This window comes from Triticum aestivum, chromosome 3B (genome assembly GCF_018294505.1).
Source record: "Triticum aestivum cultivar Chinese Spring chromosome 3B, IWGSC CS RefSeq v2.1, whole genome shotgun sequence".
Lineage (NCBI taxonomy): Eukaryota > Viridiplantae > Streptophyta > Magnoliopsida > Poales > Poaceae > Triticum > Triticum aestivum.
Window position 1 is genome coordinate 709,209,991 of NC_057801.1, and position 72,089 is coordinate 709,282,079.

General features: G+C 45.1%; 4 protein-coding genes across 4 annotated transcripts; 2 read left to right on the forward strand and 2 right to left on the reverse strand.

Moving 5' to 3' along the window:
• Positions 1 to 16,862: 16,862 nt before the first annotated feature.
• LOC123067739 (aspartic proteinase nepenthesin-1-like) lies at positions 16,863 to 18,176 on the reverse strand. Its single transcript, XM_044490405.1, has one exon. It carries the CDS (start codon positions 18,174 to 18,176, stop codon positions 16,896 to 16,898), a length of 1,281 nt encoding a protein of 426 aa, XP_044346340.1. The 3' UTR covers positions 16,863 to 16,895.
• A 3,707-nt stretch (positions 18,177 to 21,883) lies between these two features.
• Positions 21,884 to 25,196, forward strand: LOC123071914 (uncharacterized). The gene is made up of 5 exons (XM_044495495.1): positions 21,884 to 22,130; positions 22,246 to 22,451; positions 24,210 to 24,290; positions 24,508 to 24,858; positions 24,962 to 25,196. Exons 1-5 carry the CDS (start codon positions 21,980 to 21,982, stop codon positions 25,061 to 25,063), a joined length of 891 nt encoding a protein of 296 aa, XP_044351430.1. The 5' UTR covers positions 21,884 to 21,979; the 3' UTR covers positions 25,064 to 25,196.
• Positions 25,197 to 26,068: 872 nt separating this feature from the next.
• On the forward strand, positions 26,069 to 27,445 carry LOC123071915 (thioredoxin F, chloroplastic). Its single transcript, XM_044495496.1, has 3 exons — positions 26,069 to 26,700; positions 26,882 to 26,981; positions 27,078 to 27,445. Exons 1-3 carry the CDS (start codon positions 26,366 to 26,368, stop codon positions 27,210 to 27,212), a joined length of 570 nt encoding a protein of 189 aa, XP_044351431.1. The 5' UTR covers positions 26,069 to 26,365; the 3' UTR covers positions 27,213 to 27,445.
• A 371-nt stretch (positions 27,446 to 27,816) lies between these two features.
• Positions 27,817 to 29,838, reverse strand: LOC123071916 (putative pentatricopeptide repeat-containing protein At5g37570). Its single transcript, XM_044495497.1, has one exon. It carries the CDS (start codon positions 29,822 to 29,824, stop codon positions 28,265 to 28,267), a length of 1,560 nt encoding a protein of 519 aa, XP_044351432.1. The 5' UTR covers positions 29,825 to 29,838; the 3' UTR covers positions 27,817 to 28,264.
• Positions 29,839 to 72,089: the final 42,251 nt, after the last annotated feature.

Here is a 72,089-nt window from a genome sequence, read left to right on the forward strand (position 1 = left end):
TTCCTATATATAAATCTTTACCTCCGGACCATTCCGGAACTCCTCGTGACGTCCGGGATCTCATCCGGGACTCCGAACAACATTCGGTAACCACATACAAGCTTCCTTTATAACCCTAGCGTCATCGAACCTTAAGTGTGTAGACCCTACGGGTTCGGGAGACATGCAGACATGACCGAGATGTTCTCCGGTCAATAACCAACAGCGGGATCTGGATACCCATGTTGGCTCCCACATGTTCCACGATGATCTCATCGGATGAACCACGATGTCAAGGACTCAATCAATCCCGTATACAATTCCCTTTGTCTAGCGGTATGGTACTTGCCCGAGATTCGATCGTCGGTATACCGATACCTTGTTCAATCTCGTTACCGGCAAGTCTCTTTACTCGTTCCGTAACACATCATCCCGTGATCAACCCCTTGGTCACATTGTGCACATTATGATGATGTCCTACCGAGTGGGCCCAGAGATACCTCTCCGTTTACACGGAGTGACAAAATCCCAATCTCGATTCGTGCCAACCCAACAGACACTTTCAGAGATACCCGTAGTGTACCTTTATAGCCACCCAGTTACGTTGTGACGTTTGGCACACCCAAAGCACTCCTACGGTATCCGGGAGTTGCACAATCTCATGGTCTAAGGAAATGATACTTGACATTAGAAAAGCTTTAGCATACGAACTACATGATCTTGTGCTAGGCTTAGGATTGGGTCTTGTCCATCACATCATTCTCCTAATGATGTGATCCTGTTATCAACGACATCCAATGTCCATGGTCAGGAAACCGTAACCATCTATTGATTAACGAGCTAGTCAACTAGAGGCTTACTAGGGACATGGTGTTGTCTATGTATCCACACATGTATCTGAGTTTCCTATCAATACAATTCTAGCATGGATAATAAACAATTATCATGAACAAGGAAATATAATAATAATCAATTTATTATTGCCTCTAGGGCATATTTCCAACAGTCTCCCACTTGCACTAGAGTCAATAATCTAGTTCACATCGATATGTGATTAACACTCAAGGTCACATCCCCATGTGACTAACACCCAAAGAGTTTACTGGAGTCAATAATCTAGTTCACATTTACCATGTGATTAACACTCGATGAGTTCTGGGTTTGATCATGTTATGCTTGTGAGAGAGGTTATAGTCAACGGGTCTGAACCTTTCAGATCCGTGTGTGCTTTACAAATCTCTATGTCATCTCCTAGATGCAGCTACCACGCTCTATTTGGAGCTATTCCAAATAACTGTTCTACTTGGATCTATTCTAAATTGTTGCTCCATTATACGTATCCGGTATCTCTACTCAGAGCTATCCGGATAGGTGTTAAGCTTGCATCGACGTAACCCTTTACGACGAACTCTTTTACCACCTCCATAATTGAGAAAATTCCTTAGTCCACTAGTTACTAAGGATAACTTTGACCGCTGTCCTGTGATCCATTCTTGGATCACTCTTGTACCCCTTGACTGACTCATGGTAAAGCACACTTCAGGTGCGGTACACAGCATAGCATACTGTAGAGCCTATGTCTTAAGCATAGGGGACGACCTTCGTTCCTTTCTCTCTATTCTGCCATGGTCGAGCTTTAAGTCTTAACTTCATACCTTACAACTCAGGCAAGAACTCCTTCTTTGACTGATCCATCTTGAACACCTTCAAGATCACGTCAAGGCATGTGCTCATTTGAAAGTACTATTAAGCGTTTTGATCTATCCTTATAGATCTTGATGCTCAATGTTCAAGTAGCTTAATCCAGGTTTTCCATTGAAAACACTTTCCAAATAACCCTATATGCTTTCCAAAAATTCTACGTCATTTCTGATCATTAATATGTCAACAACATATACTCATCAGAAATTCTATAGTGCTCCCACTCACTTCTTTGGAAATACAAGTTTCTCATAAACTTTGTATACACCCAAAATCTTTGATCATCATCAAAGCATACATTCCAACTCCGAGATGCTCACTCCAGTCCTTAGAAGGATTGCTGGAGCTTTGCATACTTATTAGCATATTTCAGGATAGACAAAACCTTCCGGTTGTATCACATACAACCTTTCCTCAAGAATCGTCGAGGAAACAATGTTTTGACATCCTATCTGCAAGATTTCATAAATAATGCAGTAATTGCTAACATAATTCCAACAGACTCTTAGCATCGCTACGAGTGAGAAAGTCTCATCGTAGTCAACTCCTTGAACTTGTCGAAAAACATCTTAACGACAAGTCGAGCTTTCTCAATGGTGACACATACCATCATTGTCTGTCTTCCTTTCAAAATCCATCTGCACTCAACAGCCTTACGACCATCGAGTTGTTCTGCCAAAGTCTACACTTTGTTTTCATACATGGATCCTATCTCGGATTTTATGGCTTCTAACCATTTGCCGGAATTTGGGCCCACCATCGCTTCTCCATAGCTCGTAGGTTCATTGTTGTCTAGCAACATGACCTTCAAGACAGGATTATTGTACCACTCTGAAGTAGTACATATCCTTGTCACCCTACGAGGTTCGGTAGTGACTTGATCCGAAACTTCATGATCACTATCATAAGCTTCCACTTCAATTGGTGTAGGTGCCACAGGAACAACTTCCTGTGCCCTGCCACACACTTGTTGAAGTGACGGTTCAATAACCTCATCAAGTCTCCACCATCCTCCCACTCAACTTTTCGAGAGAAACCTTTCCTCGAAAAAGGACCCGATTCAAGAAACAATCCCTATTGCTTTCGGATCTGAATTAGGAGGTATACCCAACTGTTTTTGGGTGTCCTATGAAGATGCATTTTATCTGCTTTGGGTTCGAGCTTATCAACCTGAAACCTTTTCACATAAGCGTCGCAGCCCCAAACTTTCAAGAAACGGCAACTTAGGTTTCTCCAAACCACAGTTCATACGGTGTCGTCTCAACGAAATTATGTGGTGCCCTATTTAAAGTGAATGTGGTTGTCTCTAATGCCTAACCCATGAACGATAGTGGTAACTCGATAAGAGACATCATGGTATGCACCATATCCAATAGGGTGCAACTATGACGTTTGGACACACCATCACACTATGGTGTTCCAGGCTGTATCAGTTGTGAAACAATTTCCACAATGTCTTAATTCTGTGCCAAACTCGTGATTCAGATATTCATCTCTATGATCATATCATAGATCTTTTATCCTCTTGTCACGATGATCTTTCAACTTCACACTGAAACTACTTGAACCTTTCAATAATTCAGACTCGTGATTCATCAAGTAAATATACTCAACATCCACTCAAATTATCTGTGAAGTAAGAACATAACAATATCCACTACATGCCTCAGCACTCATTGGACTGTACACATCAAAATGTATTACTTCCAACAAGTTGCTATCTTGTTCCATCTTACTGAAAACGAGGCTTTTCAGTCATCTTGCCCGTGTGGTATGATTTGCATGTCCCAAGTGATTCAAAATCAAGTGAGTCAAAACGGTCCATTTGCATGGAGTTTCTTCATGCATATACACCAATAGACATGGTTCGCATGTCTCAAACTTTTCAAAAACGAGTGAGCCCAAAGATCCATCAATATGGAGCTTCTTCATGCGTTTTATACCGATATGACTTACGTGGCAGTGCCACAAGTAGGTGGTACTATCATTACTATCTTTTGGCATGAACATGTGTATCACTACGATCGAGATTTAATAAACCATTCATTTTAGGTGTAAGACCATTGAAGGTATTATTCAAATAAACAGAGTAACCATTATTCTCCTTAAATGAATAACCGTATTGCGATAGACGTAATCCAATCATGTCTATGCTCAATGCAAACACCAAATAACAATTATTTAGGTTTAACACCAATCTCTTTGGTAGAGGGAGCGTGCGATGCTTGATCATATCAAGCTTGGAAAAACTTCCAACACATATCGTCAGCTCACCTTTAGCTAGTCTCCATTTATTCCGTAGCCTTTTGTTTCGAGTTGCTAACACTTAGCAACCGAACCGGTATCTAATACCCTGGTGCTACTAGGAGTACTAGCAAAGTACACATTAACACAATGTATATGCAATATACTTCTATCCACCTTGCCAGCCTTCTTATCTACCAAGTATCTCCCCTTATTACAGAAGCACTTAGTCTCGGGTTTGGGTTTTACCTTGGGTTTCTTCACTAGAGCAGCAGCTGATTTGCCGTTTCATGAAGTATCCCTTCTTGCCCTTGCCCTTCTTGAAACTAGTGGTTTCACCAACCATCAACAATTAATGCTCCTTCTTGATTTCTACTTTCGCGGTGTCAAACATCGCGAGTATCTCAAGGATCATCATATATGTCCCTGATATATTATAGTTCATCACGAAGCTCTAGCAGCTTGGTGGTAATGACTTCGGAGAACCATCACTGTCTTATCTGGAAGATCAACTCCCACTCCATTCAAGCGATTGTTGTACTCAGACAATCTGAGCACAAGCACAACAATTGAGCTTTTCTCCTTAGTTTGCAGGTTAAGAAAGTCATCGGAGGTCTTATACCTCTTGACATGGGCACGAGCCTGAAATCCCAATTTCAGCCCTCAAAACATCTCATATGTTTCGCGATGTTTCAAAAACGTCTTTGGTGCCTCAACTCTAAACCGTTTAACTGAACTATCACGTAGTTATCAAAACGTGTATGTCAGATGTTCGCAACAACCACAGACAACGTTCGAGGTTCAGCACACTGAGCGGTGCATTAAGGACATAAGCCTTCTATGAAGCAATGAGGACAATCCTCAGTTTACGGACCTAGTCCGCATAATTGCTACTATCAACTTTCAACTAATTTTTCTCTAGGAACATATCTAAATAGTAGAACTATAGCGTGAGCTACGACATAATTTGCAAAAACCTTTTGACTATGTTCAGGATAATTAAGTTCATCTTATGAACTCCCACTCAGATAGACATCCCTCTAGTCATCTAAGTGATTACATGATCCGAGTCAAACTAGGCCGTGTCCGATCATCACGTGAGACGGACTAGTCATCATCGGTGAACATCTTCATGTTGATCGTATCTTCTATACGACTCATGTTCGACCTTTCGGTCTCCGTGTTCCGAGGCCATGTCTGTACATGCTAGGCTCGTCAAGTTAACCCTAAGTGTTTCGCGTGTGTAAATCTGTCTTACACCCGTTGTATGTGAACGTTAGAATCTAACACCCGATCATCACGTGGTGCTTCGAAACACGAACTGTCGCAACGGTGCACAGTTAGGGGAGAACACTTCTTGAAATTGTTGTAAGGGATCATCTTATTTACTACCGTCGTTCTAAGCAAATAAGATGTATAAACATGATAAACATCACATGCAATCAAATAGTGACATGATATGGCCATCATCACTTTGCTCCTTTTGATCTCCATCTTCGGGGCTCCATGATCATCATCGTCACCGGCATGACACCATGATCTCCATCATCATGATCTCCATCATCGTGTCTTCATGAAGTTGTCTCGCCAACTATTACTTCTACTACTATGGCTAACGGTTAGCAATAAAGTAAAGTAATTACATGACGTTTAAGTTGACACGCAGGTCACAAATAAATAAAGACAACTCCTATGGCTCCTGGCGGTTGTCATACTCATCGACATGCAAGTCGTGATTCCTATTACAAGAACATGATCAATCTCATACATCACATATATCATTCATCACATCCTTTTTTTGGCCATATCACATCACATAGCATACCCTGCAAAAACAAGTTAGACGTCCTCTAATTGTTGTTTGCATGTTTTACGTGGCTGCTATGGGTTTCTAGCAAGAACGTTTCTTACCTATGCATGAACCACAACGTGATATGCCAATTGCTATTTACCCTTCATAAGGACCCTTTTCATCGAATCCGATCCGACTAAAGTGGGAGAGACAGACACCCGCCAGCCACCTTATGCAACTAGTGCATGTTTGTCGGTGGAACCGGTCTCACGTAAGCGTACGTGTAAGGTTGGTCCGGGCCGCTTCATCCCATGATGCCGCCGAATCAAGATAAGACTAGTAACGGCAAGCATATTGAACAATATCGACGCCCACAACTACTTTGTGTTCTACTCGTGCAAAGAATCTACGCAATAGACCTAGCTCATGATGCCACTGTTGGGGAACGTAGCAGAAATTCAAAAATTTTCCTACGTAACACCAAGATCTATCTATGGAGAGACCAGCAACGAGTATAAAGGGGAGTGCATCTACATACCCTTGTAGATCGCTAAGCGGAAGCGTTCAAGTGAACGGGGTTGATGGAGTCGTACTCGTCGTGATTCAGATCACCGATGATCCTAGTGCCGAACGGACGGCACCTCCGCGTTCAACACACTTACAGCTCGACGATGTCTCCCACGCCTTGATCCAGAAAGGAGAGAGGGAGAGGTTGAGGAAGACTCCATCCAGCAGCAGCACAACGGCGTGGTGGTGATGGAGGAGCGTGGCAATCCTGCAGGGCTTCGCCAAGCACCTACGGGAGAGGAGGAGGTGTCACGGGAGGGAGGGAGGCGCCAAGGGCTTAGGTATGGATGCCCTCCCTCCCCTCCACTATATATAGGGGCAGGGGAGAGGGGGGAGGCGCAGCCTTGCCCCTTCCTCCAAGGAAAGGGTGCGGCTAAGAGGGGGGGAGGAGTCCATCCTCCCCAAGGCACCTCGGAGGTGCCTTCCCCTTTTAGGACTCTCCCATTTTTCCTATATCTTGGCGCATGTGCCTCTAGGGGCTGGTGCCCTTGGCCCATGTAGGCCAAGGCGCACCCCCTACAGCCCATGTGGCCCCCCGGGGCAGGTGGCCCCACCCGGTGGGCCCCTGGGACCCTCCGGTGGTCCCGGTACAATACCGATGACCCCGAAACTTGTCCCGATGGCCGAAACAGGACTTCCTATATATAAATCTTTACCTCCGGACCATTCCGGAACTCCTCGTGACGTCCGGGATCTCATCCGGGACTCCGAACAACATTCGGTAACCACATACAAGCTTCCTTTATAACCCTAGCGTCATCGAACCTTAAGTGTGTAGACCCTACGGGTTTGGGAGACATGCAGACATGACCGAGATGTTCTCCGGTCAATAACCAACAGCGGGATATGGATACCCATGTTGGCTCCCACATGTTCCACGATGATCTCATTGGATGAACCACGATGTCAAGGACTCAATCAATCCCGTATACAATTCCCTTTGTCTAGCGGTATGGTACTTGCCCGAGATTCGATCGTCGGTATACCGATACCTTGTTCAATCTCGTTACCGGCAAGTCTCTTTACTCGTTCCGTAACACATCATCCCGTGATCAACCCCTTGGTCACATTGTGCACATTATGATGATGTCCTACCGAGTGGGCCCAGAGATACCTCTCCGTTTACACGGAGTGACAAAATCCCAATCTCGATTCGTGCCAACCCAACAGACACTTTTAGAGATACCCGTAGTGTACCTTTATAGCCACCCAGTTACGTTGTGATGTTTGGCACACCCAAAGCACTCCTACGGTATCCGGGAGTTGCACAATCTCATGGTCTAAGGAAATGATACTTGACATTAGAAAAGCTTTAGCATACGAACTACATGATCTTGTGCTAGGCTTAGGATTGGGTCTTGTCCATCACATCATTCTCCTAATGATGTGATCCAGTTATCAACGACATCCAATGTCCATGGTCAGGAAACCGTAACCATCTATTGATTAACGAGCTAGTCAACTAGAGGCTTACTAGGGACATGGTGTTGTCTATGTATCCACACATGTATCTGAGTTTCCTATCAATACAATTCTAGCATGGATAATAAACGATTATCATGAACAAGGAAATATAATAATAATCAATTTATTATTGCCTCTAGGGCATATTTCCAACACTTCCACCACCACCACCCGCTGCACCTAACGCACCTCTCCAACAACAACAACAACGACTACCTCCACGTCGCGAAACAGACCTCCGCCGAGCGAGCCGTGTTCCTCTTGAGTTTGGCCAAACTGTTGGTGCTGCTGTTGATACTTCTGTGGCTCCTGCTGCTGATGCGGAGGAGGATGATTATGTGGGAAATTACGAGGATGAGGTTGCTCAAAATCAGAACTACGTGCAACCACCTGCACCACAACCACCAGGTCATCCACATGCAAATAATCACAATGGTAGGGCTTTCCCTCAGGTACGAGATCATGACCATCTTCCTAAACTGAAATTGAATATTCCACCTTTCGAGGGTAGATATGTTCCTGATATATATCTTACTTGGGAGTTAGAAACTGAACAACGATTTACATGTTTACAATATCCCGAGGAGAGACGGGTTGCCGCTGTTGTTTGTGCTTTCACTAGTTTTGCATGTGTATGGTGGTCTGAACATTGTAGATCATATCCTATTCCAACTACTTGGGCTGCTTTGAAAACTGCTATGCGTACTCGTTGGGTTCCACCATATTATCAACGTGAATTGCTTCAAAAATTACAGCGCTTAAGACAAGGAAAAAATTATGTAGAAGAATATTATCAGGAATTACAAACTGGCATGATTAGATGTGGTATTGTTGAGGAGAATGAAGCTATGCTTGCACGTTTTCTGGGTGGATTAAATAGAGAGATTCAGACCAGGAGTATACTAATATCACTCGTTTATTCCATCTTGCTTGTAAAGCTGAACGTGAAGTGCAGGATCGACAAGCATTGGCGCGAACTAACTTTTCTGCAGGCCGACCTTCATCATGGACACCGCGTGCATCTTCTACTTCAACTGCACCAGCACCTCAATCAGGTGCCTCCTCCAGTCGTGATACAAGAAAACAGGCACAACCACCATTATCTGCCAAGAGTGCACCTGCTGGGCCTACACAGAGTTCTTCTTCTTCCATGGCATCAACAGGGCACACAAGTGATATTATTTTTCGTCGTTGTAAGGGAGGAGTTCATTATGCGAGAGAATGCAAATCTCCGCGTGTGATGATTGCTACCGCGGATGGTGGATATGAGTCCGCTAGTGACTATGATGAGGAGACTTTGGCTCTTATTACACGTGAAGAACATGCTGGAGATGACTCTGATCATGAGATGCAATACATGGCTCCTGAAGACGCTGAAAGGTATGAATGTTTAGTTGCTCAACGTGTTTTGAGTGTGCAGGTCACACAAGCTGAGCAAAATCAGAGGCACAATTTGTTCCATACCAAGGGAGTTGTGAAAGAACGTTCTGTGCGCGTCATCATAGATGGAGGGAGCTGCAACAACTTGGCTAGCATGGAGATGGTGGAGAAGCTTTCTCTCACCACAAGACCACATCCACATCCTTACTACATCCAATGGTTCAACAACAGCAGCAAGGTTAAGGTAACACGTACTGTTCGTGTGCATTTTAGTATCTCTACATATGCTGATTATGTTGATTGTGATGAGGTACCTATGCAAGCATATTCCTTATTACTTGGTAGACCATGGCAATTTGATAAAAATTCTGTACACCATGGTAGAAACAATCAGTATACTCTTGTTCATAAGGATAAAAATATTACTTTGCTTCCTATGACTCCTGATTCTATTTTGAAAGATGATATTAATAGAGCTAATAAAGCAAAACAGGAGAAGAATAAGAGTGAAAATCAGATTGTGGCAAAAGAATTTGAGCAACAAATGAAGCCTAATCATAAACCATCTAGTGTTGCTTCTGAAATTAAATTGAAAAATGCATGTTTATTTGCCACCAAATCTGATATTGATGAGCTAGATTTCAGCAAATCTGTTTGCTATGCTTTTGTGTGCAAAGAGGCATTATTTTCATTCGAGGACGTGCCTTCCTCTTTTCCTCCTACTATCACTAACATTTTGCAGGAGTTCGCTGACGTCTTTCCACAAGACGTGCCACCGGGATTACCACCTATTCAAGGGATTGAGCATCAGATTGACTTAATTCCCGGTGCTTCACTGCCAAACTGTGCGCCATACCATACCAATCCAGAGGAGACGAAGGAGATTATGCGTCAAGTACAAGAGCTTCTCGACAAAGGTTATATACGCGAATCCCTTAGTCCTTGTGTTGTTCCTATTATTCTAGTGACGAAAAAGGATGGTACATCGCATATGTGTGTTGATTGTAGAGGCATTAATAATATTACTATTCGTTATCGTCATCCTATTCCTAGGCTAGATGATATGCTTGATGAATTGAGTGGCTCTACAATATTCTCCAAAGTTGATTTGCGTAGTGGATACCATCAAATTCGTATGAAATTGGGGGATGAATGGAAAATAACATTTAAAACTAAGTTTGGATTATATGAGTGGTTAGTCATGCCTTTTGGGTTAACTAATGCGCCTAGTACTTTCATGAGACTAATGAATGAAGTTTTACGTGCTTTCATTGGACGATTTGTGGTAGTCTATTTTGATGATATACTGATTTATAGCAGATCTTTGGAAGAACATTTGGAACATTTACGTGCTGTTTTTATTGCTCTACGTGATGCACGTTTGTTTGGTAACCTTGGGAAGTGCACCTTTTGCACCGACCGAGTATCTTTTCTTGGCTATGTTGTTACTCCACAGGGAATTGAAGGTTATAAAGCCAAGATTGAAGCTATTGAGAGTTGGCCGCAGCCCAAAACGGTCACACAAGTGAGGAGTTTTCTTGGCCTCGCTGGATTCTATAGGCGTTTTGTGAGAGATTTCAGCACCATTGCTGCACCTCTCAATGAGCTTACAAAGAAAGATGTGCCTTTTCTTTGGGGTACCGCACAGGAAGAAGCCTTCTCGGTATTGAAAGATAAGTTGACACATGCTACTTTACTCCAACTTCCTGATTTTAATAAGACTTTTGAGCTTGAATGTGATGCTAGTGGAATTGGATTAGGAGGTGTGTTATTACAAGATGGCAAACCTGTTGCATACTTTTCTGAAAAATTGAGTGGGCCTAGTCTGAATTATTCTACTTATGATAAAGAATTATATGCTCTTGTTCGGACTTTAGAAACATGGCAACATTATTTATGGCCCAAAGAATTTGTTATACATTCTGATCATGAATCTTTGAAACATATTAAAAGTCAAGCTAAACTGAATCGTAGACATGCTAAATGGGTTGAATTCATTGAGACTTTCCCTTATGTCATTAAACACAAGAAGGGAAAAGAAAATGTTATTGCTGATGCATTGTCTCGTCGCTATACTATGCTTTCACAACTTGACTTCAAAATATTCGGTTTGGAGACCATCAAAGATCAATATGTGCATGATGTTGATTTTAAAGATGTAATGCAGAATTGTAAAGAAGGAAGAATGTGGAACAAGTTTGTCGTTAATGATGGATTTGTGTTTCGTGCTAACAAGCTATGCATTCCAGCTAGCTCCGTTCGTCTTTTGTTGTTGTAGGAGGCGCATGGAGGAGGATTAATGGGACACTTTGGCGTGAAGAAGACGGATGACGTACTTGCTACACATTTCTTTTGGCCAAAGATGAGACGGGATGTTGAGCGTTTTATTGCTCGCTGCACTACATGTCAAAAAGCTAAGTCACGACTCAATCCTCATGGTTTATATATGCTTTTGCCTGTACCTAGTGTTCCTTGGGAGGATATATCTATGGACTTTGTTTTAGGTTTACCTCGAACAAAGAAGGGGAGGGATAGCATATTTGTTGTCGTGGATAGATTCTCGAAAATGGCACACTTTATACCATGTCATAAAAGCGATGATGCTGTTAATGTTGCTGATTTGTTCTTTCGTGAAATTATTCGCTTGCATGGAGTGCCAAATACTATTGTTTCAGATCGTGATACTAAATTTCTTAGCCACTTTTGGAGATGTTTATGGGCTAAGTTGGGGACTAAACTGCTTTTTAGTACTACTTGTCACCCCCAAACTGATGGCCAAACTGAAGTAGTCAATAGAACATTGTCTACTATGCTTAGGGCTGTTTTGAAGAGTAATAAGAAAATGTGGGAGGAATGCTTGCCTCATATTGAATTTGCTTATAATCGTTCATTGCATTCTACTACTAAGATGTGCCCTTTTGAAGTTGTGTATGGTTTCCTACCTCGTGCACCTATTGATTTGTTGCCTCTTCCATCTTCGGAGAAGGTTAATTTTGATGCTAAACAACGTGCTGAATTGATTTTAAAAATGCATGAGTTAACTAAGGAAAACATTGAGCGTATGAATGCCAAATATAAACTTGCTGGAGATAAGGGTAGAAAACATGTTGTGTTTGCACCTGGAGATCTTGTTTGGTTACATTTGCGTAAGGATAGATTTCCTGATTTGCGCAAATCAAAGCTCATGCCACGGGCTGATGGTCCCTTTAAGGTGTTAGAGAAAATAAATGATAATGCATATAAACTTGAGCTGCCTGCAGATTTTGGGGTTAGTCCCACTTTTAACATTACAGATTTGAAGCCTTATTTGGGTGAGGAAGATGAGCTTCCGTCGAGGACGACTTCATTTCAAGAAGGGGAGGATGATGAGGACATCAATACCATTATTACACCCACAGCCCCTGCTGCTATACATACTGGACCAATCACAAGAGCTCGCGCACGCCAACTAAATTACCAGGTACTTTCGTTTCTTGGTAATGATTCTAATGTTCATGAGAATATGATGCTGCCTAAATTGGATACATTTGTTTTGCTTACAAATGAAGGGCCTAGCTTGGAGAAGGATGAACATTGGAACAAGAACAAGCATGGAGATGATGGCATGCGCAAGGGGAACAAGAACAGAGTTACAAGTGATGATTTCAGGTCTTTGAAGCCACCATAACGAGTGCATGAAGCCTTGGACGAAATATACAAGATGTCCCTTCATAAATTTCGTCCAGAGGCTATTATAGGTGCTGCGTCACCTTTTTATTGGGCCAGGCCCATGTAATTTCGAAATACATAAGTATAGGCTATTTTTAGAGTCCGTATGTGTGGGGAAACAAGAGATAGGGTTGATTTCGGACCCCTCCACCAAGGGCCACGAAATTCCCCCTCTCTTCCTCCATATATATATAGCCCTTAGGGCACCGTTTAGACTTTGGGTTTTGTTTAGATTAAAGTTCGCCATAGCTGCAACTTCGCGTACTTCGTTTGTGTTCAACGACCAGACAAAGGCGTCACAGAACCCCACCTTGATCAATAAAGCTTTCATCTTATATTCGCAATATCCAGATTGCAATCTTAGTTTCTTGCTTGTTCTTCGTTTGCTCGCAGGAAACAGACCCTCATGGTCAGGTTGATCGTGCTCCGGCGTGGTCAATAACCTCTCGGAGTTGGTTTAGCGATTGCTAAGGCGCGACGTCCTCGCACGTTCGTAGTCGGATCGTCAAAGTCGACTTCCACCAAAGCGATATCCATCATCTCATCGAAAGACGGGACACCTTTGCCTCTATCAGCCATCGAGGATAAAAAGATGGGGTTTATATCATATTGCATGAGTTTATCCCTCTACATCATGTCATCTTGCTTAAGGCGTTACTATGTTCTTATGAACTTAATACTCTAGATGCAGGCATGAGTTGGTCGATGTGTGGAGTAATAGTAGTAGACGCAGGCAGGAGTCGGTCTACTTGTTGCGGACGTGATGCCTATATACATGATAATGCCTAGATAATCTCATAACTATGCACTTTTCTATCAATTGCTCGATAGTAATTTGTTCACTCACCGTAATGCTTATGCTATCTTGAGAGAAGCCACTAGTGAAACCTATGGCCCCCGGATTTATCTTTTATCACATAAGTTTTCCATCTACTTTTATTTGCATCTTTTACTTTCCAATATATATTATAAAAATACCAAAATATTTATCTTATCATATTATCTCTATCAGATCTCACTTTCGCAAGTTACTGTGAAGGGATTGACAACCCCTTTATCGCGTTGGTTGCGAGGTTCTTGTTTGTTTGTGTAGGTGCGTGGGACTTTTGAGTAGCCTCCTACTGGATTGATACCTCGGTTCTTAAAAACTGAGGAAAATACTTACGCTACTTTGCTGCATCACCCTTTCCTCTTTAAGGGAAAAACCAACGCATGCTCAAGAGGTAGCAAAGACTTATTACACTTGAAGCATGTGATCTTCCAGTCGGTTAGGTGTCGCATTCTGAGCATCCAAGAGCCATTGTGAATCGCCGGTGAATGAAGTATGTGAAGGTTTGGAAGTTTACCTTGAAGACTTAATTGAGTGATTGGGCGAGGTCTTGGTGATCTTAGCTCAAAGGGAATAAGGTGAAGACGTGGTCTTCCGAATTCAATCTCAACCTTCCTAACCAGACGTACAGTTGTCACAACAACTGGAACTGGTCTACCAAATCCTTGTCTTCATCGAGCAAATGATTCTATCACTTCACTCCTTTACTTACAGTTCAGCTTCGTGAAGTCCTTGCTTGCCTATTTGTTCAAAGACATTGTATGAAGACATTTACTCTGATTGCATATTTGTCTTCACACTATCTTCCAAATTTGATATGTTCTTCCTAGTTGTCCTGTCTTCGAAGACACTGCCTGTTTTGAAGACTTTCATAAAAATCGCCTATTCACCCCCTTCTAGTCGATAACTAGCACTTTCAATTGATACCAAAGCAAGGTGCTCCCTTACTCTTTGTGATTCAGTTTAACCACCAGGAGTTTTAGCTATGTAGACTACAGGGATAATCAAGGTCTCCGCTATGTGCGCCATCTTCGATGGCACTGATTACCCCTACTGGAAGAACAAGGTGCGCATGCATCTTGAAGCCATTGACAACGACCTCTGGTATGTCGTCAAGACTGGTGTTCCCAAAATCGGTGAAGGTATCACAGCGGCTGATGTGAAGAGGTTCGCACAATTGGACCCGACCACCAAGAACATCATATGTGGTCATCTGACCAAAGGGTAGTATGGCCGTGTGAGTGCTCGGGAGTCTGTGAAGCTAGTCTAGGACTGGCTGTCCAAGGACAACGAAAGCGTCTTAACTCAGAGGGACTCAAGAATCAATGTTCTTCGCAATCTCTTCAACCGCTTCAAGAGGCTTAACAACGAAAATGTCTAGCTCACCTTGGATCGTCTTACTGATATCACCAATAAGCTTCGTGCACTTGGCGCCACTAAAATCACCAAGCATGAAGTTGTGAAAGAAGTTATTGAGATCACTTGACAACTCATTTGACACCCTATCACTGATGACTTAGTGACCCTGAAGACTTTGGCAAAGAGCTTGCAATGCTTGTGAGAAAGTTCCAAAAGTTCTCCAAGAAAATCTGCTTCGGAAGTCTTCAAAATCCAGCTCGAAGAATGCTGAGACTTCCACTCGTGACTACAAAAAGAGAACCTGTCACAAATGCAAGAAGCCAGGCCATTACATATATGAATGTCCTCAATGGGAAAAGGAAGCGGAGAAAAAGAAGAAGAGCAAGAAGTATGACTCTGGAGAAAACAAGAGGAAGAAATCCTCAAAGTCTTCTTCAAAGTATTCATCTCACAAGAAGAGCTCCTCTGGCAAAGCTCGTGCATTTATCGGCAAGGAAATGGATTCAGAGGAGGAGTCAGCTTCAGAAGAGGCTGAGGTGGAGTCGGAGGAGGAGTCTGATTCAAGCGTTGCAAGTCTGGCTCTAGCTTCAACATTCGTCGCCAAGTCCATCTTCAGCACTGAGGACATTGGTCACGTTGCCGACGCTGAAGCCAATGATGACGACGACTCCGCTCCTACCTACTGCTTCATGGCAAGAGACGCAAAGGTAAATTCACGCGATGCCTACTTTCAGACCTCTAGTGAAGATGACTCTGAATGTGAATTCAAACCTAGGTATAAGACACTTGCTAAAATTGCAGCTGAACAACAAATTGCTATGGAAAAGATTCAAAAATTACTAGACAAAAGCGAGATGACCTGTTGGACGAGGAAATGAATCAAACTCAATCCCTAATTGAAGACATAAAAAAATATCTTTGAATTAAGTATGAGAAACTTGAAAGTCGTCATGAAATCTTCTCAGTTGATCATGAGAAACTTTCCTACGATTTTCTTCAAAGTAAGCAAGATTTAGAGAAATTGAGAGCGCCTCATGATGATCTTCAAACTGAAAACAGTGGGTACAAGTTATGGATGAAAAAACCGGAAATTGCTTTTGGATCCCATTCCTCCCGATTTTTGGAAGAAAACTAATGCAAAAACCATAATGTCTTTCTACTCATAACCTTGGAATATCAATATACACATAACCTAGGAATGTATACTACATCGCCGAAAAATTCTGTACATTGTGGTTCAAGTTACACAAAATAATAAAATCATGCCTTTCTAGCACATGCAACACTCAGTATAAAAGTCTATGATGTTTTTTATACTGTTTTTGGATCCCAAGCTCTCGGATTCTCGTTTTTTTTATTTACAAAAACCGTATTTGAAAGTTACAATTTTTCTAAAAACAAACACGCACCTCCAGAAATTTTCATGATGCTACATTGTGGTTCAAGTTACACAAATGAGCAAAAACATGTCTTTCTAGCACATGCAATATTCACTATAAAAGTCTACAGTTTTGTTTTTTTATACAGCTCGCACGAAAGCGTATTTGATCATGAAACTTAATTTGCAGAAATGTACTATAGTATACATCTCAATGTTCATGTTGATTTACTTCAAGATTCGTTGAAACTTTAAAATATAATTTTATAATTTTTTCTTCAAAAAATAGGACTCCATGGAGCTCGGGAGCAAGAAATCCTCTCCCATCCACCGCCAAAAAAAAAAATCCACTCCCAGGGAAAACATGTTCAACAGAACTGAATAGCCAAATTCATTCTTCCTCGCTGGCGGGATGAAATCATGCTACATGAACCATCAAGTGTAGACGGGAGTGAATATATACAAGGTGGCGAGAAAATGAGAAACTCAACATGTCATATAGTCTCGGAAGCCGCCGGCGACCCGCCCTTCTCGAAAGTCAGCGAGCCGCCGCGGAGGTCGTAGATCATGTGGGTGCCCGTCTGCAGCAGGCTTCCCAGGACGGAGCTGACCGGCGAGCCCGCCGGCGTGGGCAGCATGGTGAGGCACTGCAGCCCGGTGGAGTTTTCCCTGATGAAGTAGTGCGCCGTAGTGAGCTCCATGGGCGCCGGCCTGCCGTCAACGCCGTGAAACACCAGCGTGATCTTGGGGAACGTCAGGTTGGCGACCGACTGGATGTTGTAGCACAGCCGCAGATCGGCCACGTCGTCGGCTTTTGGGCGGACTGGCTGTGACTTGATCTTGCTCGCCAGCGCCCGCGTCAAGGCGTTGTAGGCGGCCGGCTGGAGGTAGGTGATGGGGGAGAGCGTGCTCATGACCACCCCACCGGAGCAGCCGTTGGCGGCCAGGTCGAACGTCCCCGCCGGGATGCCACTCAGGGACTTGTCGTCGACCTTGATGCCGGTGAGTTTGACATAGTACAGGTCGGGGTACGCTTCGTTCCGGAGCAGCGGCGTGGAGCGGCTGCTGTTGGTCTGGGGCACCGCGTCGTCGCCGAGGAGGAGGACGCTCTCGGAGTCAGGCTTGTCGGCGTCGTCGGGCAGCATGAAGTAGGAGAACCTTGAGATCTTGAGCTGCGACAGGAGGGAGTAGGGCCCCCTGCTGAACCCAAGAACGCCGGACTCGCCGTCGAGTGGCACCGTGCTGGCGAGGCTGCAGCCGAACAACGCCCGGCCGGTGATGTGCGTCCCGACGGCGGTGACCTCCTCGGCGGAGATGTAGCCGGTGGTGCTGATCCCCGGTCCGTACTGGTACGCGTACGGGCAGGTGAAGCTGGTGCTGTTTCCGCAGGCGTCCTCCTCGTCGAGCGCCAGCTGGCAAGTCTGGCTGAAGCAGAAGACTTCAGTGAAATCCGACGACACCGGGCACTGCGCCCAGATGAAATCGGTGGCGACGTCGACGACGCCGGAGAAGACCTCCTCCGCGACGCCGACGGAGATCTTGTAGACGACGAGCCCGGCGTTGTCGGTGGCCGCGCTCCCCAGCCGGTCCTTGTCCGGCGCACGGAAGGGACGATTGATCACGGCCTTCGGAGCGGACTTTGCTGGCTTTCTCCACAGCTCCTGCCCAAGCTGAGGAATGTGTGCCGGCGTCCGGCCACCGACTGCCGCCTCGGCCACTGACGGCAGGAGGAGCGGTGCGAGCACTGTCGCTAACGCCGCGGCTGGCCGAGCCATTTCGGCCGGAGAGAGCAGAGAGATTGAGATTGAGGAGAAAACTTCTCGGGGAGGGTTCGTCCGTGTGGTGTGGGAGCAGGGGCGGTTTTTCCAGTCAGTTCTGTGTTTATGTTCTTCCCAGTGAGGTGGGGAGGGCCCTAGAGTCCGAATCACGATCGGGCCTTTCCTCCCATCACGTGAGACCCGGCCAGGATGAAGCCACGTGTCCTCATCAATCTTGAAGCATCTTCAGCTTTCCCAAAGCTATTTCCCTGGAAGCCGATGTCTAGGGCACGTATAGATGTGCCATAGTTATTGCACATCTAAGTGATTTAGTGAAGTATAAAAGAGGAAAAAACGAAAAATAAAATATTCACACGAATCTCCACGTAAGATCAATGACATAGAACAAAGATGTGCAATACTTATGATACATCTAGATGTACTTTAGCGCAACTGATCTTTTTATTCAGGATTGTCTTTTTTGCGAATTTAGGATGTGCAATACTTATGGTACATCTAGATGTACTTTAGCATAACTGATCTTTTTATTCAGGATTGTCTTTTTTGCGAATCCAGGATTTATATTCTATTTGCAATATCGTACCATCCACGATTTTTTTTCTCCAAAACTACACAGTATAACGACTAAATGGCTATTGGTTGCTACCTTTTTTGGTTCGTTGAGTCATGCTCCATGAAAATTATTACGAGTTCAGTCGACCTGCTGATTGAGCGAGGAGCGGACGATGACCCTGGGAGTCGGCGAGCAGACAAATTGAAGATGATGATGTGGAGAGGGAGAGGCGGTCGTAAAGGGTGGCGAAGCCGGCATGGGAGGCGTCCGCGACGTGGAGCACGCCCAGGGTGTCGAGGTCCTTGAGTTGTACCATGAGAAGAAGTCGTGCTTGTCGCCGGTGTGCGCGCAGCTCACCCCATGTCACATGGTCGTGTCCCCAGCTCCTCCTCCTCCAATGGCAATTTAAATGTGGCAATAGAGGGGGAAGGCTCCGGTGAAAGCTTCTCCCTCACCAGCGAACTATCATGAAATATGTGAAACCGTGAATAAAGAGATTGTGTGCAGTTTCATGGGGAATAGCTTTGAAGAAGATGAAGATGATTTGAGATTGGTGGTGAAACGTGGCTTCATCTTGGTTGGGTCTCACATGATGGGTGGAAAGGTCCGGTCACATAAATTTTTTTTTTCCAAAATCACGAGCTTGCTTTTTTGGGTTGAGTCAACAACAACCACAACGGCGGCAGTCAGGGTGGAGGGCGAGCAGTGGGGCAATTCATGAAGTCCTTCACCCCTAGAGCTGAGGCGGGAGACACATAGGGGCGTCAAGGAGGCACGAGGTGAATTATTATCCTTTTGGGGTAGCCAACCACACCAGATTTGCAATCTTTTTTTTTTGCGGGTACCAAATTTGAAATCTGTAGGCATTTTGACATGAAACAAGCAGGCAAAAGTATTGAGCATGTAGGCAATATCAATTGGTATACAACTTGGATTAAATTGCTTAACAAGCCGGTAAAATCATTCTAATTATTGCTCGATATTGTTTCCGTCATGTAGTGCCTTGATCGTTATTTTTTCTTTTTTGAGGATCACCTTGATCAATATTTGATCATGTTTGTGTGGTTGTGTTCAATATCCATCTTCTCGCAAAAAAAAAAAACTGTCTTCTCGCATTACACGGAATGGTCAGAATGGTTGTTTCAGATACACCCTGATTACTATCTCATATTTATCTCAGGTTTTCGAGCAAAGGGTCAGACAAAGTGCAAGATGCTTATTCTTGCAGAGGTACACTTTTTCAAGTTAATTCTTATCGGTATAATAGTGTGTGTGTCGCATGCACTTTTTATACATGGTAGTTTGTCTTTCCTTTTGGTGCGTAGATCAAGGCCTAATAGACAACATCAGACCAGGCAATAACATATGGAGTACTCATGCATATGGGGTAGGCGTCGAGCAACTCTTAATCATTTCTCCTGCCTAGGCGAGAGGTAATTCCCATTCCCATTTTCGATTCAATACCTAACGCTTTTCCAAAGACTTGCTTATTTCCATGTTCTGATTGACCAGAATCAATTGTTTATTGACTTTCAGTTATTATTATTTTTTCCGTCACCATAGCTATTACTAGGGCTAGTAGATATACGTGACAATAATTCAAACTCAACTTCAAACTGATCAATGAATTGCATATAGTGTACAAAAGAACTTGTAATATGATTGCATTTTTTGTTTCATGTTTATGATTCAAATAGCCATATTTTTAGTAGAAAACTTTCCTAGTGTACATTATATCACTGCTAGGAATTTTTACAACTTTGAGCACATGTCTCAACATGAAACGAAAGCGTGGGCTATTAAGAGAAGAAAACAATGTTTGCTTGTGACTGCTCGTTTTCTTTGTGACACGGATGCTGAAAAATAAGGGGCAACTAAGTAACAAGCGCTCCTTCGGGAGCCTCGCAACGATCAGCGCCACTTGGCGCGCTCATAGCCATTCATCACGTGTCGCGCTCTGCACGCTCCCTTCGGATTTTATTTTTTTATTTTTACGCACGCGTTTTCGGCTTTTTCAAAAGTTTTTTTTGGTTTTTTTCGACGTTTTGGTTTTTTACCGGTCTTCTCTAGCTTTTCGACCAAAATTTTTTTTTCGGGAAAAAGATTTTTTTTGCGCAAAAAAATGCATTTTTTTCGGGAGAGTCACGATTTTGTTTTCGCGAGAGGCACGGTTGTGCTTTCGCGAGAGGCACGGTCGTGCTTTCGCGTGCCTCTTGGAAACGGAAAAAAACGTGTTTTCTGTTTTTTTTTCTTTCACGAGAGGCACGGTTTTGCTTCCGCGAGAGGCACGGACGTGCCTCTTTCGGAAAGGAAAAAACGCGTTTTCTGTTTTTTTTTCTTTCGCGAGAGGCACGGGCGTGCTTTCGCGTGCCTCTTGGAAACGGAAAAAAACGTGTTTTCTGTTTTTTTTTCTTTCACGAGAGGCACGGTTTTGCTTCCGCGAGGAAAAAACGCGTTTTCTGTTTTTTTTCTTTCGCGAGAGGCACGGTTTTGCTTCCGCCAGAGGCACGGTTGTGCTTTCGCGAGAGGCTCTTTCGAAAAGGAAAAAAAAGCGTTTTCTGTTTTTTTTTCTTTCGCGAGAGGCACGGTTTTGCTTCCGCCAGAGGCACGGTTGTGCTTTCGCGAGAGGCACGGGCGTGCCTCTTTCCGAAAAGGAAAAAAACGCGTTTTCTGTTTTTTTTTCTTTCATGAGAGGCACGATTTTGTTTCCGCGAGAGGTACGGTTGTGATTTCGTCGGAGGCACGGGCGTGCCTCTTTCGGAAAGGGAAAAAAACCCATGTTCCCGGTTCGGTTTTTTCGTCGGTTTTTTCGTCCGGTTTTTTTATGAAAAAAAAGTTCGTCAAAATCTGTCAACATGGGATCTACTTTTGAAGATCTCAACGCGAGGAATCCAATAGCGAAAACGGTTCGAGATTTGGACGCACGGTTTAAGAGATAAAACATTTTTAATAAACGGATCTACGAAAAAAGGAGAAACTCCCAGGTTGCGACAAATGACGCACGCACATGCAGCGCGCCACTTATCACAACTTGGAAAAGTTGGAGTGATCTCCGCAAAGAATACTTCTTAATTAGTGATTTCGAAAAAACAATAGTCCTACTTCAAAAACGGAAATGGAAATTAGGCAGTTGGGGTTGGGCCACGGAGGCCACAGGACGGAACGAGAGGCCGTGGCGCGCCGCGGCCTTATCCGCACCGCACCACACCTTGACGTCCCGCCACGCCGACCGCGCAATGGGCCACCAATGGCCACCACCGCCGCCGCCGCTCTCTCCTGCTCCTGCTCCCGGTCTCCCTCCCCTTCCTCCACGCTCCTCCTCCGGCGAACCGTCTCAGACTTCCACCGCCGACCTGCCCATGCCGGCGTCCGCCGACCCCGCCTCGCCCCCTTGCACGGTGAGACCGGCTGAGACCATTGCCCCGCCGTCATCTCTCTGCTTATGCACTCCACGTACGTATGATCCTATTTCTTCCGAGTTCTGACCGCGTTCGTGCTGGGTGACCGGGGCAGTGGTGGATGACTCCAAGGAGGTGGAGACGAGGTCGGAGACAGACAGGCTGGTGGACGGCCTGAACTTCGGGGAGCTGTGCAACGACTTCGAGTGCATAAGCAGCCCGTACGTGGAGTCCACGGCCAGGCAGATCGCCAGGGACATCCTCGAGATCCGCCAGGACAACCGCGCCCTCAGCTGCTACGCCGTCGCCGTCAAATACAAGGTGCGTGCCCTCTGCAGGCTGCAGCTCCCAGCTGTCGATTCAGCTTGTATGATGACCATTTTTCCGCCAATAGAAGTTTTATCGATCAGAGTTCATCTCTAGCTTCGGCATATTAAGATGTACACAACCAAAGCAGGTGCGAAAGTAAAAAAAAATGGAATGGAAAACAAGGAAGTGCCTATCTGTAGAGGGAATCGGCATTAAGCTCAATGACTACTAGCTCTAGGCAAAGGCATGCTGCCATGGCCATATCTTAATACTCCATCTTGAGAAGCATAGACTTGTGTACATGAGTTCATATCCCACATGGGTGAAGAAATGCTTGTTCTGTTAAATAACACATCATTTCTGGGTAGCCACAATGCCAACAAAATACTGCCACGATAAACAGATATAAGAGCACACTAGGGCCCAGGGGTAGGATTTCATCGCTGCTCATCTTCATCTGAGAGGTGAACATTTTTGAGCCCGTTAAGTAGCCCATGCAACCTACTCCCTCCGTTCAGAATTACTTGTAGAAATGAATGTATCTAGACGTATTTTAGTTCTAAATACATCTATTTTCGAGACAAGTAATTCCGAACGGAGGGAGTACCAACTTTGTCCAATTAGGTTGCTCCTGAGCAAGATATTAGGAGGAGAGGTGCTAAGGACCTCACAATGGTGTTAACGGAACGGTGCTCTCCTTGGCCATCTAGTGGTGGCGCCAGGATTGGGCCAGGCCCCAGGCCACCTTCAAGCTCTGTCTCCACTCCAGGCCAAGGCATGCTGCCATGGCCATATCTTAATCCTCCATCTTGAGAAGCATAGACTTGTGTACATGAGTTCATATCCCACATGGGTGAAGAAATGCTCGTTTTGTCAAATAACACATCATTTCTGGGTAGCAACAATGCCAACAAAATACTGCCACGACAAAATACAACAACGTCCGCGGTGCTACGTGTTTTTCTACCTTGAGGTTGCGTTCTTTCTCGAGGTCATGTTCCATAAAAAGAATTGTTACATCCACAATGTTATGCACCATCCCATCAATCTGCCTGTCAACTTTGCCACTTTCAATTAGGATGACAAGCATGTAGGCAACTGTGTTAAAACTTAAAAAGACGGGAGACTCAGCTACCACCTTGGAGTTTGGTGAAGAATGTCAACATCATGGTCAACCCAAGCACACCACCTTGGAGAGAAAAAGACAATTTGACTTCATCATAAACTTTCTCGAAATCAATTGTAAAATTGACTCAATTTCAAAAAAAGAAGTAAAATTGACTCCACTCATCTTATTCCGCTGTAGGTTATGCATAGTCTCATGACATGAAAGCCCCTTCCGGATGTCCCTCCCTTGCATAAATGTCGTTTGTGTATGCCGAACCACATGGTCCACCACACGATTAATCCGGTTATTAGTAACATTAGTAAAAAAAAGCTTACATTTAATAAGCAGATATACCGATCTTGTGCAATGAACTGATGACCAATAAACATACAAGTATACGATCCTATGAGCAATGACCTTATATTTCTGTAAAATTCTTCTTTCTAGCTAGTGAACATGAATGTTAAGGTGTTGTTCAGAACGTTTGCTGCGAATAAAGTTCGTGTTTGAATTCCCAACATGCCAAAGTATGCAAAACTGAGAAGACTGATGTGTCCATGCCTCAATAGATGCACTTCCAGTGCATGAATGGGATACTTGCAGAGTTCAGGTTACACGCATATATCATATCATTAGGGTGACATGCTGCTTTCTTCTTTCAGGATCCTCTCAGGTCATTTGTGGGGCGTGAGAAGTACAAGAGGCCATTGTGGATCACCGAGGCCCTGGAAAAACCTACGGTGGTAAGGATTGATCGAGCTTCATGCCATTACTTATTCCACTCATATATGTTCACCACAAACAACTGTTGGTTTAATTACGCATGTCGATGAACGCAAAATCAGTCCCTGGAATTGCATGGAATCACACACTCCATGAAACTTCCCACACGGTACATCATTCATTGGTACCCGTTTCAAGCATGATGCCATCTAATCAACACTCTGGTTACTGCGTCAGACAGTCCAGGAAATGTCAATGCAATCCACAAGCACTCTGACCATCAAGTGGACGCTGAGGGGGAAACCCAAGAACGCCTTCTTTGCGGCCGCGGGAGGGGAGCTGGTCGTCCGCGTCGACTCGCAGTTTGTCCTGAACCAGATCAGCGGGCAGGTGTTGGAGCACTTCGAGTCTTGGGACCTCTCCGCGTCGTCCCCTCTCGCGCAGACCTACTTCTGGTTTTCCAGGAGGGTTTACTCCACCGTGGAGGCCGGCAAGGACACGATCGAGGCTGCCAAGGGCGTGGTGTCGCGGCTGAACAAAGACGACAATCTGGAGGTCTATCCCGACCCCCTGGGAGATCCCACTAAGGTACTACATGATCCTTTTATGATCTGCATGCTGATTTCACGAGAAGTGAAGTTTGGTTATGCCGATTACTGACGGCTGTTATTTTCTGACGTTCATGATGCAGTTTTTTACAAGGCCGGATGATCTGAACCAGGACGTGGTTCAGATTGGGCTCTTCCTGGCCGTCCTCTACTTCATTGTACAGTTCCTGAAAACGACTCTGTGATGATGACTGTAATAGCTACGGCTCGTGACTGAATTCTCTGGAATAAGGTTGTCTGTATATACGTACCCGTGTATCGATGTCTAACATACTCATATAGCACGCATGCCCACGCAGGCATGAGTTTTTGAGACTAGTCACTTGATGGTCACTATGTTGCCATTGATCACTTGGTTGGTAGTGATTTCAGTGGCCAGGGTTGGGCACGGCCGAGCAAACACTTGGAAGTTGTGGTCGCAACGAAGGAGCATCAGCCTCTGGCTCGCCCAAGCTCACCAGCCACGCAGTTGCTGCCGCTGCTCGACCTATCCGTGACAGTGAGGTTGCTGCCGCTCCGCTACCGTCCGCAGTGGCTACATGTTTTTCTACCTTGCGTCGCGATCGTAGCCGCACGTCGCAGGATCTCTGGCGTCTCCCGGTAAAATATCTCCGGCCGGAACTTTCCATTGCTTCTCTGAAGAAGCTAGCGGAGCCACAGACATTGCCATCCAAGCTAGATTTTGTGCAAGCTGTATAGGTTTGCTGGCGAGACAGGTAGAATTCGCACAACGTGGCGCACGCGCGCGGTACAATCGCGATCTATACTTCTGCTAGAGAGAGAGGCCAGTGTTTTTCTCTCGTCTGATACTGATTCTTTTGGAGATGCTGGTTACTTTGTTCACTGGGGAGTGCAGAGCTGCCCTGAATTACGCTGCATCATGAAAGTGCCTTTTTTTTGGAGGAAGCATCTGAAAGTAATTGAAGCAGAACGTACTAGATGAAGACAAAGCAGGCGTCGTAACTTTACTCGTTTCAGTCAGAAATTGAAGGAGAAGCATCTAAGATGCTGATTCCATGTACTCCTAATATCCATCGTGATACCTCAGGAGTCATCAACTAGTCACGGTACACACATGTGGCGACGACCTGTGGCCGTGTGTGGGCTCATAAGGTCCGTAGCCCACAAGTCGCCGGTGCAAGTGTCATATACAGATGTCACACACGCTGTCCGTGGAACAGATGGAACAAGGAAACCGAGCAGGGCACCACACGATCAGATCTTCCGGTTAGCCAAAACACCCTCGGTGCTCACAAGTACAGGATCCAGCGTCACCACAAAACCGCAGGAACTTCCGAGGGCAGCCACGTCCATTCTCAGAAGAAACCATCTCTGCTCGATAGCCGATATATACCACCAAGCAACCGGGATTTCCCCTCAAGCTCACCCACTCATCTGCTGCCGCTGCTTCAGAGAAAACACCGCTCTGCACACCACCAATTCACACCACCCGTTGGGGGCGTTACCTTCCAAAACTCCTGCAGCCAATGGCGTTACGCCTCTCCGTCTCCTCGCCGCAGAGCACGGCCTCCTCGCCGGCCATCTCCTCATGCCGCCCCGCCGCCTGCGGCCGCTTCCTGGCCTGCGTGGCGGCTTCTCAGAAGAGGAGCCTGATGGCGGTGTCTGCCTCTGATGGGAGAGGAGTGGCTCCGGTGAAATCCGGCGGCTTGGAGACAGCCACGACGGGAGCCGGCGAGGTGGAAGCGCCCACAGCGGCGGTGGCGGTGACCGGGCAGGTCACGGAGGTCTGCAAGGACACCTTCTGGCCAATTGTCAAGGCAGCAGGGGAGAAGCCCGTCGTCCTCGACATGTACACCCAATGGTACTGTGCAAGCCCCATGCATTTCTCCGTTTCAGCCCTTCTTCACTGATGAACTACTGTCTCAATCTCACATATTCCTGACATACAAGCTAGGCCAGATTATTTAGAGATGCATGGGTATTGTTATAATCAAGACCAGATGTCATCCCGCAGCAGAGTGATGAAACTTCCTTGTCTGCAGGTGCGGCCCTTGCAAAGTTATGGCACCAAAATTCCAGGAGATGTCTGAGAAGGACCACGACGTCGTGTTCCTCAAGCTTGATTGCAATCAAGACAACAGGGTATGTTAGAAACTGGAACCATCTTGCTGTCTCATGTGTATCTTGTATTTTGTTTGAATATATCATGGTAAGCTTCTTGGTGCTTGTCAATTGTAGCCTCTTGCAAAGGAGCTTGGCATAAGGGTTGTACCAACATTCAAGATTTTCAAGGATGGGAAGGTTGCAAAGGAGGTCACTGGTGCGAAGATTGATGAATTAGCGCGTGCGATTGAGGAAGTGAAGTCAAGCTGAGCAATTCCCTGGAAAGAAATGCAGCAGTTAGCATGCTATCACTAGTGTACACTATGGGATGAAAACAGCCTTTGTGGAAGTGGATAATCACCGTGGAGAAAAACAGTTATTATAGTTCTTCTGCTTATGATGATTTACCAATCGTTCTGGACAATATACACCCATCCATGTGGAGTTTATGCTGTAAATAGTCATTTCAATCTTTCTGAAAATACGGTTGCTTCCTGATCTCACTAATTTGCAGGCATACCAAGCATGTTTTGCAAATCATATTAAAAAAATCTTGTTCTTACAGATGTAGGCATCGTGACACTGAGCTAAGATTGCTTTACTCAATTCATTCCTATTATACCATGTAACCATAGCTTAAATATCTATAAAGTGTCTCATAACTTCAAATATTAGCCATTGGATATGCTCTATCAAACGGTTGAGATGGCAATCCGAACATTATCATCTGTTGAATAAAGTTTTCAACTCATAAGATTTTGCACGTTGCCTTCTAACTGAACCCCAACTCTATCATCTGATGTGTTCTAGAAACATCTTTCGCCATGCTTATCTGATTCTCTAATAAAATAAGAGACTAAGAACAATCTGGATTCTAGAGGGGTAAGAACCAAGTTGGGATAGAGTTGGATCTTGCCAATATGATTCCAGGAAAGGAAATAAATGTCAGAGTGTATTTTTCCATGCTGTTATATATCTAAATGGAGTGCAAAGCAGGTACATTTTACTAGTTTTGTTAAAAAAATACATATCTAAGATGCAGAGCTTAAACTGCTTGTGGAGGTTACAAACTTATTATAGAAAAGTAACTCTGAATACCTACGCAAATCAATATAAATTAACCATGGTGAGTTCCAAGTATAAAATGAGCTGTGAAGAAATGAAGGTACCTTGCTAGCATCCCAACTTAGTTGCAGTCTTGATAGTTCAATTAGCCATGTTTTCTGCCTCAGCCTGCACCGATTTAACATATAGCAAACAGAAATGTTTGTGGTGCTTTTCAGCTCCTCAAAAGACATCTTGCCTTGCTCCCTCTGCTGATCCTAAAACCAACTAGACCCTGGCTGTTTGAAGGGTAATTTTGTTTTCATCAGCGACCGAACTCTTTCTGCCTCCTCCCATTGTCCTCTCCCAGCATATATACTCGACAGCAGTATATAGTTCCCAGTATTTCGAGGTTCCAACTCAAAAAGCTTATTTGCAACAACTTCAGCAATCTCAGCATTGTCGTGCGTCTTGCACGCACTAAGCAGGGCACCAAGAGCACCTGGATGGGGCCCCATCGGCATTGTTTGGACCATCTCAAAAGCCTCCTCAAGCCTCCCTGCACGACCAAGCATGTCGACAACACAGGCATAGTGATCTGCCCGACGGTTCATCCCATACTCATGCACCATTGCTTCCCAATAGCCCAACCCTCTATCAACAAGCCCTGCATGGCTGCACGCAGTAAGCACTCCGACGAAAGTGATCGGATCAGGTCTAACTGCCTGAGCTTGCATCCGTTCAAACACTTGAAGTGCCAGCTTTGCGTGCCCATGAGTCGCCAGCCCACTAATAAGTGCAGTGTAAGGGTATGCATCCGGATGTTCAATCTCCCTAAAAGCATTGAGAGCCTGCTCGACATTCCCGCACTTGGCATGCATATCTACCAGTGCTGTAAGCACCTTCTCATTCCTTTCAATCCTCTTCCTGTCAACATAGGTTCCAACCCACCCAGCTAACGCTGTGCTGCCTATCTGGGAAGCAGAGGAGATAACTCCGACCATGGTGGCTGCATCTGGCTCAATCCCAGCAGCCTCTAGTCCCCTAAACAACGCAAGTGACTCCTTAGGCTGCCCACATTGAGCATACCCATTTATCATCGCTGTCCATGTCACAAGATTCTTCCCTGGCATTTTATCGAACAGCTCCCGCGCGCTCTGCATCGACCCGCTTTTGCAGTATCCAATAATCAACACAGACCAGGAGGCGGAATCTCTGGTAGGCATTTCATCAAAAACCCGGTGAGCAGAGGCAAAGTCACCGGCATTGACGTAGACGACCACCATGGCGTTCCAGGAGACCTGGGTTCTGGAGGGCATGGAGGTGAAGAGTGACTCGGCGGCGGCCACAGAGGCGAGTCGGGCGTGTGTGCAGAGGAGAGAGTTGAACGAGACGGCGTCAGGCACCGGGATGTCGGCGAGCGCGGCGTGCGCGGCAGGGAGGTCGTCGCACTTGGCGTAGAGGGCGACGAGAGCGTTAGCGACGGGGAGGCAGGTGGGGGCGAGCGCGAGGCGGAGCGCGACGGAGTGCAGGGACGCGCCGAGCCGGAGGAGGCCGAGGGACGCGGCGGCGTTGAGCGCGAAGGGGACGGTGAAGTGGTCGGGGGAGACGGGCAGGCGCGACATGAGGAGGAGCAGGCGCAGCGCGGCGTGAGGGCGCGGCTTGGACAGGCTGCGGATGGCATGGTTGAGGAGCGAGCGGATGACGGGTGGAGGGGTGTCGGCGTGCGCGCGGATGAGGCGCGCGTGGACGGCGGCCGCCGGCGGGGGCGGGTGGTCGGAGGCGAGGACGCGGGAGAGGTGGTCGAGGCGTGGATTGCGGTTTGGTCGGGCCGCCATAGTAGCTAAGGAACTGTTCGGGCTGGGGGCATGTTATGCACTGTGCTGTGCGGTTTTCAACTTGCAGATTGGGCTTTGTTAGTACTCCTGGGCTGAGTATGACGGTCGAGTCGGACAAGTTCGTCCGAGCAAAATTACCATGGCTTGCCAGGGACACGGATTTTGTGAATATGGTTCCACACACATCCCTTATCAATAGTAAAAAATACTATAAAAATATAAAAAAATCTGAATATTTTTTGTGATATGCATAGTCGACCGGTATATTCGCGTATGAAGTTTCACGAAGAAATGACATCCTTGACATTCTGCATAAAAATGACAAAATGGAAGCTATATTAAAAACATTGTTGATGAATAGTAAGGGCCGGATTGTATTTTCTTCACTGAGAATATCACGGATGTCAGTAATTCATGAAACTTCACACTTGAGTAGAATGGTGAACCAAGTTTGATACCTAAAATTTTATATTTTTTAAAATTTTCTAGTATTTTTTTTTGAATTTACTATTCACGTGGGTGCGTGTGGAACCATGTTCACCTTTGTATTTTCGGGCTTGCCAACCCTTAAAAAAATTGCTTGCCAAATAACGGAGCTCTCATCCCTAAAAAAATAACGGAGCTCTAAGAAAAGCAAATTTATTCTGAACGCGGTTGTTCTAATCCTGAGCTCATATGAGCTCAGGCAAACAGTAAAAAAAATTAGTGAAACTTTGACAAATGTTTTCATAGCTTGCAAAATTTCATCACCGCCCGCTCGCATAAGAGGTAGTACCGCTCCCTTGAGCGGTAGTACCACCCGTCCGCGCAAGCAGTAGTACCGCTCCCTTGAGCGGTAGTACCGCCCGCTGCGGGCTGAGAATGGGGATAATGGTTGGATTTTTTCCCCACCTATAAAAGGGTTTCTTCTTCCCCATTGGGAATTATCCTTCAAGCTCGTGTTTGGCCCCCATTGTTGACCTTCTTCGAGCTTACTATCTCTCAATCCCTCCATGGATTCTTGCTAGTTTTGGGGGGGAAAGAGAGAGGAGATATAGATCCACATTTCCACCAATCACTTTCTCCTCTATGTGAGGGGAACCCCTTGAATCTAGATCTTGGAGTTCTTGGTGTTCTCCTTCTTGTTCTTCCTCTCTTTTTCCTCCATAGCTTTCATTGCTTTGGTGGGATTTGAGAGTGAGGGACTTGGATACTCCGTATGCCCTTGCCATTGCATTAGTTGCATTGGTTTGAGTTCTCCATGATGATACGTGGAAGTTACAAGTTGAGAAGCTTATTACTCTTGGGTGCTTGGTACCCTTTAGCTTGTTCCTCTTGGGTGCTTGGGCGCCCTAGACGGTTGGTGGTACTTCGGAGCTCAATCATTATGGTGTAAAGCTCCGGACAAGCGGCGGGGTCTCCAATTAGGTTGTGGAGATCGCCCCGAGCAATTTGACGGGTACCGATGACCGCCCCCAAGGGTTGCCAAAGTGTACGGGTTCGGTGACCGCCCCCAAGGGTTGCCATTTGTACGGGTTCGGTGACCGCCGTCAAGGGTCCCTTAGTGGAATCACGACATCTTGCATTGTGCGAGGGTGTGAAGAGATTACGGTGGCCCTAGTGGCTTCTTGGGGAGCATTGTGCCTCCACACCGCTTCAAACAGAGATTAGCATCTACACGGGTGTGAACTTCGGGATACATCTGTTGGAGATATGCCCTAGAGGCAATTATGTATGATGATATTTCCTGTGTTAATGAATAAAGATAGTCCTTGGACATTATCAATGATGTGTATTAGCAAGTACGTGACTTGTTTGTGGGACTATGCATTGTATGATGACTGACCTAAAAGGTCCCTAGTCGAAAGGGCTGTGTGGACGCGCAGCCGACTAGACTAGCATATGACACGGTCGATGGCTTGGTCTCACTAGACATGGAGCATTGGATGCTAACCGGATAATATGGACTTGGAAAGGTCTGGTCGGATTCGACGTAGTCGGATCTGAGTCGAGATAAGGTCCGAGTCGGACAGACCCAACTATGAGATGCTGCGATATGTCATCTGTGAGTCTCTAGTACAACATACGTTCTATGTCCTAAGACCTGAGCTGACGCATGTGCTTGGGATGGTGACAAACCTGCTTTGGGCCGACCAAACGCTACTCCGTAACTGGGTAGTTACAAAGGTGGGTCTCAGGCTTGTCCAGACCCATGCTGCGAGACATGGTCGAGCAAGATGGGATTTGCCCCTCCGATTAGGAGAGATATACTCTGGGCCCCTCGTGTGATCCGACCAGGATAAGCATGGCCATGCGACAAGGATTATGAGATAATCTGGATGGTGGTCGGCATCACTGGAGGAGAAAGAGGTCGGGCTATTACAAGGATGACAATCTCGCCTTGAGCCCGACAACATATATCGTGTGGCAAAGGGAACAGAAGTGTGACATGTTATACAGGTTCGCCTAACCAGCTTCATAGTCTGCTTGGTGTTCGGCATGCCTTGCTAGAGGCCGCTACCAATCATGCAGTTCGGAGGTGATCCGAACTGCGACCAAGCCGACTTGAACCTAAGGGGTCGCGCGCTTAAGGGAAGGAACCTACGAGGTCGGATCCGAGGACACTGGTCGGATGTGATCCGACCTGTATTCGGATTGTGACCGAGTAGAGTTGTGGGCTTTAGGGTCCATGTGAGGCCCAAGTGTTGAGCCCGCGATGGACGCCTATATAAAGTGGAGGTGCGACACACTCATGCGGTTGATCGCTTCAGGGCTTTCACTAGGGTTTGCATGTGTTGCGAATAGACACCTCCACTCGCTGCCGGTTGTGTGATCGGACCTAGCAGTCCGCCGCACGACATTCCTCCTGCACGCGCGGATACCGTTAGAGGTGGTGCACTTGCGCCGCTCCTGCGAACCTGTACGTGGGAATCGACGACCGGCTGTTCGAGGGAGATCGGACAAGGAGGAGACGAACCACACGAATGTGCTGCCCCAACTCTTCTTCCGCTGCATGGTACTGCGCGTCTAGTGGTAACGATCTGTGATCCATCTCCCGTAGCATGTTCTTGGTTGTTCTGCACGTAGGATTTTTTTAAATTGGCAGTCGACGCACCCTACTGTAGATCCCAACAGTGGTATGAGATCCTCTGCTATAGGATTTGGATTCAGATCGTATGCATATTAGATATGTGGAGGCGGCAGATGAGATCTGTTGTCGTTGATGAGATCGATTGTGTGCACGGTTGATGAGATCAACTGCACATGGGTATCGATGAGGCTATGTTTTCTGATGATCGGAGTCGATGAGGTCGTGACACAACCTGCCCCTACCGGTCGGTATCCGCCATCGGGACCGCCGTGTGCGTAGCGCCTTGTATTTCGTACACGACCACTCAAACCGGTAGAATGTGAGTGACTCTGTTTTGCAGGTTTGATGTGAATAGTATGGCTCATGTGTATGTGATGCATGTGTGTAATTTATACATGGCCCGCGTCTCATGTTTGTCAGCCGGCAGGAGCCAAAGTGTTGTCATTATATTGTATAATGACCTGCGTGTCGACTTGTGACTCTATGTAAAATTCATTGCTAGTTGTAGTAGTTGGATAATAGAGATCAGGTTGGTGGCTTGGCGTCTTGGCATGACAAACAAGATGGAGTTCCTAGATGGTCATCGGAGTCGGAGCCGACCTGGAAGAACATCCATGAAGGAGCCATACTATTTCACAATATGTGTTTATTTGTGATTGTTATGCTTCTTTGTTTCTATGCATGTCAGAATGGTAGAAAGATCCCTCATGAATATCAAGTAAATTGCCATTCCCGATGTTGCACCTTCGCACGTCAAGTACGTCTAGTAGTGGGCTCATAAAATTGGGGTGCTGCTGGGTGTCCTTGAACTGAAGGGTTCGTGTCAGACACGAACATGCACTGCATCAGGTTAACTTGACAAGGCTATCAAAACGGTTTTGGGCCTTGTGGCAAAGAAGGTTGGGAGCCAGGGTATAAGGTACCTTCCCGACCGACAGGAGTCGTATAGAGATACAATTAGCAAGGAGTTGCTTACCGGATAGGTATGTTGGCTAGTAGTGATGCTAAAGCTCACTAGTCGCATGTGCTAGTCGGATCCTGAATCACTGAGAGTTTGCGGAGGGATGCTGACTTCAGTGGGAGTATTTCTGTTTAGGCTAGAATTACTCTACATAAACACATTGCTTAGTGATTGCATATTTTCTGTTGTAGATCATGGCACCACCTACTCAACCCAACTTTGCATTGAAATCAATTCTGGAAAAGGATAAACTGAATGGAACAAACTTTACCACCTGTATAGAAATCTAAGAATTGTTCTCAAGCACAATAAAAAGGAACATGTTCTAGAGGATCCACTTCCATAGGAACCTGCCGATAATGATAATGCCACAACTAAGAATGCCTACCAGAAACTCGTTGATGAATCAACAGAAATCAGCTGTCTGATGCTAGCTTGTATGGAGCCCGATTTGCAACAGCATTTCGAAAATGTTAAGGTTTACGATATGATCAAGAGTCTCAAGAGCATGTTTCAGACACAGGCTAGGACGAAAGGTTCAACGTCTGGCGATCCTTGATGGATTGCAAGCTTAAGGAAGGTGATCCACTGAGCCAACATGTGATCAAGATGATCAGATATGTGCAAGCGTTGGATCGGTTGGGCTTCCCGCTCTTGGATGAGCTGGCTACTGATGCAGTTCTGGGTTCTCTTCCACCCAGCTATGGGACGTTCATCTCGAACTATCATATGCATGGTATGGATAAGAAGCTCACTGAATTGCATGGGATGCTCGAAGTGGCAGAGCAGGATATTAACAAAGGCACGCATCAAGTGTTGATGGTGCAGAAATCGGCCAAGTTCAAGAAGAGTTGGTCCAAGAAAAAGGCTAAGGAAAAGGGCACGGAGACGGTAACCTCCGCCGCTGCACCGAAGTCTGGACCGGACTCGAAGACCATTTGCTATCATTGCAAGGAAACTGGTCACTGAAAGAGGAACTGTAGCAAGTGGCTTGCAGAGCATGGCAAGAAGGCCGGAAATGCTTCTTCAGGCAAAGGTACACTTGTTGCATATGTTATAGACATTTACCTTGCTGACATACCTAGTAGCTCTTGGGTATTTGATACCGGATCGGTTCTTCATATTTGCAACTCGATGCAGGGGCTGGAAATAACTAGGCGTGTGGCACAAGGGGAGATTGACATCAAGGTCAGCAACAAAGCAAGAGTTGTTGCATTGGAGGTCGGCAGGATGCAGCTCCAGCTCCAGCTTCCTTCCGGAACAAAGCAAGAACATTATTTCTGTCTTATGCTTGATGAGTCAGGGTTATGAATTCAGTTTAAAGGACAATGATTGTTCGTTTTATTTGAACGGTATGTTCCACGGCTATGCACCCATTGTTGATGGGCTATTTATATTGAATCTAGAAACGGAACCGGTCTTAACGTGAATGTCAAGAGGCATAAGCCTAATGAGATAAATCCGACATACTTCTGGCATTGTCGGCTTGGACACATTAGTCTGAAACGCATGGAGAAGCTCCATGATGATGGGATCCTAACTTTTGTTCGACTTTGAGTCATTCGAGACATGTGAATCATGCTTGCTCGGCAAGATGACTAAGTCTCCTTTCGCCAAGAGTTGCGAGAGGGCGTCCGAGCTGTTGGAACTTATACATAGTGATGTGTGTGGTCCAATGAGCACAACTGCCAGAGGTGGCTATCAGTACTTCATGACTTTTACCGACGACTTGAGTAGATACGGATATATCTATTTGATGAGGCACAAGTTAGAAACTTTTGAAAAGTTCAAAGAGTTTCAGAACGAGGTTGAGAATCAGCTCGGCAAGACTATAAAGCTTCTGGTATCTGATCGTGGAGGTGAGTACATGAGCCAGGAGTTTGATGATCATCTGAAAAGTCGAGGTATAGTACCTCATCTCACACCTCCGGGTACACCATAGAGAAACGGCGTGTCGTAACGGAGGAATAGGACCTTGTTGGACATGGTCCGGTCTATGATGAGCAAATCGGATTTACCCTTGTCATTTTGGGGATACGCTCTAGAAACTGCAGCTTTCACACTTAATAGGGTACCATCAAAATCCGTGGACAAGACACCACATGAGATGTGGACTGGGAAGAGTCCCAGTTTGTCTTTTCTAAAGATTTGGGGTTGTGAAGCATTTGTCAAGCGACTTATGTTAGACAAGCTTACACCCAAGTCACAGAAATGCATATTCGTGGGATATCCGAGGGAAACCTTGGGATATAGCTTCTACAACCGGGAAGAAAACAAAGTGCTTGTTGCTCGGAATGGGGTTTTCCTTGAGAAAGAGTTTCTCAGTCGGGAGGCCAGTGGGAGGACGGTTCAACTCGAATAAATTCGAGGACCACTCGGGGACGGCTCGGTTGGTGATGAGATCATACCGGAGTCAGTCAGGGAACCCGTAGTGGAAGCGGCACCGGAACCATGAAGGTCAGAAAGATTGCGCAGAGTGCGTGATGTATTGTTGCTAGAAAGTGACTAGCCGGCCACGTATGCGGAAGCGATGGTGAGCCCAGATTCCGAGGCATGGCTGGAGGCCATGAGATCCAAGTTAAAGTCCATGGATGAGAATCAAGTCTGGGACTTGGTTGATCTGCCACCTGGCGTAACTGCCATTGGTTGCAAATGGGTCTTTAAGAAGAAACCCGATGTGGATGGAAATGTTCAGATCCACAAAGCTCGGCTTGTCGCTAAAGGTTATGGACAAGTTCAACGGATTGACTATGACAAGACTTACTCGTCGGTAGCGATGCTGAAGTCGGTGAGGATCATACTAGCTATAGCTGCATATTTCAATTACGAGATATGGCAGATGGATGTCAAGACGGCTTTCCTTCACGGGAATTTAACCGAGGACGTGTATATGATACAACCCGAGGTTTTTTTTGATCCGACTAGCGCTAGTAAGGTATGCAAGCTCAAGAGATCCATTTATGGGTTGAGGCAAGCATCTCGGAGCTGGAATAATTTTTTGATGAGGTCGTCACTGGTCTCGGTTTCATCAAAAGCAAAGAGGACGCTTGTTTATACAAGAAGTTAAGTGGGAGCTCGATAGTGTTTTTGATCTTGTATGTGGATGACATACTACTGATCGGAAATGATGTTTCAATGTTGAACTCAGTCAAGGAATCATTGAATGGGAATTTTTCGATGAAGGACCTTGGTGAGGCAGTCTATATATTAGGCATTAAGATCTATAGAGATAGATCGAGGAGGCTGCTCAGCTTAAGCCAGAGCACATATATAGATAAAGTGTTGAAGTGATTCAACATGAGTGAGGCGAAGAAGGGGTTCTTGCCACTCTCACATGGTATAAGGCTAAGCGAGACTTAGAGTCCTTCGACATCTGATGAGCGAAGCAAGATGAGTAGGATTCCGTATGCCTCGACAATCGGATCCATCATGTATGCCATGATATGTACACGGCCTGATGTTGCTTTTGCAATAAGCCTAACAAGTAGATACCAGGCCAACCCAGGTGAGAGTCACTGGGCAGCGGTAAAGACTATTTTGAAGTACCTGAAAAGGACTAAAGAGATGTTCCTAGTTTATGGAGGCGAGGAAGAGCTCGTTGTAAGGGGTTACACCGCCGCTAGTTTCCAAACTGACAGAGATGATTGTCGATCACAGTCCGGATTTGTGTATGTCATGAACGGAGGATCAGTGAGCTAGATGAGTTCCAAGCAAGATACGGTGGCCGATTCTACCACAGAAGCCGAATACATTGCGGCTTGTGAAGCTGCAAAGGAAGGTGTTTGGATCCGGAATTTTCTGGATGATCTTGGTATTTTCCCAGCCTCGGTAAAATCGTTGGACCTTTATTGTGATAATTCTGGTGCCATCGCACAAGCCAAGTGTCAGGACCCCGACTCGATGCCACATCGATCTAGCGTGTAACAACTCATATCACTTTGCGGCCTCACGCACGGTATCCCCACGGGTGTCGTCTTACCTTTGCCCGGGACCGTTTGCGCCTTTTGGCACACGTATATGATAGTGTCGCTAGCATCCATATGGTAAAGAGCCCGGGCTAACATGGCTAGTCGTAAACCCAAAGTGGCTCGGACCTACAGGGACAGACATCCATGACCCAGCATCGAACGTGTCGGTCATCAGCAAGTGAATTCGGGCTGTAGCACTGGGCTAGCAGGACTCCGGTAAACCGGGCTGTAGCGGGCTAACAGGACTCCGGTATCCATCGCGTGACATTTCCCCGAAGGGACAGACACAGGAACGAAGAAGGACACATGCCGGCCAGCCTAAGTGTTCCAGAGCAGTAGCAAGCTACCAAGGCTCAGTGGAAACACTAGGAGACATTTCCCGGTAAGAGAGGCTACTAAGAATAAACAACTAGGTAGTCAGATCCCACACATACCAAGCATTTCAATCATACACACAATATGCTCGATATGTGCAAATACAACAAGGCATCACAACATGACTCTACGACACATGTACTTTATTTAAGGCTCAGAGAGCCATACATAGCATACACACAAGTACGGGTCACACGACCCAGCATTCAAGTCATACAGACATACAAGCCAACAGCGGAAGTAACTTGTCTGAGTACAGACAACTAGTAAAATAAAAGAGGCTTGGGAAAGCCTGGCTATACTACGTGGTCCTTCACAAGCTCAGGATCACCACCTGGGCCTCGGTCTACTCATCGATGTCAACGTCTACAAAGAACCCATCAGAAGGGGTTGCAGCGTCTTCTGAAAAATGTAAATTAAAGCAACATGAGTACAAAGGTACTCAGCAAGACTTACATCAGATCCTACATACATGCACATTATCAAGGGGGGTTGGTGGGGTTATTGCAGCAAGCTAGCTTTGACTCTTGGCTAAGCTATCCTACGATACACCAACTTGAAATGGTTTTGCGCACACGAGTCCACTACTCACCACTTCAATACACCACCGAGGATCCACCTCCGTCATCCTACGAAAAAGCCATCCTCGGCACTCACGCTTATCTTGAGATTTTTAGTAGTATCCATTTACTTGTCTATGAACTGTATAGGCAACCAAGTAGTCCTTTACCGCGGACGCGGCTATTCAAATAGATAATGTTAACCCTGTAGGGGTGTACTTCTTCATACATGTTTCCACCACTTAGCGTCTGCACACGACATGTGCTCGGCAGACTTCAAGCGAAAGCCGACGTGGGTGTAGACCACGACCTACCTAAACACCTAAGTCTCTAGTCCAGGTTTATCGCCTATCCAGGTTCCATCCGCAGGGAGTCCGGCCGAGGTTTCCCATACGGCCCCGAACGATGTGTACAAGGTTCCGTGACACCTAACAGGTGCCCGGTATTCCCGGCCACGTACCTACCGCATCACAGCCCACCCCGCGGGTCAGCGCTGTCCACGGCTTCCAGTAAACTACAAACACCAGAAACTACTTGCAACTCCTGGACAGAGGACTAGAGTGAATAAGAAGTCGAGCGGGGTCATATTTCAGGGCCCAATGCATGGTAGTAGCTGTATCTTAAATCACACATACAGATCTCAGTGCTTAAGGTTGGCTTCAATGAAACAACCCACCATGTACTCCTACATGGCCTTTCATCGATACCTTTACCAAATCGTGTTCACCACATCACTCTCATTACCGGCATGATCATTTCACTCTAGCCCATCACCCAGATGAACCAGACCTGACACGACTCTAAGCATAGCAGGCACAGCAAGGTAGGAACAACACATACATATGGCTCAAACAACTACACATGCTAGTGGGTTTCATCTAGTTACTGTGGCAATGACAGGTCATGCAGAGGAAATGGGTTCAACTACCGTAGCACACAGCAGTTTGAAACGCGTTGTCTTAATGCAGTAAAAGAGAGCAGGAGCGAGAACATGGGATTGTATCGATATGATCAAATGGTTGGTTGCTTGCCTGATGGGTCGATGCACTGATATTGTTCTTCGTTGGGGTAATCACGATACTCCTCAGGGGCAGGACCTGCCGCAGAGAGCAACTATACACAACATCACCAAACAATATGCAACAATATGATGCATGCTTGAAACATGGCAATATGGGTGTGTTGGGCTGATGCAACTAAAACCAGATGGGTTTGAACCATTTTGAATCAAAGATTCAAGTTTTAAACTCATACATGGCCCTTATAAGTGCTTAATCTAGTTCTGATCTAAACATCAGGTTAGCTTGCTTAAACATGCATGAAACTAGTACATATGGATAGATTGGATTTTTTTGATCATTTTTCATATATAAAACTTTGCATTTGGAGTTACAGATGATTTACTATGAATTTTTGAAGTTTGGGGGATTTTCTGGAATTTATAAATCATTCTGGATTTATTTTAATTCTAGAAAAGGATTACTGCGTCAGCATGATGTCATGCTGACCTCAGCAGGTCAACAGGCTGGTCCAGGTGAAACTGACCAGTGGGTCCCGCATGTCAGTAGTTAATTAACTAATTAAATTTAGTTTAAACTAATCTGGGTTAATTAGCAGAGGGGGGGGGGCACTTGTCATAGACTCAGGGGAGTCAACCTGGACCCACCCTAGTCAAAGTCAAGGTCAAACACGCCGGCGTCTAGCCGCCGGCGAGGCCGAACGCGGCAGCGAGAGTGGTTTTGTGCACTCCGGCGACCAAATGGGCGGCAGAGAGCATCTATAGGTAGCTGGGACCGAGCCGCAGCTCTTGGTGGCGGTGGTTGAGCTCGGGGTGGCCGGAGACATCGCCGGCGACGACTTTGGCGGTCGCCGGAGTCGGGTGAAGACGAATCCGAGGCTACGGGGCACGGCGAGGCACATGGTGAGGTGCGTTGGGCCCCTGGGGACGCGGTGAGTGCGTTAGACAAGGTGGGGTGGCCGGTGGTTAGCCGGAGACACGTCGGCGACGAGCTCCGCGGCAGCGCGTGCGGGTGAACTACGTGTGCTCGTGGTGGTGCACGAGAGCGAGAAAGGGAAGGGGGAGAAGGTAGCCAGGCTCATAGCGCTCTTGAGGAAGCAGACGATGCGGTCGGAGATGAGCTGGTGCGGCGGCAACGGTGAAGGGGATCTCCGGCGGTGGCGAGGTCGAACGAGGTCGGGGCAGTGGCTTCAGGGCAAGCGAGCGCTCGGGGCTCGGCTTGTTCGAAGCAGCGGAGGGCGACGAAGCTCCTGGACACGGTGGCGCAGCGCGGGATTGACGGAGAGCGCGACTACGGCGAGGGTGCGGCGGCGGTGGCGTCGGCCATGGCGCGGGAGAGTGAGGGAGAGGAGCTGGGGGGAGGAGCTGGTGTCTGCGGGGTCGGGGAGAGGGAGAGGGGTCGATCCCCGTCATCAGCTGGACGAGGGGAGCGGCGAGGCGGCGGGCAGCTGCATGGCACGCATGCTGTGCTCGCCGTCGAGCAGCTGCCTGCCTGCCTGGCCAAGCCAAGCAGCTCGCTGGAGCAGTGGCTGGGCTGGGCCGGCAGGTGGGCCTGCTAGGTGGCGCCAGGTAAATCTTTCCCTACTTCCTGTTTTTTTTATATTCTGTAGGTTTGTTGCATTTTTAAAAAATACCTAAGAAATTCCAGAAATCACCAAACTGCACCTGGTCCTTAGTTGGAATAATTCCAGCATGGAACATTTTAGTTTGGGAATATTTGAGCATTTGAAATATTTTATAAATTTTAAATGCCCAAATTCAAATATTTATGGCTTAATTCAAAGACCTTAGGATGACCTAGAAAATTGTGCATCACTTTTGGAAGAGGTTCTGAACCAAGACAAAAATGATGGACATTTTGGAAGGGCATTTCAGGTTCATTGAAAATATTTTTAGTAAACCCTAGTTGGATTCAGAGGGGGCTGGGGGTTCTGTCATCTCCATTTCAAGTTTCTGTTGAGAAAAAAATAGACATGATGCAACACTCTAATGCATGAACTAGCTAGGGTGTGACACCAAGGAGCCGAGGAATCACCACAAGGTCAGACACATAGATCGGAAATATCACCTAATACGAAAGACCGTAAAGAATGGTGATGTAGACGTACACAAAATTCACACGGATGCAAATGTTGCAGATCCGTTGACTAAGCCGCTTCCACAACCCAAGCATGATGGGCACATTAGAGCTATGGGCATTCGATGTCTATTTGATTGACTCTAGTGCAAGTGGGAGACTGTTGCAGATATGCCCTAGAGGCAATTATGTATGCTGATATTTCCTGTGCTTATGAATTAAGATAGTCCTTGGACATTATCAATGATGTGTATCAGCAAGTATGTGACTTGTTTGTGGGACTATGCATTGTATGATGACTGTCCTAAAAGGTCCCTAGTCGAAAGGGTTGTGTGGACGCGCAGTCAACTAGACTAGCATATGACACGGTCGATGGCTTGGTCTCACTAGCCATGGAGCATTGGATGCAAACCGGATAATATGGACTTGGAAAGGTCTGGTCGGATTCGACGTAGTCAGATCCGAGTCGAGATAACGTCCAAGTCGGACAGACCCAACTATGAGACACAACGATATGTCATCCATGAGTCTCTAGTACAACATACGTTCTATGTCCTAAGACCCGAGCTGACGCATGTGCTCGGGATGGTGACAGACCTGCTTTGGGCCGACCAAACGCTACTCCGTAACTGGGTAGTTACAAAGGTAAGTCTTAGGCTTGTCCAGACCCATGCTGCGAGACATGGTCAGGCAAGATGGGATTTGCCCCTCCGATTAGGAGAGATATACTCTGGGCCTCTCATGTGATCCGACCAGGATAAGCATGACCATGCAACAAGGATTATGAGATAATCCGGATGGTTGTCGGCATCACTGGAACAAGAAAGAGGTCGGGCTAGCACAAGGATGACAATCTCGCCTTGAGCCCGACAACATATATCGTGTGGCAAAGGGAACAGAAGTGTGACATGTTATACAGGTTCGCCTAACCAGCTTCATAGTCTGCTTGGTGTTCGGCATGCCTTGCTAGAGGCCGCTACCAATCATGCAGTTCGGAGGTGATCCGAACTGCGACCAAGCCGACTTGAACCTAAGGGGTCGCGCGCTTAAGGGAAGGAACCTACGAGGTCGGATCCGAGGACACTGGTCGGATGTGATCCGACCTGTATTCGGATTGTGACCGAGTAGAGTTGTGGGCTTTAGGGTCCATGTGAGGCCCAAGTGTTGAGCCCGCGACGGACGCCTATATAAAGTGGAGGTGCGACACACTCATGTGGTTGATCGCTTCGGAGCTGTCACTAGGGTTTGCATGTGTTGCGAATAGACACCTCCACTCGTCGCCGGTTGTGTGATCGGACCTAGCAGTCTACCGCATGATGTTCCTCCTGCACGCGCGGATACCGTTAGAGGCGATGCACTTGCGCCGCTCTGGCGAACCTGTACGTGGGAACCAACGACCGGTTGTTTGACGGAGATCGGACGAGGAGGAGACGAACCATGCGAACGTGCTACCCCAACTCTTCTTCCGCTGCACGGTACTGCGCGTCTAGTGGTAACGATCTGTGATCCATCTCCCATTGCATGTTCTTGGTTGTTCTGCGCGTAGGATTTTTTTTAATTTGCAGTCGACGCACCCTACCGGTGATCCCAACAACATCATCATCTCTGCATGCCTTAGTTATCTCTTACCCGAGCCCTTTACTTATGCACTTTACTTTGTGATAGCCATTGTGTTTCATGTTATATACCTTGCTATCACTTAGTTGTTCACCTTGCTTAGCATAAGTTGTTGGTGCACATAGGTGATCCTAGTTGTTGTAGGTTTTGTGCTTGACAAACTAACCGCTAGGTTTTTTCCACATTTGATCAAGCCTAAACCTATTGGGAATTGTTGCATGGAAAACAAAAAATTTCTACGCACACGCAATGATCTATCCATGGAGATGCATGGAAACGAGGGGGAGAGTATGTCTACGTACCCTCGTAGACCGTAAGCTGGAGCGTTTATTCAATGTGGTTGATGTAGTCGTACACCTTCGTTATCTGCCAGATCAAGTACCGAACGCACGACACCTCCATGTTCTGCACACGTTCAGCTCGGTGTCATCCTCGCCGTCTTAATCCAGCAAGCGGGACGAGGTAGTAGATGAGTTCCGCCAGCATAACAACATGGTGACGGTGGTGGTGAAGCAATCTCGCAGGGCTTCGCCTAAGCACTGGGACGATCTAGAGCGGAGGAGTAAACTAGAGGCGGAGGGGTGCCGACACACGGCATGGAATAAGTTGCATCTTGTGTGGCACCCCTCCCCACATATATATAGGTATGGGAGGGGAGGAGGCAGCCCCTAGTGCGCCCCAAGTGGGGCGGCAACAACCCTAGGGCTCCTCCCTTTGGTGTGCCTCCTGCCAAAAATAGGCACAAGGGAGAAGGAAAGGGAGGAGGCACCCCCTTCTTTCCTTCCTCCCCTCTCTAGGGTATGGTAAGAGGAGGTGGCGCCTCCCCTTTCCATATAATTGGGTGTGGCTGCCATAAGGGGGGCGCATTAGCCCATGTGGGCTTATGTGTTCCCCTCTACTTGGCCCAATAAGGCCCAATACTCTCCCGGTGCCTCCAGAACTCCTTCCGGTATTCCGATAACTTTTCGGTGCATTTCGAAACCATTCTAGAGACCAAATAACATCGTACTATATATCAATCTTTACCTCTGGACCATTCTAGAGCTCCTCGTCATGTCCGTGATCTCATCCGGGACTCCAAACAACATTCGGTCACCAAACCATATAACTCATATAATACCAAAATGACATCGAACGTTAAGCGTGCGGACCCTACGGGTTCGAGAACTATGTAGACATGACCGAGACACCTCTCTAGTGAATAACCAATAGCGGAACCTGGATGCCCATATTGGCTCCTACATATTCTACGAAGATCTTTATCGGTCGAACCATTATGACAACATACGTAATTCCTTTGTCTATCGGTATGTTACTTGCCCGAGATTCGATCATTGGTATCTCTATACCTAGTTCAATCTCATTACTGGCAAGTCTCTTTACTCGTTCCGTAATACATCACCTTGTGAGTAACTCCTCAGTCGTTTGCTTGCAAGCTTATGATGTGTATTACCGAGAGGCCCAGAGATACCTCTCCGATACTCGGAGTGACAAATCCTAATCTCGATCTATGACAACTCAACAAACACCTTTGGCGATACCTATAGAGCATATTTATAATCACCAGTTACGTTGTGACGTTTGATAGCACATAAGGCATTCCTTAGGTATCCGGGAGTTGCATAATCTCATAGTCGAAGGAATATGTATTTGACATGAAGAAAGCAATAACAATAAAACTGAACGATCATTATGCTAAGCTAACGGATGGGTCTTGTCCATCACATAATTCTCCTAATGATGTGACCCCGTTATCAAAGGACAACTCATGTCCATGGTGAGGAAACCTTAACCATCTTTGAACAACGAGCCAGTCTAGTAGAGGCTCACTAGGGACACATTGTTTGTTTATGTATTCACACATGTATTATGGTTTCCGATCAATACAATTCTAGCATGAATAATAAACCTTTATCATGAATAAGGAAATATAAAATAACAACTTTATTATTGCCTCTAGGGCATATTTCCTTCAGTTTCCCACTTGCACTAGAGTTAATAATCTAGTTTACATCGATATATGATTAACACCCACAGTTCACATCACCATGAACACCCAAAGAGTTTACTAGAGTCAACAATCTAGTTCACATTGCCATGTGATTAATACCCAAAGAGTACTAAGGTGTGATCATGTTTTGCTTGTGAGAGAGGCTTAGTCAATGGATTTGTCATATACATATCCGTATGTATTTTGCAAATTTCTATGTCTACAATGCTCTGCATGGAGCCACTCTAGCTAATTGCTCCCACTAGCAATACATATCCAGATTGAGACCCAGAGTCATCTGACTCGATGTCAAATCTTGCATCAATGTAACCCTTTACGACGAACTCTTTATCACTTCCATAACTGAGAAACATTTCCTTAGTCCTCTTAGGTACCTAAGGATAATTTTGAATGATGTCTAGTGATCCACTCCTGGATCACTATTGTATCCCCTTGCCAAACGCATGGCAAGGCACTCAATAGGTCTGCTACACAGCATGACATTCTTATAGAACCTATGGCTGGGGCATAGGGAATGACTTTCATTCTCTCTCTATCTTCTGTCGTGGTCATGTTTTTGAGTCTTACTCAACTTCACACCTTACAGGGCAAGAACTCCTTCTTTGACTGATCTATTTTGAACTTCCTTCGAAAATCTTGTCAAGGTATGCACTTTGTGAAAGTCCTATTAAGCACCATGATCTATCCCTATAGATCTAACCATATGCTTTGATCACCTCATCAAAGCGTATATTTCAACTCCTAGATGCTTGCACCTGTCCATAGATGGATCGCTGGAGCTTGCACACTTAGTTAGCACCTTTAGGATCGACAAAACCTTCTAGTTGCATCATATACAACTCTACTTTGATATATCCATTTAAGGAATGCAGTTTGACATCCATTTGCCAGATTTCATAATCATAAAATGTGGCAATTGCTAACATGATTCGGACGGACTTAAGCATTGCTACAGGTGAGAAAGTCTCATCATAGTGGATCCCTTGAACTTGTCGAAAACCTTTTGCGACAAGCCGAGCCCTTTGGTCTTATTGACATAAGAGATGTCATTTATAGTCCATCTCTTTCTATATATGGAAAGTCAAGAAATTCTCATCGAAACATCGAGAAATTGTGCATATTGAAAACTCTAAAGAAAGAAAAAAAAGGAGACCCATGCCATGATTTTCAAATCTTTTCTATTTAGTAGTCTAAGTTTCTCGACACCCGGTAACAAAAATTCATAAACCATTTCTCGAAGTACGTGTCGGATAGCCCAAAATGTCGATAGTTAGCTCTAGGTCTTCCGGTCAAAAAACAACGTCGATGAAGGCGTGTAGGTGCACTATTACGCGTAGACAGTAACATTACCATCAGTGTCAGTCTTATTCATGAAGATCCATTTATTCTCTATGGCTTGCTGATCATTGGGAAAGTCCACCAAAGTCCATACTTTGTTCTCATACATGGATCCTATCTCAGATTTCATGGCCTCAAGCCATTTGTCGGAATCTGGGCTTATCATAGCTTCTTCATAATTTGTAGGTTTGCCATGGTCTAGTAACATGACTTCTAGGACAGGATTACCGACCACTCTGGTGTGGAACATGCTCTGTTCGACCTACGAGGTCCAGTAGTAACTTGATATGAAGTTTCATGATCATCATCCTTAACTTCCTCTCCAGTTGGTGTAGGCATCACGGGAACGGATTTCTCTGATTTGCTACTTTCCAAATTGAGAGAAGGTACAATTACCTCATCAAATTCTACTTTCCTCCCACTCACTTCTTTCGAGAGAAATTCCTTCTCTAGAAAGGTTCCATTCTTGGCAACAAAGATCTTGCCTTCAGATCTGTGGTAGAAGGTCTACCCAATTGTTCCTTTTGGGGTATCCTAAGAAGACTCACTTCTCCGATTTGAGTTTGAGCTTATCAGGCTGAAGCCCTTTGACATAAGTGTCGCAAGCCCAAACTTTAAGAAATGACAACTTAGGTTTCTTGCCAAACCAAAGTTCATAGGTGTCATCTCAACGGATTTATATAGTGCCCTATTTAACATGAATGCGGTTGTCTCTAATGCATAAACCCAAAACGATAGTGGTAAATCAATAAGAGACATCATAGATCGCACCATATCTAATAAAGTACGATTACGACGTTCAGACACACCATTACGCTGTGGTGTTCCAGGTGGCATGAGCTGTGAAACTATTCCACATTGTTTTAAATGAAGGCCAAACTCGTAATTCAAATATTCACCTCCGCGATTAGATCATAGAAACTTTTTATTTTCTTGTTACGATGATTCTCCACTTCACTCTGAAATTCTTTGAACTTTTCAAATGTTTCAGACTTGTGTTTCATTAAGTAGATATACCCATACCTACTCAAATCATCTGTGAAGGTCAGAAAATAATGATACCCGCCGCATGCTTCAATACTCATTGGACCTCATACACCAGTATGTATTATTTCCAATAAGTCATTAGCTCGCTCCATTGTTCCGAAGTACGGAGTTTTAGTCATCTTGCCCACACTACTAGGGAAAACCCTAGTAGTAGCGCGGATTTTGTGCCCACTAGTAGCACGGGGGACCGCGCTACTAATAAGGCGCTATAGCTATTACTTAGCAGTAGCACGTGCTTACACGCGCTACTACTAAGACACATAGCCGTAGCGTGTGTCCTCCCCCGTGCTACTGCTAATCTAGCTAGTGGCAGCGTGTTTACTATCCCTCGCTACTAGTATTCTTTTTTTATTTTTATTTTTTGAGTGTATTTATACACCGTCATACAAATATTGGTACAATACCAGTTATGAGGCTTATATCATTATGTCCATAATAGTGTGTCAAATGAAGGTGGATTAGGTTCATGTGGAGGCAATATGTGGTGCATGTCAAAAGTATACTACTAATCCAAACTTGGTCTAGATTGGACTAGTAGTACTTTCGATTTGCACCACATGTTGCCTCCACTTGAATCTAATCCGCCAGCACAAGCTATTTAATCATCATCCTAGTCGTAACACCAACAGTAGTTATTTAATCATCATAGTCATAGTGTAGCACATCATCATCTTCAAACTCATTCTAGCTAGCTAATCACCACCAACACTAGCTGCGGTAGCTATCTAATCACCACCAACACTAGCTTATAATAATCATCATAGTCATTACCACCAACACTAGCTATTTAATCATCATAGTCATAGTGTAGCACATCATTTCAAACTCATTTCTAGCTAGCTAATCACTCCTCCTGCTCTCTCTCTCTCAGGTAAAATAACATAAAACATGTGTAGCACTCCTGCTTCATCAAGTTGGAGCATGCAGATGAACCTGTCTCCTAATCGTGGACTGCGCTTCTGATTGCTGCCCCCTAGTACTTCTCTGCGATCATTCACAATTTTGCTCCAGTCTTTCACTATTAAGCATTCCTCGCTATTAGAAATCTTGAATGCACTAAAGTGCATTGTAGGATATCTTGGCCGTAAGCTAACAATTCTCATGCGACCTTTAGTCTCGATCCAATGAGGCACAACATTCAGCAGGAGTCCCTGTTGAAGAACATCTTATAGTAACATACTTAGCAATGAAGTTTAGCTTAAAAAGTAATGTATGCAAAAGATGCACTGAGGACAAATAGTAAAAATCTTACTATCTTTCCTAAATAGATGTGACCGTAGTTTAGTACGAACACTATTGGTCACACGTTTTGAGTACTAAGATTTTTAAGTCCAGAAAAATAATTTGTCTTGACAGTATGAAGATCCTCAAGCCATGAAACATAACGGATTATCTCCTCGCAGTTTAGTTCAGCCCCGGGACAGTAGTAGGTCCTGTCTACCAAGCGTTGGACATGTTTGCTTGATTGGAAATAAGCTGTCAATAGAAATTAGTTGTCAACTATTTTTGAATAAACAATATCAAAGACATAAATATGATTGAGAAACTCACATAATGGTAGAACTTGAGGCATCTGCACATCAACCCAGATGTCTATATTACCTTCAATATCATCTTCCAGACGAATATCAAAGGTGATAACCATATCAGGTTCAAATGCATAAGTCTTGCATAGTGCTTGCCAAGTTTTGCATCCAAAATAGGTATATGTATCCGCGTTGTGTAATTTTGCGTGGAAAATACAACCATGCTCGGTCTTCAAGTAAACTCTCTTTACCACCATAGTAGTTTTCATAGGACTGAAAGCTATCTTATCCAAGACAAAAACTCTTGCATGGCAGGGGACACGCTAGTAGAATAGTAAAAATAAATAAATTATAAGTTGAAGCAAATGAAGCAGATGTCATGCTTAATTACGAAAAAGACTTGTCATTGTGACTTACTGTATCCACTTCGAAGTTCTCGTCCAGCTTGATGCTGAAGCGCCTATCATCATCTAGGAAGATTCTGTCGCACAGGCCGCGCTCGTCTTCGCAGTCTTTGCAAATACCGAGATCCTTTTCATCGTCAGATATTTCCTATGTTCATAGTTGAAGCATTAATTGAAAATCGATCGAAGACAACTACCAGATACTCAACACACGAATCCAGGGCACTCGATATTTCGTACATATTCTGGCACAAGTCATGCCAAAATTCACGGATAAATCCGGCATGACCTTTGCTAAAATAGGACATATCGAGCGCCTGAAATTTGCCGGAATGGAAATGAATCAACACTCCAGCAAAATATAGGCCACTCGGAGGTGTAACCTGCAAACATGACCGGCCACTTGGGCAATCACCTATCCTATTTGAGCAACACAAGATATACATTCAGAATATCTTATAGGACTCATATTCACATGAGCATTCAATAAGCAAAACCAAATCGTAAAATAAATAAGTATTCAAATTAGCATGCATTCAATAAGCAAAAGTAAATCATCTCTTGCGTCCGTACATCGTCGAATATTATAACTAATACATCCCAAATAGTATCATACATATAACATCACTAATACAACTAAAACCCTAGCGAATGACGGGTATCGGCGCGGGCGGTGGACACCCAAAGAGAGGGAACCATCACAGGATCATAGCTCCAGTGAGATCCCTGGAGAACCTGCCAGGTATTGGAGAACCTGTGCTCCAGCGCAAACAAGTAGCAACGGACGTGCGCGTCCTCCTCGCTGACCCGGTGATGTACCACCTCCGCGGGGTCCTCAAGCCTCTCGACCATCACTGGCCCACGCGACCGCCACCAAAGAAGGTTCGGGTCAATGACGGGCTGACTCCTCACCAAGCTACGCCCCCGGTAGGTAGTGCCTCCCAGTACCAACCCGACGGAGCCCAGTCCCGGACATGGCCCATCTGGTCAAGCAGGTGTCCTCCACCGATTCGACGACGAGGATGCAGGATAGGCATAGTCGACGTCGATGCGGGAAAAATTGCTTTAAATAAAAAATAACAACAAATGTGACATGTTCAACTAGTTCTTACTAAAAATAAACTTACTATAAATAAAAATAAACGAGTACCTAGTTCTTACTAACTAATTAGTACATAGGAACTACTACCCTAATTACCATCTAATTTGATGAACCTAGGGGTGGAAAGTGGTAGCGGATATTCCAATTATCCAACTTAAAAGTGAAATAAGTGGTCAAATTTTACTCGTTTTGTGATTAATCTTAGAAATTATTATGCATTACAATAGTGTTTATTCGTCATCTAAGAAAACATCATCTAAGAAAACATCCAAGCCGCATCCGTATTCGATAACATTCGCATCTGATTCTTTCCACAGATGAACCCTGACTAATTTGATGCAACTAAAATTTGAAGAACTAACCCTAGGCAGAGGTAGGCGAGGGGGAGGAGTAGGCGTGCTCACGTCGGGTGCCTACAGCGAGGGAGGGGCAGGCGGCGTCGAGGTCGGGGTCAGGACTCGGGCGTGCGGCGGAGAGCAGCATCGAGGTCAGGGGCGGGGGCGGCATCAAGGTCGAGGTCGGGGCTCGGGCGCACGACGGAGAGTGACGGGAGAGCCCGCAGTGGCCGATGGCGGAGAGCGACGGTCGGGGCTCGGGCACGCGGTGGAAAGTTGGATTTGGGGGAAGTGGCCGTGGGGAAGAACGAAACCACGCGGTTAAGTCAGAAGTAGCAGTAGCGCGTTCCTGGAAGTGCGCTACTGCTAAGTTAGCTACATCGCGTTCCCTGGTACGCGCTACTGCTATTCGTTTCTCTTTTTTCCCTTTTCCATTTATTTTTCTTTACATTTTTTTCCTCTCACCTTTTTCTATTTATTTCATTTTCATTTAATTTTCTACTTTCTTTCCATTTAATTTTATTTCCTATATCAGCAGCGCGTTTCCTCATAAACGCGCTGCTACAAAGCATATATGAGGAAAAGTGCGCAACCTCTGCAGAGTGTACAAACTAATCATGATTAGCCGTGTCCCCGGTTATGGATGTTTTGAGTATCTAGTACCTGGATTTTCGTGAGTATCTCAACATGTTACTTTAATTAATATTGTTGGGTTTTAATGATGATATTTAATTGGGATTGAGGATGCTGTCAACCATTCTCAATGTTTAACAACCACCATGATAGTTAAATAAATTTATTCCTTTGCAGTAGGGAAAAACTGGCTTTACGCAAAATTGTAACCATAGAGCTATCCACCAAGCCATATATGCATGTAGTATAGCTTTACTCTTTTCATTACTTCTCTATGTGTTACTTTGCCAGCATATTCCATGTGCTGACCCATTTTCGGGCTGCAACATTAATGTTGCAGACTTTTCAGACGATGAGTAAGATGCTTTAGGATCGTGGTTCTATACTCAGTGATGCCATTGGAGTTGATGGACTCACTTATCTTCCAAGCCTTCCGCTGTTATCGTTATTAGATGGCCTTAAGCCATATTTATTGTAATAAGTTCTCTTTGGAGACACTCGATGTAATAAGTGTGTGATTGCTTCTGTTATAAATCCTTCAAGTACTGTGCGTGTCAGCATTACTGATCCAGGGATGACACTGAAGCACAGAGATCAGATTGTTTGAGGTCTGGTCGCTACAACATGGTATCAGAGCACACGCTGACTATAGGACACGACCACTAAGCAAAAGCCATAGATCACTACTCTCTCCTCTCATTCCAACTCCTCATCTTTTCTATTCCTCTAGGATGGCGGATGCAAAGAACAAGTTCATGCAACCGGACGAAGATACACACTTTGGACGACATCTGAAGGAAGTAACCAAGTACTTGAAGATCGGAGTACCAAGTTTCACCGGAACCTACAATGCCACCTTACCTGAAGAGGAGCGCTGGATGATTCAAGTTCAAGTTCCAGGGAGAACGTTCATGCCAGTCACTGAGCCTATAGAGTTTTCCTTTGATGCACCAACCTGGAGTTTAGGGAAGAACATGGCAGCTCACATCACCATGGGACGCATTAGATAAGTTTATCACCAAGAGCTTAAGGATACCACCTACCAGATTTGTGGGCGCCGAGATGAGCAATGGGAGATGATTAGCACCAGGAAAGACAGACCAGTTGCAGCTTTTATCCAGGAGTTAAACCAGCACATTCGACGCCAGGAGAACCAGATGTGTGCAGGCATGATAGATCTGAAGAAGGTCATGACCAAGATCACATAACTGGAGGAAGAACTTAAGTCTACACGCGATGGATGTGAGGAGGAAATATCAACGCTAGTCGAGAAGAATGATGATCTAAAGAAGACGTTAAGAGTGTTCATGGGATTTCCAGCAACTAGAGAAGACGAAGAATGCACTTGTCCCGAGAACTACATCATCATCGAGGACACTGACTCAGACCCAGATGATAGTGATGGTGACTATGTTGATGAAGCTGGAGCAGATATCATGGAGTCTTCATCGGATCAGTTTTTCTAGTAGACCACCATAACAGTAGTAGAATTTCCCTCCATGTATCTATTATAGTCTGAGCACTTTGTAACGATAGATAGACCGTTGTATGCCCTTGCTTGTTTGAATGAAGTGTTTTGATTGCTTTTTGTCTCATGTGCATATGGGTAGTGTTTTCCCCTTAGACCTCATTCTATTACATATTCTCTTCTTTTCTAAACCCTCAGAATGCCTCCGAGACGTGACAACGGATTTGCTTTCCCACCGGAGCTCACCCAGTTGATCCAGCAGCAGAATGCATTGATGCAGATCCTAGTCCAGAATCAGAATCAAGGGAACAACAACAACAACAATCCACCACCACCACCACATGTTGACCACTTAACCCGTTTTCTTAGGCTGAATCCGCCGGTGTTCTCGAGTAGCACCGAGCCGATTGTTGCAGATGATTGGCTTCACAAGACAACCAGGGAGTTGACCACTGCTGGATGCACAAATGCGGAGAAGGTGCAATTTGCCGCACATCAGCTTGAGGGACCCGCAACATCATGGTGGGAGAATTTCACAGCCACTTATCCAGCAGACACTGTCACGTGGGATCAGTTTCAGCAGGCTTTTTGAACTGCCCATGTTTCAGCAGGAGCTATGGCCAGGAAGAAGCGTGAGTTTCGCAACTTGCGCCAGGGAGGAAGAACAGTTGGCCAGTATGTGGACGACTTCAGTAAGCTAGCACGTGACGCCCCAGATGACGTCGCTACGGATGCAGCTAAGCAAGAGAAGTTTCTGGAAGGGCTGAATGATGAGTTGAGCATGCAATTGATGGTAGCAAGTTTCAACAACTACCAGGAGTTGGTAGATCGTGCTCTCATGATTGAAGGGAAGCAGCAGCAGATTGAAAACCGCAAAAGGAAGTATGGACAAGGGAAGTACAATTCTGGAGCTCAGCAAAAGCCCCATTTTACTCCAAAGTCAGGAGGACAGTTTCAGCATACCCATGGAGGAGGTAGCTCGCACAATCACAAGAATGGTACCGGGAATGGAGCAAGTAGTAGTCAGAACCGTACCAACCCCTCAACACCGGCCAAGAAAGATCTGAGTCAAGTCACTTGTTTTAAGTGTCAGAAGACCGAACATTACGCCAATGAATGTCCTGAAGGCCAGAATGGAATTGGTAATGGAAGCTCTGGGAAGAAGCCAACCCTTTCAACAGAGGACAAGTGAACCACGTTAGTGTGGAGGAGGTTGAAGCCCAACCCGATGGAGTAATAGGTAAGTTTTTGGTTAAGTCGTTTACTGCACTCATTCTTTTTGATACTGGTGCATCACATTCATACATATCAAGGGGATTTGTGGATAAATATAACCTACCAACCCAAGCCCTTAAGAAACCTATGTTAGTAACCTCGCCAGGAGCAGAGTATATGGCTAGGCTATGGTGTGATCGGTTACCATTAAAGATTGGTAACTACGTATTCCCCTCAGACCTAATAGTTTTGGAATCACAAGGATTAGATGTGATATTAGGCATGGATTGGTTATCAAAGTATGGTGGGAATATTGAATGTGCCAGTAAGACAGTTCTACTTACAACCCCAGAAGGGAAGAGGATCAAGTATGTTTCCAGGCATAAAATGAAGGGGATGCACGTAAATTCCTTATCAGGAGTTGTGCAGGAGGAAGTACCAGTGGTAAAGGATTTTTCTGATGTATTTCCAGAAGAGTTGCCAGGCATGCCACCAGACAGGGACATTGAGTTTCTGATAGAGCTTTTGCCAGGCACAGGGCCAATATCTAAGAGACCATACGGATGCCAGCAAAAGATTTGGAGGAGATCAAAAGTCAAATTAAGGAGTTACTGGATAAAGGTTACATTCGCCCAAGTTTTTCACCTTGGGGATCACCAATGCTTCTAGTGGAGAAGAAGGACGGATCATTAAGGATGGTTGTTGATTATCGAGGATTGAATGCAGTAACCATCAAGAACAAGTACCCACTGCCAATGATCAACGATCTGTTTGACCGACTGCAAGAAGCAAAGGTATTTTCCAAGATCGATTTGCGATCAGGATACCATCAGCTGAAGATTCGAGAGCAGGATATACCCAAGACGGCTTTTACCACTAGGTATGGGCTGTACGAATATACCGTTATGTCATTTGGTCTGACTAACACACCTGCATATTTCATGAACATGATGAACAAAGTATTTATGGAATTTCTGGATAAGTTCGTCGTGGTGTTCATTGATGACATCTTGGTCTACTCGAAGAACGAAGAGGAGCATAAGGAGTATTTGCGTTTGGTACTGGAGAAGCTCAGAGAACACCAGTTATATGCCAAGTTTAGCAAATGTGAGTTTTGGTTGAAGGAAGTTGGATTCATCGGACATGTTATATCCGGAGAGGGTATAGCAGTAGATCCCACCAAGGTTGTCACTGTGACAAATTGGGAGGCACCAACAACAGTTGGGGAGATCAGAAGTTTTCTTGGATTGGCAAGATACTACCGGAGATTCATTGAGAATTTTTCAAGGATTGCAAAGCCCATGACGGAGTTGTTGAAAAAGGATATCAAGTTCAATTGGACTGAGGAATGTGAGGCCAGTTTCCAGGAATTGAAGAAACGTCTAGTTACTTCACCAGTGCCAAGTTGGCCAAGATTTACATGACCAGGATCGTATGTCTGCATGGAGTTCCAAGGAGCATTGTATCAGATAGAGGGACCCAATTCACCTCAAAGTTCTGGAATCAGTTGCATGAAACCTTGGGTACCAGACTAGAGTTTAGTACCGCTTTTCATCCACAGACAGATGGACAGACCAAAAGAGTCAATCAGATTTTAGAGGACATGCTGAGAGCCTATGCGCTAGATTATGGATCTAGTTGGGACGACAATTTACCATATGCGGAGTTCTCTTACAACAACAGTTATCAATCCAGTTTGAAGATGGCCCCTTTCGAAGCCTTATATGGAAGGAGGTGCAGGACCCCGTTGTCTTGGGACGAAGTTGGAGACCGTCAGTTGTTTGGACCAGATTTGATTAAGGAGTCTGAACGGAAGGTGAAGTTGATTCGCGACCGGCTCAAGGTAGCCCAGTCTAGGCAGAAGAGCTATGCTGACGCAAAACGCAAGGAGAAAGTTTACGAAGTTGGGGATAGAGTTTATCTTCGGGTATCTCCACTTCGAGGAGTTAAGCGTTTTGGTGTTAAAGGAAAGTTAGCGCCACGTTTTGTGGGACCATACAAAGTTTTGGGTCATATGGGAGAGGTTGTTTACAAGTTGGAATTGCCTGAGGGATTGTCAGGAGTTCATGACGTGTTTCACGTTTCCCAGTTGAAGAAGTGCCATGTAGAGATGGCTGATATACCACTGAGAGATACAGTGCCACTAGAGGCGATTCAGTTGGACAGTGATTTGACTTATGAGGAGAAACCAGTTAAGATTCTTGAGTATGCCAGCCGAGTCACCCGCAACAAGGTTATCAAGTTCTAAAAAGTTCAGTGGAGCCACCACACCGAGGATGAGGCCACCTGGGAGCGAGAGGAAGATTTGCTGAAGGACCACCCTCACCTATTTTCTAGCCAACCCGAATCTCGAGGGCGAGATTCATCTTAAGGGGGGTAGGTTTGTAACATCCCAAATTTCCAATTTGGAATGTTATACATAGATCATAAATTGCATATCATATTTTATTGCATTTGGTTTCGATCCTAGAAATCCTACGCAACTCAAGGACCCACGGAGAGAGTTGGGGATTTCGATATTTTCATATTTGAGTTTTCTCAAATTTTGAAAGTAGGATCATTTGATTTTATTTATTTTATCTTCAATTATTTCAAATATATAAATATGAGAGAGGGAATAAAATGACTTTCCCAAAATAAAGAAATATTGAAGATTTAATAAAAAAAATCGAATAAGATTTTATTTTGGATTTTTCTGTCTATTTTATTTGAATTTAGGAAAAATACGTGTTTTCCAAAATTGCATTTAGGCCCAAATAAATGTTCATCTAAACCGGCTTGATTTTAGAAGCCGGGGAAAATTTATTTCGGGATTTTTGGAGTCCGTTTAGTATTTCTTTCGTTTGTTTTTCTGCGTGATAATTATTTAAAAAAAACTGGAACCGACTTCGGGCCGTACCCGAGCGGGACTCCGCCCGGGGGCAGCCTTTAAATAGCCGCCGCCCGAGCCGCCCCAGCCCACTAGCCGCCGCCAACCGCCGCCCCAGCCCACCAACCGCCGCCAGCCCACCCGCGCCCCCGAACCCTAACCCTAGCCGCCCGATCCGCCGTCGCCGCGCCCGACCCGCGCCGCCGCCGCTGCCATCGTGACCCGCCGCCCGAGGTGCCTCGATTTCCGCGCCGCCGGTTTTTCTCGAAAACCGTTCGGTTTCTGTCGGTTTTTCGCCGGTTTTTTAGTTTCCGTTTTTTATTAGATCGATTTTTTTTCGGTTTAGGTTAATTAGCGAGCGTTCACTCGTTCGTTCGTTTTAACGAACGCGTTCATCATTTAGATCCAGATAACGAACGTTCGTTCGTTAATCTGTTCGTCATTTTGTTTTTTTTTTCTCGGATTTAATCCACGATTTTCTGATCGTGATTCCTGATCCGATTTTCGCTTTAGTATAACTTTTCACTCGTTTATCAGGAATCAGGCGATTCAAGCACCTAGAGTTTCGTCTCGAAACCCTCTTTCCGAATAATCTACCCATATCAGTTTTTGCTTCTGTAAAATTTGACTTAGGTCCAGATTAGTAAATGAAGCTTGTTTCTTTCGCCGTTTGAGTTTTGTTTCTTCGATCGATTTGATTCTTTTTGCAAACCGGAGTTCTTAAGTTGAACTTTCTGGTTAGACCTCTTATTTGAGTTTTACCCGTGCATTAGATGAGTACTTATTGTATGCTTGTTTGTTTGTTTGCTTGCGATAGAGTACCCGGATTGCGCCGCTTGCTACTTCGAATCCCTAGGTTACGCGGATCATCAGCAAGGCAAGTAACACTTTGATCATACCTCCTTATTACCTAGTTTTTATGCATTAGTTTCAATCCTCAAACATTGCATGATTAGGATCTAATTAAATTGTGGGTTTTGGGAAGTAGTTTGAGGTAGTACCTATTACCTGTTTTATTATCAAACCCTTGGGAGTTACTTCTACGTTTGCTTATTATGCCATGCTATGCTCATAGACGTGGATTGGGTTTGAGTGAATTTCCATGACAGATGTGAGATTGTTAATTAATGGTTTATTTAAGGTGGCAACATTAATACACATCTGGGTGGATTGAGGTACCTGGTTATTCCAGGATTGCCTGTCTAGGCACCTGGGTAGACCAGGATTGCCTGTTTTTTTATGGACCGCCACCCAGGCTCAAAGGGATCATAAGATTATTCATGCTAGAAACTTCCGTGTGCAGCCACATGCTATTATGGGCTCTAGCATAGTTGACTAAGTCGTGCGAACTCTTACAGTGGTAGACTAGCAGATGTAGGGGATGTAGGTTGGTGCGGTCTACCCATCGTAAGGTGCTAGCGCTTCTGAAAGACTATGTCTCGGTCATCCGTTTCTCAAACACCATGTAGTGCGAGAATCCCAACGGAGGAGATCGAGTCATGTGGGGAAAAGTGCGCAACCTCTGCAGAGTGTACAAACTAATCATGATTAGCCGTGTCCCCGGTTATGGACGTTTTGAGTATCTAGTACCTGGATTATCATGTGAATCTCATCATGTTACTTTAATTAATATTGTTGGGTTTTTAATGATGATGCTTAATTGGGATTGAGGATGCTGTCAACCATTCTCAATGTTTAACAACCACCATGATAGTTAAATAAATTTATTCCTTTGCAGTAGGGAAAAACTGGCTTTACGCAAAACTGTAACCATAGAGCTATCCACCAAGCCATATATGCATGTAGTATAGCTTTACTCTTTTCATTATTCTCTATGTGTTACTTTGCCAGCATATTCCATGTGCTGACCCATTTTCGGGCTGCAACATTAATGTTGCAGACTTTTCAGACGATGAGTAAGATGCTTTAGGATCGTGGTTCTATACTCAGTGATGCCGTTGGAGTTGATGGACTCACTTATCTTCCAAGCCTTCCGCTGTTATCGTTATTAGATGGCCTTAAGCCATATTTATTGTGATAAGTTCTCTTTGGAGACATTCGATGTAATAAGTGTGTGATTGCTACTCTATTATAAATCCTTCAAGTACTGTGCGTGTCAGCATTACTGATCCAGGGATGACACTGAAGCACAGAGATCAGACTGTTTGAGGTCTGGTCGCTACAAGATGGTATCAGAGCACACGCTGACTGTAGGACACGACCACTAAGCAAAAGCCATAGATCACTACTCTCTCCTCTCATTCTAACTCCTCATCTTTTCTATTCTTCTAGGATGGCGGATGCAAAGAACAAGTTCATGCAACCGGACGAAGATACACCCTTTGGACGACATCTGAAGGAAGTAACCAAGTACTTGAAGATCGGAGTACCAAGCTTCACCGGAACCTACAATGCCACCTTACCTGAAGAGGAGCGCTGGATGATTCAAGTTCAAGTTCCAGGAGAACGTTCATGCCAGTCACTGAGCCTATAGAGTTTTCCTTTGATGCACCAACCTGGAGTTTAGGGAAGAGCATGGCAGCTCACATCACCATGGGACGCATTGGAGAAGTTTATCACCAAGGAGCTTAAGGATACCACCTACCAGATTTGTGGGCGCCGAGATGAGCAATGGGAGATGATTAGCACCAGGAAAGACAGATCAGTTGCAGCTTTTATCCAGGAGTTAAACCAGCACATTCGACGCCAGGAGAACCAGATGTGTGCAGGCATGATGGATCTGAAGAAGGCCATGACCAAGATCACGGAACTGGAGGAAGAACTTAAGTCTACACGCGATGGATATGAGGAGGAAATATCAACGCTAGTCGAGAAGAATGATGATCTAAGAAGAAGTTAAGAGTGTTCATGGGATTTCCAGCAACTGGAGAAGACGAAGAATGCACTTGTCCCGAGAACTACATCATCATCGACGACACTGACTCAGACCCAGATGATAGTGATGATGACTATGTTGATGAAGCTGGAGCAGATATCATGGAGTCTTCATCGGAGCAGTTTTTCTAGTAGACCACCATAAAGTAGTAGAATTTCCCTCCATGTATCTATTATAGTCTGAGCACTTTGTAACGATAGATAGACCGTTGTATGCCCTTGCTTGTTTGAATGAAGTGTTTTGATTGCTATTTGTCTCATGTGCATATGGGTAGTGTTTTCCCCTTAGACCTCATTCTATTCCATATTCTCTTCTTTTCTAAACCCTCAGAATGCCTCCGAGACGTGACAACGGATTTGCTTTCCCACCGGAGCTCACCCAGTTGATCCAGCAGCAGAATGCATTGATGCAGATCCTAGTCCAGAATCAGAATCAAGGGAACAACAACAACAACAATCCACCACCACCACCACCTGTTGATCACTTAACCCGTTTTCTTAGGCTGAATCCGCCGGTGTTCTCCAGTAGCACCGAGCCGATTGTTGCAGATGATTGGCTTCACAAGACAGCCAGGGAGTTGACCACTGCCGGATGCACAGATGCGGAGAAGGTGCGATTTGCCGCACATCAGCTTGAGGGACCCGCAACATCATGGTGGGAGAATTTCACAGCCACTTATCCAGCAGACACTGTCACATGGGATCAGTTTCAGCAGGCTTTTCGAACTGCCCATGTTTCAGCAGGAGCTATGGCCAGGAAGAAGCGTGAGTTTCGCAACTTGCGCCAGGGAGGAAGAACAGTTGGCCAGTATGTGGACGACTTCAGTAAGCTAGCACATGACGCCCCAGATGACATCGCTACGGATGCAGCTAAGCAAGAGAAGTTTCTGGAAGGGCTGAATGATGAGTTGAGCATGCAATTGATGGTAGCAAGTTTCAACAACTACCAGGAGTTGGTAGATCGTGCTCTCATGATTGAAGGGAAGCAGAAGCAGATTGAAAACCGCAAAAGGAAGTATGGACAAGGGAAGTACAATTCTGGAGCTCAGTAGAAGCCCCATTTTACTCCAAAGTCAGGAGGACAGTTTCAGCATACCCATGGAGGAGGTAGCTCGCACAATCACAAGAATGGTACCGGGAATGGAGCAAGTAGTAGTCAGAACCGTACCAACCCCTCAACACCGGCCAAGAAAGATCTGAGTCAAGTCACTTGTTTTAAGTGTCAGAAGACCGAACATTACGCCAATGAATGTCCTGAAGGCCAGAATGGAATTGGTAATTGAAGCTCTAGGAAGAAGCCAACCCTTTCAACAGAGGACAAGTGAACCACGTTAGCGTGGAGGAGGTTGAAGCCCAACCCGATGGAGTAATAGGTAAGTTTTTGGTTAAGTCGTTTACTGCACTCATTCTTTTTGATACTGGTGCATCACATTCATACATATCAAGGGGATTTGTGGATAAATATAACCCGCCAACCCAAGCCCTTAAGACACCTATGTTAGTAACCTCGCCAGGAGCAGAGTATATGGCTAGGCTATGGTGGGATCGGTTACCATTAAAGATTGGTAACTACGTATTCCCCTCAGACCTAATAGTTTTGGAATCACAAGGATTAGATGTGATATTAGGCATGGATTGGTTATCAAAGTATGGTGGGAATATTGAATGTGCCAGTAAGACAGTTCTACTTACAACCCCAGAAGGGAAGAGGATCAAGTATGTTTCCAGGCATAAAATGAAGGGGATGCGCGTAAATTCCTTATCAGGAGTTGTGCAGGAGGAAGTACCAGTGGTAAAGGATTTTTCTGATGTATTTCCAGAAGAGTTGCCAGGCATGCCACCAGACAGGGACATTGAGTTTCTGATAGAGCTTTTGCCAGGCATAGGGCCAATATCTAAGAGACCATACAAGATGCCAGCAAAAGATTTGGAGGAGATCAAAAGTCAAATTAAGGAGTTACTGGATAAAGGTTACATTCGCCCAAGTTCTTCACCTTGGGGATCACCAATGCTTCTAGTGGAGAAGAAGGACGGATAATTAAGGATGGTTGTTAATTATCGAGGATTGAATGCGGTAACCATCAAGAACAAGTACCCACAGCCAATGATCAATGATCTGTTTGACTGACTGCAAGGAGCAAAGGTATTTTCCAAGATCGATTTGCGATCAGGATACCATCAGCTGAAGATTCGAGAGCAGGATATACCCAAGACGGCTTTTACCACTAGGTATGGGCTGTACGAATATACCGTTATGTCATTTGGTCTGACTAACACACCTGCATATTTCATGAACATGATGAACAAAGTATTTATGGAATTTCTGGATAAGTTCGTCGTGGTGTTCATTGATGACATCTTGGTCTACTCGAAGAACGAAGAGGAGCATAAGGAGTATTTGCGTTTGGTACTGGAGAAGCTCAGAGAACACCAGTTATATGCCAAGTTTAGAAAATGTGAGTTTTGGTTGAAGGAAGTTGGATTCCTCGGACATGTTATATCCGGAGAGGGTATAGCAGTAGATCCCACCAAGGTTGTCACTGTGACAAATTGGGAGGCACTAACGATAGTTGGGGAGATCAGAAGTTTTCTTGGACTAGCAAGATACTACCGGAGATTCATTGAGAATTTTTCAAGGATTGCAAAGCCCATGACAGAGTTGTTGAAAAAGGATATCAAGTTCAATTGGACTGAGGAATGTGAGGCCAGTTTCCAGGAATTGAAGAAATGTCTAGTTACTTCACCAGTGCCAAGTTGGCCAAGATTTACATGACCAGGATCGTATGTCTGCATGGAGTTCCAAGGAGCATTGTATCAGATAGAGGGACCCAATTCACCTCAAAGTTCTGGAATTAGTTGCATGAAACCTTGGGTACCAGACTAGAGTTTAGTACCGCTTTTCATCCGCAGACAGAAGGACAGACTGAAAGAGTCAATCAGATTTTAGAGGACATGCTGAGAGCCTATGCGCTAGATTATGGATCTAGTTGGGACGACAATTTACCGTATGCTGAGTTCTCTTACAACAACAATTATCAATCCAGTTTGAAGATGGCCCCTTTTGAAGCCTTATATGGAAGGAGGTGCAGGACCCCGTTGTCTTGGGACAAAGTTGGAGACCGTGAGTTGTTTGGACCAGATTTGATTAAGGAGTCTGAACGGAAGGTGAAGTTGATTCGCGACTGGCTCAAGGTAGCCCAGTCTAGGCAGAAGAGCTATGCTGACGCAAAACGCAAGGAGAAAGTTTACGAAGTTGGGGATAGAGTTTATCTTCGGGTATCTCCACTTCGAGGAGTTAAGCGTTTTGGTGTTAAAGGAAAGTTAGCGCCACGTTTTGTGGGACCATACAAAGTTTTGGGTCATATGGGAGAGGTTGTTTACAAGTTGGAATTGCCTGAGGGATTGTCGGGAGTTCATGACGTGTTTCACGTTTCCCAGTTGAAGAAGTGCCACGTAGAGATGGCTGATATACCATTGAGAGATACAGTGCCACTAGAGGCGATTCAGTTGGACAGTGATTTGACTTATGAGGAGAAACCAGTTAAGATTCTTGAGTATGCCAGCCGAGTCACCCGCAACAAGGTTATCAAGTTCTATAAAGTTCAGTGGAGCCACCACACCGAGGATGAGGCCACCTGGGAGCGAGAGGAAGATTTGCTGAAGGACCACCCTCACCTATTTTCTAGCCAACCCGAATCTCGAGGGCGAGATTCATCTTAAGGGGGGTAGGTTTGTAACATCCCAAATTTCCAATTTGGAATGTTATACATAGATCATAAATTGCATATCATATTTTATTGCATTTGGTTTCGATCCTAGAAATCCTACGCAACTCAAGGACGCACGGAGAGAGTTGAGGATTTCGATATTTTCATATTTGAGTTTTCTCAAATTTTGAAAGTAGGATCATTTGATTTTATTTATTTTATCTTCAATTATTTCAAATATATAAATATGAGAGAGGGAATAAAATGACTTTCCCAAAATAAAGAAATATTGAAGATTTAATAAAAAAATCGAATAAGATTTTATTTTGGATTTTTCTGTCTATTTTATTTGAATTTAGGAAAAATACGTGTTTTCCAAAACTGCATTTAGGCCCAAATAAATGTTCATCCAAACTGGCTTGATTTTAGAAGCTGGGGAAAATTTATTTCGGGATTTTTGGAGTCTGTTTAGTATTTCTTTCGTTTGTTTTTCTGCGTGATAATTATTTAAAAAAACTGGAACCGACTTCGGGCCGTACCCGAGCGGGACTCCGCCCGGGGGCAGCCTTTAAATAGCCGCCGCCCGAGCCGCCCCAGCCCACTAGCCGCCGCCAACCGCCGCCCCAGCCCACCAACCGCCGCCAGCCCACCCGCGCCCCCGAACCCTAACCCTAGCCGCCCGATCCGCCGTCGCCGCGCCCAACCCGCGCCGCCGCCGCTGCCATCGTGACCCGCCGCCCGAGGTGCCTCGATTTCCGCGCCGCCGGTTTTTCTCGAAAACCGTTCGGTTTCTGTCAGTTTTTCGCCGGTTTTTTAGTTTCCGTTTTTTATTAGATCGATTTTTTTTCGGTTTAGGTTAATTAGCGAGCGTTCACTCGTTCGTTCGTTTTAACGAATGCGTTCATCATTTAGATCCAGATAACGAACGTTCGTTCGTTAATCTGTTCGTCGTTTTGTTTCTTTTTCTCGGATTTAATCCACGATTTTCTGATGGTGATTCCTGATCCGATTTTCGCTTTAGTATAACTTTTCACTCGTTTATCAGAATCAGGCGATTCAAGCACCTAGAGTTTCGTCTCGAAACCCTCTTTCCGAATAATCTACTCAAACCAGTTTTTGCTTCTGTAAAATTTGACTTAGGTCCAGATTAGTAAATGAAGCTTGTTTCTTTCGCCGTTTGAGTTTTGTTTCTTCGATCGATTTGTTTCTTTTGCAAACCGGAGTTCTTAAGTTGAACTTTCTGGTTAGACCTCTTATTTGAGTTTTACCCGTGCATTAGATGAGTACTTATTGTATGCTTGTTTGTTTGTTTGCTTGCGATAGAGTACCCGGATTGCGCCGCTTGCTATTTCGAATCCCTAGGTTACGCGGATCATCAGCAAGGCAAGTAACACTTTGATCATATCCCTTATTACCCAGTTTTTATGCATTGGTTTCATCCTCAAACATTGCATGATTAGGATCTAATTAAATTGTGGGTTTTGGGAAGTAGTTTGAGGTAGTACCTATTACCTGTTTTATTATCAAACCCTTGGGAGTTACTTCTACGTTTGCTTATTATGCCATGCTATGCTCGTAGACGTGGATTGGGTTTGAGTGAATTTCCATGACAGATGTGAGATTGTTATTTAATGGTTTATTTAAGGTGGCAACATTAATACACATCTGGGTGGATTGAGGTACCTGGTTATTCCGGGATTGCCTGTCTAGGCACCTGGGTAGACCAGGATTGCCTGTTTTTTTATGGACCGCCACCCAGGCTCAAAGGGATCATAAGATTATTCATGCTAGAAACTTCCGTGTGCAGCCACATGCTATTATGCGCTCTAGCATAGTTTACTAAGTTGTGCGACCTCTTAAAGTGGTAGACTAGCAGATGTAGGGGATGTAGGTTGGTGCGGTCTACCCATCGTAAGGTGCTAGCGCTTCTGAAAGACTATGTCTCGGTCATCCGTTTCTCAAACACCATGTAGTGCGAGAATCCCAACGGAGGAGATCGAGTCATGTGGGGAAAAGTGCGCAACCTCTGCAGAGTGTACAAACTAATCATGATTAGTCGTGTCCCCGGTTATGGATGTTTTGAGTATCTAGTACCTGGATTTTCATGAGTATCTCAACATGTTACTTTAATTAATATTGTTGGGTTTTAATGATGATATTTAATTGGGATTGAGGATGCTGTCAACCATTCTCAATGTTTAACAACCACCATGATAGTTAAATAAATTTATTCCTTTGCAGTAGGGAAAAACTGGCTTTACGCAAAATTGTAACCATAGAGCTATCCACCAAGCCATATATGCATGTAGTATAGCTTTACTCTTTTCATTACTTCTCTATGTGTTACTTTGCCAGCATATTCCATGTGCTGACCCATTTTCGGGCTGCAACATTAATGTTGCAGACTTTTCAGACGATGAGTAAGATGCTTTAGGATCGTGGTTCTATACTCAGTGATGCCATTGGAGTTGATGGACTCACTTATCTTCCAAGCCTTCCGCTGTTATCATTATTAGATGGCCTTAAGCCATATTTATTGTAATAAGTTCTCTTTGGAGACACTCGATGTAATAAGTGTGTGATTGCTACTCTGTTATAAATCCTTCAAGTACTGTGCGTGTCAGCATTACTGATCCAGGGATGACATTGAAACACAGAGATCAGACTGTTTGAGGTCTGGTCGCTACAACATGGTATCAGAGCACACGCTGACTATAGGACACGACCACTAAGCAAAAGCCATAGATCACTACTCTCTCCTCTCATTCTAACTCCTCATCTTTTCTATTCCTCTAGGATGGCGGATGCAAAGAACAAGTTCATGCAACCGGACGAAGATACACCCTTTGGACGACATCTGAAGGAAGTAACCAAGTACTTGAAGATCGGAGTACCAAGTTTCACCGGAACCTACAATGCCACCTTACCTAAAGAGGAGCGCTGGATGATTCAAGTTCAAGTTCCAGGGAGAACGTTCATGCCAGTCACTGAGCCTATAGAGTTTTCCTTTGATGCACCAACCTGGAGTTTAGGGAAGAGCATGGCAGCTCACATCACCATGGGACGCATTGGAGAAGTTTATCACCAAGAGCTTAAGGATACCACCTACCAGATTTGTGGGCGCCGAGATGAGCAATGGGAGATGATTAGCACCAGGAAAGAAAAACCAGTTGCAGCTTTTATCCAGGAGTTAAACCAGCACATTCGACGCCAGGAGAACCAGATGTGTGCAGGCATGATGGATATAAAGAAGGTCATGACCAAGATCACAGAACTGGAGGAAGAACTTAAGTCTACACGCGATGGATATGAGGAGGAAATATCAACGCTAGTCGAGAAGAATGATGATCTAAAGAAGAAGTTAAGAGTGTTCATGGGATTTCCAGCAACTAGAGAAGACGAAGAATGCACTTGTCCCGAGAACTACATCATCATCGAGGACACTGACTCAGACCCAGATGATAGTGATGGTGACTATGTTGATGAAGCTGGAGCAGATATCATGGAGTCTTCATCGGATCAGTTTTCTAGTAGACCACCATAATAGTAGTAGAATTTCCCTCCATGTATCTATTATAGTCTGAGCACTTTGTAACGATAGATAGACCGTTGTATGCACTTGCTTGTTTGAATGAAGTGTTTTGATTGCTTTTTGTCTCATGTGCATATGGGTAGTGTTTTCCCCTTAGACCTCATTCTATTCCATATTCTCTTCTTTTCTAAACCCTCAGAATGCCTCCAAGACGTGACAACGGATTTGCTTTCCCACCGGAGCTCACCCAGTTGATCCAGCAACAGAATGCATTGATGCAGATCCTAGTCCAGAATCAGAATCAAGGGAACAACAACAACAACAATCCACCACCACCACCACCTGTTGACCACTTAACCCGTTTTCTTAGGCTGAAGCCGCCGGTGTTCTCCAGTAGCACCGAGCCGATTGTTGCAGATGATTGGCTTCACAAGACAACCAGGGAGTTGACCACTGCCGGATGCACAGATGCGGAGAAGGTGCGATTTGCCGCACATCAGCTTGAGCGACCCGCAACATCATGGTGGGAGAATTTCACAGCCACTTATCCAGCAGACACTGTCACATGGGATCAGTTTCAGCAGGCTTTTCGAACTGCCTATGTTTCAGCAGGAGCTATGGCCAGGAAGAAGCGTGAGTTTCACAACTTGCGCCAGGGAGGAAGAACAGTTGGCCAGTATGTGGACGACTTCAGTAAGCTAGCACATGACGCCCCAGATGACATCGCTACGGATGCAGCTAAGCAAGAGAAGTTTCTGGAAGGGCTGAATGATGAGTTGAGCATGCAATTGATGGTAGCAAGTTTCAACAACTACCAGGAGTTGGTAGATCGTGCTCTCATGATTGAAGGGAAGCAGCAGCAGATTGAAAACCGCAAAAGGAAGTATGGACAAGGGAAGTACAATTCTGGAGCTCAGCAGAAGCCCCATTTTACTCCAAAGTCAGGAGGACAGTTTCAGCATACCCATGGAGGAGGTAGCTCGCACAATCACAAGAATGGTACGGGGAATGGAGCAAGTAGTAGTCAGAACCGTACCAACCCCTCAACACCGGCCAAGAAAGATCTGAGTCAAGTCACTTGTTTTAAGTGTCAGAAGACCGAACATTACGCCAATGAATGTCCTGAAGGCCAGAATGGAATTGGTAATGGAAGCTCTAGGAAGAAGCCAGCCCTTTCAATAGAGGACAAGTGAACCACGTTAGCGTGGAGGAGGTTGAAGCCCAACCCGATGGAGTAATAGGTAAGTTTTTGGTTAAGTCGTTTACTGCACTCATTCTTTTTGATACTGGTGCATCACATTCATACATATCAAGGGGATTTGTGGATAAATATAACCTGCCAACCCAAGCCCTTAAGACACCTATGTTAGTAACCTCGCCAGGAGCAGAGTATATGGCTAGGCTATGGTGTGATCGGTTACCATTAAGGATTGGTAACTACGTATTCCCCTCAGACCTAATAGTTTTGGAATCACAAGGATTAGATGTGATATTAGGCATGGATTGGTTATCAAAGTATGGTGGGAATATTGAATGTGCCAGTAAGATAGTTCTACTTACAACCCCAGAAGGGAAGAGGATCAAGTATGTTTCCAGGCATAAAATGAAGGGGATGCGCGTAAATTCCTTATAGGAGTTGTGTAGGAGGAAGTACCAGTGGTAAAGGATTTTTCTGATGTATTTCCAGAAGAGTTGCCAGGCATGCCACCAGACAGGGACATTGAGTTTCTGATAGAGCTTTTGCCAGGCATAGGGCCAATATCTAAGAGACCATACAAGATGCCAGCAAAAGATTTGGAGGAGATCAAAAGTCAAATTAAGGAGTTACTGGATAAAGGTTACATTCGCCCAAGTTCTTCACCTTGGGGATCACCAATGCTTCTAGTGGAGAAGAAGGACGGATAATTAAGGATGGTTGTTAATTATCGACGATTGAATGCGGTAACCATCAAGAACAAGTACCCACTGCCAATGATCAACGATCTGTTTGACTGACTGCAAGGAGCAAAGGTATTTTCCAAGATCGATTTGCGATCAGGATACCATCAGCTGAAGATTCGAGAGCAGGATATACCCAAGACGGCTTTTACCACTAGGTATGGGCTGTACGAATATACCGTTATGTCATTTGGTCTGACTAACACACCTGCATATTTCATGAACATGATGAACAAAGTATTTATGGAATTTCTGGATAAGTTCGTCGTGGTGTTCATTGATGACATCTTGGTCTACTCGAAGAACGAAGAGGAGCATAAGGAGTATTTGCGTTTGGTACTGGAGAAGCTCAGAGAACACCAGTTATATGCCAAGTTTAGAAAATGTGAGTTTTGGTTGAAGGAAGTTGGATTCCTCGGACATGTTATATCCGGAGAGGGTATAGCAGTAGATCCCACCAAGGTTGTCACTGTGACAAATTGGGAGGCACCAACGACAGTTGGGGAGATCAGAAGTTTTCTTGGACTGGCAAGATACTACCGGAGATTCATTGAGAATTTTTCAAGGATTGCAAAGCCCATGACAGAGTTGTTGAAAAAGTATATCAAGTTCAATTGGACTGAGGAATGTGAGGCCAGTTTCCAGGAATTGAAGAAATGTCTAGTTACTTCACCAGTGCCAAGTTGGCCAAGATTTACATGACCAGGATCGTATGTCTGCATGGAGTTCCAAGGAGCATTGTATCAGATAGAGGGACCCAATTCACCTCAAAGTTCTGGAATTAGTTGCATGAAACCTTGGGTACCAGACTAGAGTTTAGTACCGCTTTTCATCCGCAGACAGAAGGACAGACTGAAAGAGTCAATCAGATTTTAGAGGACATGCTGAGAGCCTATGCGCTAGATTATGGATCTAGTTGGGACGACAATTTACCGTATGCTGAGTTCTCTTACAACAACAGTTATCAATCCAGTTTGAAGATGGCCCCTTTCGAAGCCTTATATGGAAGGAGGTGCAGGACCCCGTTGTCTTGGGACAAAGTTGGAGACCGTCAGTTGTTTGGACCAGATTTGATTAAGGAGTCTGAACGGAAGGTGAAGTTGATTCGCGACTGGCTCAAGGTAGCCCAGTCTAGGCAGAAGAGCTATGCTGACGCAAAACGCAAGGAGAAAGTTTACGAAGTTGGGGATAGAGTTTATCTTCGGGTATCTCCACTTCGAGGAGTTAAGCATTTTGGTGTTAAAGGAAAGTTAGCGCCACGTTTTGTGGGACCATACAAAGTTTTGGGTCGTATGGGAGAGGTTGTTTACAAGTTGGAATTGCCTGAGGGATTGTCAGGAGTTCATGACGTGTTTCACGTTTCCCAGTTGAAGAAGTGCCACGTAGAGATGGCTGATATACCATTGAGAGATACAGTGCCACTAGAGGCGATTCAATTGGACAGTGATTTGACTTATGAGGAGAAACCAGTTAAGATTCTTGAGTATGCCAGCCGAGTCACCAGCAACAAGGTTATCAAGTTCTGTAAAGTTCAGTGGAGCCACCACACCGAGGATGAGGCTACCTGGGAGCGAGAGGAAGATTTGCTGAAGGACCACCCTCACCTATTTTCTAGCCAACCCGAATCTCGAGGGCGAGATTCATCTTAAGGGGGTAGGTTTGTAACATCCCAAATTTCCAATTTGGAATGTTATACATAGATCATAAATTGCATATCATATTTTATTGCATTTGGTTTCGATCCTAGAAATCCTACGCAACTCAAGGACCCACGGAGAGAGTTGAGGATTTCGATATTTTCATATTTGAGTTTTCTCAAATTTTGAAAGTAGGATCATTTGATTTTATTTATTTTATCTTCAATTATTTCAAATGTATAAATATGAGAGAGGGAATAAAATGACTTTCCCAAAATAAAGAAATATTGAAGATTTAATAAAAAAATCGAATAAGATTTTATTTTGGATTTTTCTGTCTATTTTATTTGAATTTAGGAAAAATACGTGTTTTCCAAAACTGCATTTAGGCCCAAATAAATGTTCATCCAAACTGGCTTGATTTTAGAAGCTGGGGAAAATTTATTTCGGGAATTTTGGAGTCCGTTTCGTATTTCTTTCGTTTGTTTTTCTATGTGATAATTATTTAAAAAAAAACTGGAATCCACTTCGGGCCGTACCCGAGCGGGACTGCGCACGGGGGCAGCCTTTAAATAGCCGCCGCCCGAGCCGCCCCAGCCCACTAGCCGCCGCCAGCCGCCGCCCCAGCCCACCAACCGCCGCCAGCCCACCCGCGCCCCCAAACCCTAACCCTAGCCGCCCGATCCGCCGTCGCCGCGCCCGACCCGCGCCGCCGCCGCCGCCATCACGACCCGCCGCCCGAGGTGCCTTGATTTCCGCGCCGCCAGTTTTTCTCGAAAACCGTTCGGTTTCCGTCGGTTTTTCGCCGGTTTTTTAGTTTCCGTTTTTTTATTAGATCGATTTTTTTTCCGGTTTAGGTTAATTAGCGAGCGTTCACTCATTCGTTCGTTTTAACGAACGCGTTCATCATTTAGATCCAGATAACGAACGTTCGTTCGTTAATCTGTTCATCGTTTTTTTTC

Excerpts from the sequence above, each read along its gene's own strand:
- LOC123067739 (XM_044490405.1), bottom strand. The coding sequence starts at position 18,176 with ATGGCTCGGCCAGCCGCGGCGTTAGCGACAGTGCTCGCACCGCTCCTC.
- LOC123071914 (XM_044495495.1), top strand. The coding sequence starts at position 21,980 with ATGGCCACCACCGCCGCCGCCGCTCTCTCCTGCTCCTGCTCCCGGTCT. Across the intron at positions 24,291-24,507 it reads CCCTGGAAAAACCTACGGTG|ACAGTCCAGGAAATGTCAAT; the intron begins GTAAGGATTGAT and ends TTACTGCGTCAG. Across the intron at positions 24,859-24,961 it reads CCCTGGGAGATCCCACTAAG|TTTTTTACAAGGCCGGATGA; the intron begins GTACTACATGAT and ends TTCATGATGCAG.
- LOC123071915 (XM_044495496.1), top strand. The coding sequence starts at position 26,366 with ATGGCGTTACGCCTCTCCGTCTCCTCGCCGCAGAGCACGGCCTCCTCG. Across the intron at positions 26,701-26,881 it reads CTCGACATGTACACCCAATG|GTGCGGCCCTTGCAAAGTTA; the intron begins GTACTGTGCAAG and ends CCTTGTCTGCAG. Across the intron at positions 26,982-27,077 it reads ATTGCAATCAAGACAACAGG|CCTCTTGCAAAGGAGCTTGG; the intron begins GTATGTTAGAAA and ends TGTCAATTGTAG.
- LOC123071916 (XM_044495497.1), bottom strand. The coding sequence starts at position 29,824 with ATGGCGGCCCGACCAAACCGCAATCCACGCCTCGACCACCTCTCCCGC.